General features: G+C 47.2%; 1 protein-coding gene and 1 non-coding gene across 4 annotated transcripts; both read left to right on the plus strand.

Moving 5' to 3' along the window:
• Positions 1-41,674: 41,674 nt before the first annotated feature.
• On the plus strand, positions 41,675-41,747 carry TRNAV-AAC (transfer RNA valine (anticodon AAC)). The gene has a single exon. It is a non-coding gene; the product is annotated as a tRNA-Val (tRNA).
• A 98-nt stretch (positions 41,748-41,845) lies between these two features.
• On the plus strand, positions 41,846-60,101 carry MYNN (myoneurin). Of its 3 annotated transcripts, none has more exons than XM_088452374.1 (8): positions 41,846-42,165; positions 43,695-43,985; positions 46,598-47,373; positions 54,307-54,466; positions 54,751-54,929; positions 55,704-55,787; positions 57,625-57,711; positions 59,500-60,101. In XM_088452374.1, exons 2-8 carry the CDS (start codon positions 43,720-43,722, stop codon positions 59,760-59,762), a joined length of 1,815 nt encoding a protein of 604 aa, XP_088308500.1. In that variant the 5' UTR covers positions 41,846-42,165; positions 43,695-43,719; the 3' UTR covers positions 59,763-60,101. The 3 variants fall into 3 exon arrangements, with proteins under 3 accessions (XP_088308500.1, XP_088308501.1, XP_088308502.1); XM_088452375.1 differs by lacking the exon at positions 41,846-42,165 and adding an exon at positions 42,174-42,309; XM_088452376.1 differs by lacking the exon at positions 41,846-42,165 and adding an exon at positions 44,080-44,122 and having other exon boundaries at positions 43,936-43,985.
• The last annotated feature ends 1,394 nt before the right edge of the window (positions 60,102-61,495 follow it).

Raw genomic sequence — 61,495 nt, forward strand, 5'->3', positions numbered from 1 at the left:
GTACCTTCAAAGAAGCAAGGCGAAGCCCATGATCTAGTCCCGCTTGTAGGAAGGCGAGAATCCGATACAGACGAAACTCCCTCGGTGCATAACCTCTTGGTCGACACCACTGGAAGAACGTATGCCACACGCGAAAACCCCCGGGACCTCAGCATGGCCGTCTCAACAGCCACGCCGTCAAAGACAGCCGAGTCAGGTCCGGGTGAAGACAAGGACCCTGAGACAGAAGGTCCGGTCGTAGCGGCAACCGCAGAGGACTGTCCACGGACAGACCCTGAAGGTCTGAGAACCAGTGCCGTCTGGGCCACGCGGGAGCTATCAACAGGAGCGTCCCTCCTTCCTGTTTGAATTTCCGGATTACCCGTGGAAGAAGGGAGACCGGAGGGAACAGGTATGCGAACCGGAACGTCCACCGGACGGACAGAGCATCCACCAGAGACGCCCCTTCGTCTCTTGTGCGAGACCCGTACACCGGCAACTTGTTGTTGTGCCGGGACGCCATGAGGTCGATCTCTGGAAGACCCCACCTGTCCACCAGCAGTTGAAAAAACGTCCGGGTGCAGGGACCATTCCCCCGGATGAACGTCCTGGCGACTTAGAAAGTCCGCCTCCCAATTTAGCACTCCCGGGATGAAGACCGCTGATATGGCCGGAAGATTGCGCTCCGCCCAAACCAGGATCCGAGAGACCTCTACGAGAGCTGCCCGACTGCGGGTTCCTCCTTGCCTGTTTATGTAGGCCACGGTAGTAGCGTTGTCCGACTGGACCTGTACCGGGTGACCCTGGAGAAACCGATGTGCCTGCTGGAGAGCATTGAAGACCGCACGGATTTCCAAGATATTTATGGGAAGCTCCGCTTCTGTCGGCGTCCACCTGCCCTGGAACAAGTGTGGACCCAAAACCGCTCCCCAGCCCCGAAGACTGGCGTCCGTTGTCAACAGGACCCAATTTGGAACCCAGAACGGACGTCCCTTGTTGAGGTGGGTCGTCTGTAACCACCAAGCAAGGGACAGGCGAACCTCCGGGGTGAGCACAATCGTCTGGGACTTCAGAGACTGAGGCAGCCCGTTCCACTTGGACAGGATCAGGTGCTGCAGAGGTCAGGAGTGAAACTAGGCGTATTCCACCATGTCGAACACCGACACCATGGAGCCCAGTAACCTCATCGCCGAGTGTAGGGACACCCGGCGGCTGTGCAGACAACTGCGCACCCTTGACTGTAAAGCAGAGATCTTGTCCTCCGTCACGAAGATCCTTTGCTGTCCCGAGTCCAATAAGGCTCCAAGATGCAGAATCCTCCGAGACGGGATTAGAGTGGACTTCTGCCAGTTGATTAGCCAGCTGTGCCGTTGCAGCAGTGCAATGGTCAGGTCCAAGTGGCGTAACAGGAGCTCTGGAGATCCTGCCACCAATAACAGGTCGTCCAAGTACCGCAACATGCGGACTCCCTGCAGCCGCAGAGAAGCCGCCATGACCGCCATCACCTTGGTGAAAACCCGTGGTGCTGTCGCCAGGCCAAAAGGTAACGCCCGAAACTGGAAGTGGTCGCTGCGGATTGCAAACCTAAGGAACTGTTGATGGCGCAAAAGAATAGGGACATGCAGGTAAGCGTCCTGTATGTCCAATGACACCATGTAGTCCCCAGGTTCCAGCGCCAGAATGATGGACCGTTGGGTCTCCATCCGAAACTTCGGTACCCGCAAAGACCTGTTGAGTGCTTTGAGGCTGAGAATCGGACGATACGACCCATTGGGTTTCTGTACCAAAAAAAGATTTGAATAGAAACCCTGGCCCCTCTGGGAGAATGGAACAGGCACTATAACTCCAGCCTGGAGCATAGTGTGCAATACCTTCCGCAGCTCCGTAGCCTTGTTCCGGTCTGATGGTAGACCCGTGGTGAAGAATCGAGCTGGGGGTCTGTGCCGGAAGGAGAGGTCTTACCCGTGGGAGACCACCTCCAGAACCCAAGTGTCTGTCGTAGTGGTCGACCAACACTGGGCGAACTGCAGCAGGCGGCCTCCCACCCTGTGATCCCCCAAAGGGAGGCCCGGACCGTCAGGCCGCAGGCTTGTCATCAGGCTTGGGGGCCGGACGTCTGGTACTCCATGCCTGCTTCCGGGGCTTGACCGATTTCTTAGGGCCAGCCTGTCGAGGAAACGACTGTGGTTTGGGCCTGCCCTGGGCCCTAGATGACCGAAAGGACGATGGTCCAGAACCAGAAGGAGCAGCGGCCGACGGGAGACAAGCCGATTTGGCTGCCGCCAGCGTGGCCACAATCTTATCCAGATCCGGACCGAAGAGAACTTCTCCGGTAAACGGCAACGCCTCCAGACCCTTTTTGGAATCTGCGTCCGCCTTCCAGGATCGCAGCCACAAGGTGCGACGAGCAGCTACCGCTGCTGAAGAAATCCTAGACACCAGAGTACTAATGTCTAGGGCCGCCTCGTTGATGTAGGTGGCCGAATCACGGAGATTGCCAATCAACTCCGCCTGTTCGGCCGGACAGTCGGAATCAAAAGAAGCCTCTAATGAATCCGCCCAGCACTCCATCGCCTTGGCAACCCAGCAAATGGCCATAGCCGGCCGTGCTGCCCCCCCCGCAAGGGAATAAGCGGACTTCAGGCAGATCTCCACCTTGCGGTCCGTAGCATCCTTAAGGGAGGACATGGATGGCATCGGCAATGTGGCACTACGGACAAGACGGGTCACGTGAGAATCCACCTGTGGAGGGGATTCCCACTTTGCAAAATAATTATCCGCGAACGGATAAGCCACCGCCAGGCATCTCTGCGGCTGGTATCTTTTGCCAGGCTGTTTCCACGCCTCCTCTAAATGGTCCACCAACTGACCCGAAAGAGGAAAGACTGTGGCATCGCCCTTCACATCTTTGAAAAAGGCATACTTAGATTTAGCCGCTGGGGGAACTTCGTCCTCAATCACCAAGGCTGTGCGGACCGCCCGAATAAGTCCAGGAATATATACTTTGGACTTAGCATCAGCGTCTTTAGCATGGAGAGGTTCCTGATCGTAAGGATCCAGAATCTCCCCATCATCAGACGTCCCCTCGTCATCCACATAAGGAGCCGACAGAGACGCCACCGGCCGTTTATGCGGCCGCATCACAGACTCCCCTTGCAACACATCCGACAAGTGCTGTACAGAACTCGTCAGGGAGTTAACCCACGCTGGTTCCTGAGAAACCGGGAGCGGGGAAATAGGGAGACTGTGGGGTACCACCAACTGTCGTGGGAAACCCTGCATGGGTGATGACACCACTGACTGCTGGGACAAACCCATCGGTGTAAACGCGGGCTGCGGAGCTAACTGGCCCACTAAGGCTGTAAGCGCTTGAGCGAAACAAGCCCAGGGCGGCTCCTGTACCGGTGCAGTAACCGTAAGAGGCCGCACCATAGACAAATACTGCCGGCAGAGGCCCTCCGCACTACCCTCCCCCTCCGCTAACGGTACTTTACACGTAGTACACTGTAGCCGGAGGGGAAAATCACTTTCAGACATGATGGCACCACGTATGTGACCCCTCTCACCAATTATATATTTAAGAGGCGAGAGACCACCCTGCAGCACCGCACCGCAAGGGCTTAGCAGAAAAAACAGGGACAGTATAAAGCTGACAGTTTAGAAAAAAAGTTACAGGCAGCAGCGCTAGCACAGTCACATACAATGCAGAGAAATAACAATTCCTGCACTAACAGCGCTGATCACTCAACTACACAGACACAGGGCCTGGTAGGACACAGCGCTGCATACACAGACCTGACCACAGCGGAGGAGAGGTATGTGGGGGGACCTAGACCACGATGCTTCCAATGCAGGCTTCCAGCAGCGTTCACCATGCTTCAGAAAAGATGGCCACCGAGGAGCAGAGAGAAGGCTGGCCTGGGGGAGGAGCGCTGACACAGGGCCAGTCAGCACAGTGCAGAGAGGGCTGTGTGCAGCGGGGGAGGCGCCGGCTGTGAGACAGGGAAGGCGCGCTCCCCTGGCATGCATTTAACCCCTGGGACGCCGCAGCGCTACCGGTCTGCTGCGGTCCGCTGTCCCAGGGGGTAGTGGAAGCGCAGGTTGGTCGTCTGGCTCCACGCTGCAACCAGTCCCCAGGGAGCCCCCTGCCTGGGGACTTAGGACCATGTGATCAGCGGGGACCCCGCTGCTTACCTCTGTCCCCCTTGAATCCGACCATGGTCCGGAACATCTGGGGTCACCGCTAGCTGTGACCCCAGATGTCCACCAGCATCCCCGGATCAGTACCGGTGTTCTGGTACCGGCGGGGTGTAGGGAAGACAGCATGGACGTCAGGACTGACTGTCCATGCTGTTCATCCAGATGTGCAGCCACAGCTGCATGAAGAAAAAGCTTCAGGGGCTCTTCTAAGCCCCCCTCTAGCAGGTGCCTCCGACTCCGGCCGGGCACCAAATGAAACTGGGATGCCTTGGCTCGGGGGCGGGGTATAGGAGGGGGACCTAGTGCATCCTCGGAGGCTGAAAGCTTAACTCTTTGGTTCCCGATGACTGACGTCACACCTATACCCCAAGGTATCCTGTGGATACCCTATGGACCCTGAAGTAGAAATACCTAATTAAAATTAGTATGAAATTAGCAGTCAACATATATAAAATTTATTTAATCAATGTAAACTCTTTAAACCTATTCTGTGACATAACTTGGAGAGCCCCAAAACAAGATTAAATAAAAAAATGAAAACGGAGTACCCGGAGGGAACCCGCGCAAGCACGTGGAAAATATACAAACTCCACACAGTTAGGGATGAGTGGGGGCTCTGGAGTGGGACTGTAGTACTATTCAAAATTCAAATATGGGAGTCACACTAGCTGCCAGTGAGTCCCGGCTGGAGAAGTTTGGCAGCATTTAGAATGGCAGTTGCTATAGCTCCTCTATTTGAATTTTGGACCGTGCTGCAGCCTTCTCTAGACTCGCCACAGGTTAGGGCCATGGTGGGAATGAAACCCATTACCTCACGGAGGAGATACCCCAAGCAGAATGAGGAGCCGATAAGCACATAGGAGCTTAAAGTTAGTTATAGGTGTCTACAGAGAAAAGGGGAAGGGGGAGGGGGTTGTCTTGAAGGAACTGGGGATTTGGAGTGTCTGCATTTCAAATTTTTTCTAATAGTGACAGTGACATAGGGGGAGATGTATTAACAAGAATGGTCAGTAATATAATGTAGGTTATAGAGGGGTCTGTGTTCTGTATTGTAGGGTACAGTGGGGTTTGTGATATAGTGTCAAGTATGGAGGGGTCAGTAAAATATTAATCCCAAGTACTTAGTACACTATTAACTAAAGACACCAAAAATATAGGAACAGATATGCAATCTGGTTAAAATAAAGGTAAAAAGTCAGTAGGTCTAATATGAGTGTCCAGCGCCTTACCCTGCACACGTATTGATATGCTTAAAGTAAGATAAGTTCCATTTTTTTAATGGGTGAGGGGGCACCAAAGGCATTTTTGCCCTGAGCTCCGCTTGGTCTAGAACCAGCCCTGATTCAGAGATGTACACTAACCCGAAGGATTAGCGCACATCTCCAATGTTTTCTACTCGCAGGGCCCATTCTACACATGTGCAGAATGGGTCTTGCGATACCGCATGGAGTTTCCCCAAGCCGCCCCCTTTTCTGGGACTGTTGAGCACAGGGTCTGACTTCCTGGCCTCGCAAGCCGCCAGGACTCGGTCAGGCTGCGGTTAGCTTCAGCTACCACAGCCTGGCCAAGGGGACAACAATCGCAACCGATGGTCACAGCGCTGAGATCATGCAGATGCAGGAAGGAGGTGTTTGTTTCCTATAGACACCACCTCCTGCATTAGCATTTGAGATGGACATCATTGCACGGCCACTTGTGTGCGGCTCTGCAATTCTGTCCATTTCTGAATCAGGCCCTTAGTATTCAGTATTCAAAAATGTTAGTGACACACAGGATGCTAAACGTAAAATACAGAAATAAAATTCTTATACACAATCAATCCTTCCTTGCAGCATGTTGTAGCCCTGCACACAGTGAACCTCGGCAGACAGAATTGTAATTCGTACATGCAGAGACTAAACAAGACTCTGTATACAACTAGTGACACAAAATACATATACTGTATTTTTATTTACATACCCAAACTCCTGCTCTACTTCTATCCTTATTTATTTTCTAAGATAAAACTGGTCAAATCCCTTTGTCTTTCATGCCAGGGCCGCAACTAGCATTTGTGTCACATGAGGAAAGACAGTAATTTGGCGCCCCACCTTGGCCGCCATAAAAGCATATTGCAAATATATTTACTAGTGCATCCTGGCAGTAATATATTAATAAATAAATATATATAAAAAGATATATATAGATATATACACAGGGCCGGCCTGCCCATTACGCGAGGTACGCAACCGCGTACGGCGCCTAGCTGTAAAGGCACCATCTCCTCAGTCCCGCCGCTGTCCCCCACAGCAGCCGGCAATACAATAAGTCATACTGACTTATTATACTATGCCACTGCACTGCCCGCCGCCAGCCAGTGCCGCAGCCTGAATACTGTAGTGATTGACAGTACAGGCACGGCTGGAAGGGGAGGAGGGGCGTCCTCTCTTCTCCTCCCCTCCTCTCTCCTCAGCTCCTCCCCCCAAAGTGACAGCCTGGCTTATGCTGGAGTCCATCCTTGCAAGGCTGGAGGGAGGAGGGGCCGCTCTCTCTTCTCCTCCCCTCTCCTCAGCTCCTCCCCCCAGAGAGATTGCCTATCCTGGAGTCCATTGTGCAAGGCTGGAGGGGGAGGAGGGGCCTCTTTCCTCTTCTCCTCCCCTCTCCACAGCTCCTCCCCACAGAGTGACAGCCTGGCTTATGCTGGTATTCGTTCGCACAAGGCTGGAGGGGGAGGAGTGGCCACGCGCATTCTTCTCCTCCCCTCTCCTCAGCTCCTTCCCCCATAGAGACAGCCTGGCTTACTGGAGTAGGTCCGTGCAAAGCTGGAGGGGGAGGAGGGGTCATGCTCTCCCCTCTACTCAGCTCCTCCCCTTTTACCTTATCTTCCCCGGCTTCATCCCCTCTCTGAAGGCTGTGCTTGGGCGCCAGGCATCTGACGTAACGTGACCATCCCCGCGTTAAAAGGCCAAGGAGGAGCCGCCATCCACGAGCTACACTGCAGTTCTGGGCCCAGGTAATAAAATTTAAATGCTGTGTATTAATCATTCGCTGGCTGTCACCCTCTCCCTGTCCCCACTGCTGTCACCCTCTCTTGGCGTCACCCACTGCTGTCACCCTCTCCCTGTTACCCACTGCTGTCACCCTTTCTTGGTGTCACCCACTGCTGTCACCCTTTCTTGGTGTCACCCTCTCCCTGTCACCCTCTCCCTGTCATCACCCTATCACTGTCACCCATTGCTGTCACCCTCTCCTCTCTGTAACCCAGTGCAGTCATTTTCTCCCTGTCACCCAGTGCTGTCACCCTCTTTCACCCAGTGCTGTCACCCTCTCTGTCACCTAGTGCTGTAATTCTCTCTCTGTCACCCAGTGCTGTCACCCTCTTTCACCCAGTGCTGTCACCCTAACCCTGTCATCACCCTATCACTGTCATCCATTGATGTCACCCTCTCCATCACCCAGTGCTGTAATTTTCTCCCTGTCACCCAGTGATGTTACCCTCTCCCTGTCACCCAGTGCTGTCACCCTCTGTCACCCAGGGCTGTCATTTTCTCTCTGTCACCCTCTCCCTGTCATCACTCTTTCCCTGTAGCCCATTGCTGTTATCCTCTCCCTGTCGTCACCCTCTCCACCACCCAGTGCTGTCATTTTCTCCCTGTCACCCAGTGCTGACACCCTCTCCCTGTTGTCACCCTTTCCTTTCACCCATTGCTGTCACCAAGTGCTGTGTTATCCTCTACGTCACCCAGTGCTGTCACCCTCTCCCTGTCGTCATCCTTTCCCTGTAACCCAGTGCTGTTACCCTCTGCCTGTCACCCAGTGCTGTCATTTTCTCCCTGTCACCCAGTACTGACAACCTCTCCCTGTCGTCACCCTCACCCAGTGCTGTCATCCTCTTCCTGTCACCCAGTGCTGTCTGTCACCCTCTCCGTCACCCAGTGCTGTCACCCTCTCCCTGTAGTCACCCTTTCCCTGTAACCCATTGCTGTTACCCTCTCCCTGTCGTCACCCTCTCCCTGTCACCAAGTGCTGTCACCCTCTCTCTGAATTTGTATCTTTGGGTATAATTGTAGCTTAGCACCCAGGTTGATCCTGCTGTTTAAGGGCGCTATAATACTTTTGTAATTGCAATTGCTTACTTTTTGTAATTGTTACATCATTACATGTACACCCGATATTTCATACACTGAAATATGAGGATTTATTTCACCAAGGGGCACCAAAATCTATAGCTGCTTACCAAAAAAATTAGGCTTGGGCCGGCCCTGTATATACACACACATACATACACATATATGAACTTGAAATTTCAGTTATTTCTTAAATATAATATATATATATATATATATATTTTTTTTTAGTCAGCTGCGGACGGCAGCTGACTAAAAATGCAAATACTGCCAGGAAAGGGAGTACGGCACATCTGTATGAGGGAGGGGGGGGAGGGGGAGATGGAGAATATACCTATCAATGGACCCCACAACTGATACAGAAATTACAAATACATACCTTTATGCACTTCACTTCGCGAACAAGACGGCACCGTTTCCGGACAGGAAGTTAACTAACGTCATTGGAGTGAAACCCATCACCACACATAATTAATCTAAACAGTTAAAAACACATCATTATTTGTCAGCAACATAGCATGATAATGGCAATAGTCTAACAACTACATAACTGTAAAAGATTAAAGGTGCCCACACACACATGGCGATCTGCACACGATCAGCCGATGTGTACGATTTCCCTTGAAACTCTCCCTGGCAGCTCTGCACACGATTTGGTGTCCAATCTTCATACAATCTCTCCTGCATCCAGACTGTCACAGTACATCGCCTCCTAGATTGTCAGATCTGCCCTACTGCACGGCAGATATGAAGATGCGATGTGCGACCAGCGGGGGATGCGCATCGTGATCGTGAGTGGAGACTCACGATTTCGCCATATTTTACACGATCTGTCGTTCCAATGTGTCGGAATCAGCCAGATCGGGTAAAATATCGCTATGTGTGTGGGCACCTTAACACAATGTATTGAATACCAATTAGAAACTATGTGGCTCCAAGAGAGGAAAATATAAACATTATATTTTCCACTCTTGCAGCCACATAGTTTCTAATTGGTATTTGATACTTTGGGCGGAATTCAATTGTTTCCAGTCCCCATCGCGCCCGATGGAGCTATTCAATTGTTGCTCCTGTCAGGCACGATCAGCTGCCAGCGTTCCATCGGCGAAAAGTGACCTGTTTGGGCGCCCAAACGGCACTTTTCGCGATCGCGCCCAGCACTTTGGTCGGGGTTAGCTGATTTACGCGGCTAGACCCTACCACTTTGGGCGCGATCAGCGCGTAAAGCTGGAACAATTGAATAGCGGCCCACGATCTCCCGTCACTTTAGACGGGAGATCCCGGCCGCGGAAACAATTGAATTACGCCCATTGTGTTAATTTTGAAGGAATATTATTAAAGTGTCCTGTCCACTGTGTAACAACAACCTGATCATTAGAACAGAGGGGAAGAGTCTCCAAGTCTGTAATACTAATAACTGAACTGGATTCTGAAATAAAAGGTATCTTCAGTAAGACATCTCCTTTGTACTACAATTCTCCCCTAATATGAACCTTCGGGGAATAAGGGATATCATATTTTCTTTCCATTTTTCATAGAAACAGCTATTAAAGTAGATGTAAGATAGTAACTTATTCACGGCTGCAACTCCCTCCCGCTGACCGGCCTTCTTTTTTTTTAACACTTATTGACTTACCTTGTAACAACTTGTAAGTTGTTTACAAACTCCTCCGATGCTGCTACTCTTCTTCTTCCGAAGCTCACCCAGGACATCTACACGCGCGCATAACCTTGTGATCTGTCACGCGCGTGTGACGTCATGCTCCGGCTCCAGCCAATTGGGGACAGTGTCGGCGGGCAGCAGCGGCAGCGCCGCAAAGTACCGCCCCTCCTGGCTGAGACTGAGACAGCTGACTGAAGAATAAACACAGACCAGACGACGCCGAGGGATCCGCCTGTTACTTAGCAATGCTGCGAGAGTGTGTGTCCCCGCAGCGCTGTAGAATCCGGTACAGCCAGTGTTTGCCAGTACAGACCGTTAAAAAACGGTACTGTACCGGCCAAATCGGTATAGTTGGAGGGTCTGACATAATGGTAAGTATGTGACCCTCTCACTGATACTCATTAGTATAGTGTGAGACCACCCTGCAAGCACCGCACCGCAAGGGCTTTAGCAAAAAGAACAGGGACAGTTAAATGCTGACAGATAGAAAATGAAAGTACAGGCAGCAGACGCTAGCATAGGTCACATACAATGCAAAGAAATCAATTCCTGCACTATCAGCGCTGATCCTCAACTACACACTCAGAACACAGCGCTGCATACACAGACCTTAATCCAACGGAGGAGAGGTATGCAGGGGGACCCAGACCGCGATGCCACCGTTCATCAGCGCTCACCATGCTTCTTCCAAAGATGGCCACCGAGGAGCAGAGAGGAGGCCGGCCTGGGGGAGGAGCACTGACACAGAACCAGTCAGCGAGAGCAGAGGGCTGTGTGCAGCGGGGGAGGCGCCGGCTGTGAGACAGGGAAGGCGCGCTCCCCTGGCATGCATTTAACCCCTGGGATGCCGCAGCACTACCGCTCTGCCGCGGTCCTGCTGTCCCAGGGGGGTAGTGGAAGCGCAGGTTAGAACCTGGCTCAACGCTGCAGCCAGTCCCCAGGGAGCCCCCTGTCTGGGGACTCGGGACCATGTATCAGCGGAGACCCACCGTGGGACCCCGCTGCTTACCTGTTGTCCCCCTTGATTCCGGCCATGGTCCTAAACATCTGGGGTCACCGCTAGCTGTGACCCCAGATGCCTACCAGCATCCCCGGATCAGTACCGGCGTTCTGGTACCGGTGGGGCTTAGGAAAGACAGCATGGACGTCAGGACTGACTGTCCATGCTGTACTTCCAGATGTGCAGCCACAGCTGCATTGAAGAAACTTCAGGGGCTCTTCATGGCCCCCCTCTAACAGGTGCATCCGACTCCGGCCGGGCACCAAACTAAACTGAGATGCCTTGGCTCGGGGGCGGGGTATAGGAGGGGGACCCTAGTGCATCCTGGGAGGCTGAAACTTAACTCTATGGTGCCCGATGCCTGACGTCATCACCTATACCCCAAGGTATCCTGTGGATACCCTATGGACCCTGAAGTAGAAATGCTGTGTGAGGGGGCAGTGTGATCTGTAAGGAAGTGCTTTGTGAAAGGGGAAGTGTGATCTGTAAGAGGGTGCTGTGTGAGGGGGCAGTGTGATCTGTAAGGGGTGCTGTGTGAGGGGGCAGTATGATCTGTAAGGGAGTGCTGTGAGGGGGCAGTGTGATCTGTAAGTGGGTGCTATGTGAGGGGGCAGTGTGATCTGTAAGGGAGTGCTGTGTGAAAGGAGGCAGTGTGATCTGTAAGGCGGTGCTGTGAGAGGGGGGCAGTGTGATCTGTAAGGGGGTGCTGTGTGAGGGGGCAGTGTGATCTGTAAGGAAGTGCTGTGTGAAAGGGGAAGTGTGATCTGTAAGAGGGTGCTGTGTGAGGGGGCAGTGTGATCTGTAAGGGGTGCTGTGTGAGGGGGGCAGTATGATCTGTAAGGGGGTGCTGTGTGAGGGGGCAGTGTGATCTGTAAGGGGGTGCTGTGTGAGGGGGCAGTGTGATCTGTAAGGGGTGCTGTGTGAGGGGGGCAGTATGATCTGTAAGGGGGTGCTGTGTGAGGGGGCAGTGTGATCTGTAAGGGGGTGCTGTGTGAGGGGGCAGTGTGATCTGTAAGGGGGTGCTGTGTGAGGGGGGCAGTATGATCTGTAAGGGGGTGCTGTGTGAGGGGGGCAGTGTGATCTGTAAGGGGGTGCTGTGTGAGGGGGGCAGTGTGATCTGTAAGGGGGTGCTGTGTGAGGGGGCAGTGTGATCTGTAAGGGGGTGCTGTGTGAGGGGGCAGTGTGATCTGTAAGGAAGTGCTGTGTGAAAGGGGAAGTGTGATCTGTAAGAGGGTGCTGTGTGAGGGGGAAGTGTGATCTGTAAGGCGGTGCTGTGAGAGGGGGGCAGTGTGATCTGTAAGGGGGTGCTGTGTGAGGGGGCAGTGTGATCTGTAAGGGGGTGCTGTGTGAAAGGAGGCAGTGTGATCTGTAGGGCGGTGCTGTGAGAGGGGGGCAGTGTGATCTGTAAGGGGGTGCTGTGTGAGGGGGGCAGTATGATCTGTAAGGGGGTGCTGTGTGAGGGGGCAGTGTGATCTGTAAGTGGGTGCTGTGTGAGGGGGCAGTGTGATCTGTAAGGGGGTGCTGTGTGAAAGGAGGCAGTGTGATCTGTAGGGCGGTGCTGTGAGAGGGGGGCAGTGTGATCTGTAAGGGGGTGCTGTGTGAGGGGGCAGTGTGATCTGTAAGGGGGTGCTGTGTGAGGGGGCAGTGTGATCTGTAAGGGGGTGCTGTGAGAGGGGGGCAGTGTGATCTGTAAGGGGGTGCTGTGTGAGATAGGGAAGTGTGATCTGTAAGGGGACAGTGGTACATGAGGCTATAGAGGGCATTGTGTTTGAGGCTATGGTGGCAGCATACATGTGAGGTTTTGTGTCAGCGTGTGCAAGAGGCTATGGGGGCAGCGTGTGTGAGGCTATAGGGGGCAGTGAGTATGTGTGAGGCTATGGTGGCAGTGTGTGTCTGAGTTTAAGGGAACTGGAAGCAGGTGGGGGGAACCAAAATAAATTCTCACCCTGGGCTCCACTATCTAGGACCCACCACAATAAAGCCCGAAAATGAGGACCGGGGACTCACTTTTCTAAAGTGGGTGGGTCCCCGGGGACGCGATCTGCTGTGGCGAATCCCCTGGCTTTTCATTAAATGATTGATGTCTCCATGGCCCGGCCAGGGAGGACTATAAAAAGAGGTGGAGCCAGCCCTTTAGCGCCTTTCCAAGATGCTGCAGCATCCAGCACCAGCCCTTTCCTAGATGCTGCAGCCCTGGTACCCAGCGAGCCCGATGCGTGGACATCCGGCAAGTGTAGAGCCCCTGATGTGTGGACAGCCTCCGGCGTGTGTAGAGCACCTGATGTGTGGACAGCCCACGGCACCCGGCATGTGTAGAGCTGCGTGGTCAGCCCCCAGCATGTGGAGCCCGACTTGTGTACAGCACCCGGCGTGTGTAGAGCCACATGGACAGCCCCCGGCACCTGGCATGTGTAGAGCCCGACTTGTGGAGAGCCCCTGACAAGTGCACAGCCCACGGCGTGTGTAGAGCCCCTGACAAGTGCACAGCCCCCGGCGTGTGGAGAGCCCTGACGTGTGCATAGTCCCCGACACCCAGCGTGTGGAGAGCCCCTGATGTCTGCACAGCACCCGTCACCCTGCTGGTCTTGGTATTTCTCTTTGCTTTACCTTGCATCTCAGCTTGCTTTATGTATTTTTCTAAGCTTTACTACTATGATCCTATCAATAAAAACCCACAATATATTTCTGCACCTTCTCCCAGACTATCAACCCTTGCTCCCTCCAACCCTAAGTACTGCCTGCCTCTAAACCCCTCCTTGCCCCCCAGTACAGCAAGTTGCTATCTACTCTTGCCTCCTCCCTACCCCCAGTACTGCCTGCCCTTAACCCCTCCTTGCCCAGAGTACTGTGACAGCTGCAATCTACTCTTACCCCCTCCCTGCCTGAAGCTCCCTTTGCTCCACATCACGGTCTCAACTGCTACCTGCATTTACCCCCTGCCTACCCTTACTCACCTCTACCCCAACTTCTCCCTGCCTTTACCCCCAACTCTACCCCAGCTGCTGCCTGCCCTCACCACCCCATAATATATGATGGAACTCAGAAACAGTCACGTAGGACCCCAATCTTTTTAAGCAAGGGGTCACTGGGACCCACAATTTTCTTCACTCAGCGTGATCACTGATAAAGGGGCTCGCTGCAGACTGTAGCACAAAAGGGTTGTTGTCCGGTAGAAGGGCCCTCCCTTTGCTCGCAATCCCTCCCAGAGTACCCAGCGCTTCCTCCCTCTCTGCTAGTATCCTCCCTTTCCTCCGGCTCAGGTAACCTCCGCTGCTCTCCTGGCTGCCTGGTGCCGCTCTGATTATCTAGCGGCTGCAGTGTACAGGTGCTGTGGTATTGGGATTTTCACAGCTGGTGGTCCCCGATGCAGACACAGAATTACTCTTCTCTTCATCCCGGGATCTCCCTGTGCGTTGTACCTCCATCTTTCTACAAGGGACCATCGCTGCTGATCAAGACCTCTTCAGCCTGACGTCCTTAGGCTGCCTCAGGTACTAATGCTTATTTCTCTTCTGCCCCTAACAGCATTTGGCCAACTGCTAGCTGAGTTTATTTCCTGCACCTACTCCCTGACTGACCCTATTGCTGGAGACTGTGCCCCCCTCTATGACTTTTTGCTGTGGGACAGATTACGGTGCCCTCCTGTTTGCTGATCTATCATCTCTGACTGCCTACAGGTTCTGTGACTAGCGACACAGCCTCTATTACTACTGGGTCATTCCATGGTAACTCACGTTACAAAGCGACATAGCAAACAATCAACAACTCCTGTATACTGTCTTCCAAAGCATGACCCATCTCATCACTTTCTCAGCAAACAAAACCAACCTCACACAAACTGTTGCTGTTGACAGTCATGCACACTCACCATGTCACCCTGCAACATGAGTTACCATGGAATGACCCTACTCTCCCTCCAGGCCTCCCACTATTTACAGCCTCTCCCAGTCACCACAACCTCTCCTACTTACCTACAGCCTCTCCCCATATCCCACCGCATCCTCTGTGACCCTTGCCTCTCTAAGTCACACGCTGCCTCTCCCCGTCACCGTCGGCCTCTTACCCTCACCCACAGCCTCTCATTGTCAGTCCTCCTCTCCCCGTCACCATCTCCCCCTCCCTAGCTGCCTCTCCCTGTCACCATCGTAGGGACAGCATATCTTGCAAGACCACATCCCTTGCAGTGAGGCCACACCCCTTTCTTGGGAGCGCGCACACACACATAACAGTGTTGAAACAAATTTCTGACATGGGTCTAAAACTGGGACCACCCATTACCAGATCTCTAGTGTCGCCAATGGTGAAGAATAGCATTTTGCAGGGGGGGGGGGGTTAGGTGAAAATAACAAGTCCCAGCAAATTTGGGGTACATGGAAATGGGTGCAAGCATGGTTAAAATTCACAAAAGTGCGCATTTAAAAACCGTACCTTCAGCAAGCACCTGCAATCAAAAAAACACCTCCCTCATACTTGTAGACCCCCCCAAAAGCTTATTTCGCTGGTTTTTAAGTTTGTACCCCCGATTGATTTTTCTTTTTACCTCCTTTTTCAAAGACATTTTTTTGGGTGTTCTTAATTTTTTTTTTTAAGGATTTTTTTTAACGCAGTTATGCTTTGGAGGGCTGTCCCAAGGGTGCTGAGTGGTTTCCCAATGTTTGCACCCCAAAACCACAATTCTGCACTTTTTTTCACCACCTATATAAATAAGCTAATCTTTTTCACCTATTACATTGCATTTTCGCGTCCGCGAAAAGTATTTGGAATTGAACACGGCGATACTTTTCCGCCTGGCGAAATGACATCAGCAAATCTCATGTTTTCAGGATTTACTTAAACACACACACAGGTGACTTTTGGGCCATCTGGCTGGGTCAGTGATTATCCCAGCTAAATCCAAACAGAAATCTGTTAAGGGTGCAGCATGAGGACTCAATTTGGGAAACATTTGTACAAGATAACTATTATTGATTAATATACTAGGGGGTCTATGTACTAATAATCACGCCACTGCCTTGATTATTATGTATCCATCTTGCCAGTAATAGTTTCATTTTTTTTAGAATTCTTTATTTTAAATGGTCAGCTAAAAAAAAAAAAAGTTAATACAGAAAAAAAAAAAAAAAAGAGTGCAACAAGAGCCCAATACAGACCAAATTTTAAAAACTATACTAAACAAAGAAAAGAACAAATGAAGTGTTTGATAGAAGGGGTAAACAGGGAGTAGGGCGAGAGGAAAACACAACACAATCATAAGTGTCAATATACAATAAGCATCTAAAAATAAGAAAAAAACACAGCAACATAGGAGGGAAAACAAAAGAATGGAGAGAAGACATCAGTCACCACCCATGGGTCAATATTTTCTTCTTTATATGAAAATATCCCCACTATGTACCAAGGGAAAATAGCAGGGACACCGGTTGCGGTAACCACTGTTCCTGTGAGTTATATCCCCAGCAAATTGTATAAGTCTTTCACAGAAGACCTCCTTTGGAAGCTGACATTGCACATGCAGTGGTGGGGGGTTGCCGAAGGGAAACATCAAAAGATCTCTCTCCTGCACAGTCTCTATAGGCATATGGCCTGTACACACAGTTAGATAAACTGCACAATTTTAACGATAACAATATAGTTAAAATCATAGTTTATGGCCCCTGCAAGCAACGGTCAATGCACAGGCACAAATGGTCGATGACAACCATCGAACCTTGCATGCAGGACAACCTGGTCGATATCAACCAGTTTAGCCTGTTTACTATAGGGACCTGCGATTCATTATAATCATTAGGGGGTTAATGCAGATGTTGGATGCTCGATAACGATTATCCAACACATGCAGGACAATCAGATAATAGTTAGCGGATAGCTGCAGTTTCTGCATAATTTTAAGTAAAACACGCTTGATCCATAGGCCCATACATCTGAGTTACAGTACACATACTGATATACAAACTACTAAATTAAAAATGTTTTGGACTATGAGACTTGCCTTAAAGGAAACCATTTTTCCCTTGGGTGCAAGTAATGTGGCTCATTTAATCACAAATAGGGGAAATATACAATACACATCATGCTCAGCTTACACATTACACAGGGGCAGCAGCATGCTAAGCCATTTTCAACCAGGCACGTTAGGGCACGTAGAGTCATTACAGCTGGAGAGCCAGATATTTTACCCGCCCATAACCCAGCTGTACGGTCATAGAAGCCAGGAATACTCCAACACATACACAGCACGTATAGAAAGTGACAGAAGCACATATAGAACGCTCTATCGCACACGAATCGCAGCGTCAGGGGAGGCACGCTGTGGAGGTGTCGGAGCCGAGCTGCGATTTACACGTCCCACAGCTCAGAGACGGCAAACGGAAAGGCAGCCCGGCTCGCATTGTTCTCCTCCGTCCCGACCGGCCTCTCCGACCTGCCCGCAGCCACCCAGGCTGACAGAGACGAACTCTTCGCGACTACCAATGAGAGCGGCAGACCGCGGCCACACAGGGAGCAACTGCGGGAGCAGTACACGGAGAGCCCGGGGTGCGGGGTGGTGGAAGCGGGAGGGCCCCCGGCTGTCATTTTTTAGTCCTCGTGTCTCTCTATGCTCTTACGCCCGCTGAAAGCCAGCCAGTAAAACAACGAGCGCGGTAAGAGCCGCTCTGGGACCCCACATATTAGGGTTAGTGTATAGGAAACCCTCCCACTGCTGACGAAGTCACAGATGGCCTACATTTTATACCTGTGATGACGTCGGTGTTTGGTCACCTGAAAATCAAACATTGGCTGGCGGGCATGCTGTAACCAATCACGAGACGCAGTCTCACCCCTACTGCTAATACTGCTGCTATGCCGTATGGCAGCTGCTGTTGTATTCATTTCTGTGCATGTAAGCTTGTGCTGGATGTAATTTGGCAAAGTTGAGGTCACTGAATAAGACATGGCCAGTCAGCAATAAGGGTGGAGAGGCCGACTTACCGGCAACCCGCTGTCTTGGGCTAAGCAATAACTGAGACGAGACCAGCAACTTTTTGGGCAAATAAATCGGTCACAGCTTTATTTCAACATAACAATTTACCACCAATCGCAGGGCAAGGAAAAAGAACGCGGTGCACAAGGCTCTTATGGTGTTCTACTGCATGGGGCATGCTGGGCCCAATCACCTGGGCACGCAACCACGCCCCCTACCAATCTCAACCTGGTGCGTGCGCAGCCCAACCTTGTAGGCATGCGACCACGCCCCCTACCTTTTGGGACCAGCTACCATGTGCATACCACCCTCGCCTCGCACGCAGCCCGTATGGCCCATGCCGCATTTTGCTGGAACCAGGCGTGCGGCCTACTAATTGGTGACTCTGCGAGGCATTCTGACAATCCCCTACTTACCATGCCTTGTGTACCGTTCTTTCCCCGCGTACCATACTGTGACAATAAAATGCAAAAGACAATAACTCTACGTCATCACAAAAGCTTCCTGTACAACGAAACAACCATTCCATGTTTCTTTATTTAAATTTTCCTCCTTTATTCATGTATTTTATTTATTTTTTCTCTTCCGAGGTCTCGAAACCAGAATGTATTCACAGATATACAGAAAACCAAAACACACAAAGACAGCCCTTTTATCCCCCTCTATCACCATCACCTATTGGAGTTCCCCTGCTCTCTTGCGCGCCCGTAACTCGTACTCACCTAAGCCCTTTTCTTCTGGAAGCAGCCCTTATGAGGGCGGGTCTGTTGGGGGGGTGGGTCTGTTGAGGAGGGTAGGATACTCCCTCCTTTTAGGGCCTGGAGGTGGTTTTGCTAGGCCACAGAAATCCTGGTGAATGATACACCGTCCATCCCTCTGCACTAGGTACAGGCCAGTCAGATTGGAAGTCTTGTCTTACCTACGGTATATGGTGGTTTCTCTACAACGAGTAACCTCTGAAGAATTTGAGCCTCACTGAGCAGCATCTTCAGCCGGTATTCACTATTCATGTAGGAAGATGCCTGTTTACGTAGAAATATAAACAATGTCATCAACATAACCAGATAATGTGTAGTAACAGAAGTTTTTGTGCAGGGCAAAATGTAAATTTCCCTGATCAATTTCTGTGCCTCTCCAGCCCCCGTGTTACTCCAGACCCCATTACATCTTACCATCCTCATCCCCCCCTGTGGTTCTCCAGGCCTCTTGTTCTCCAGGCTTCCTGTGTCTCTTCATCTCCAGGGCTCCATGTCTCTCCATCTCCAGGCCCCCTTGTCTGTCTCCAGGACCTCATATGTCTCTCCAGGCCCCCCCTGCGTTTCTCCATCCCCAGGCCCACATGTAGCTCTCAGGCTCATCCTCCCAGCTCCAGTGTGTCTCAGCCCCATTCCCCCAGATCTAGTGTGTCTCTCAGTCCCATTCCCCCAGCTCCAGTGTGTGCCAGCCTCATTACCCCCAGCCCCAGTGTGTATCTCAACCCCATTCCCCAGCCCCAGTGTGTGTCAGCCTCATATCCCTCAGCCCAGTGTGTGTCTTAACCCCACTCCCCAGCCACAGTGTGTCTCAGCCCCAGTGTATGTCAGCCTCATTCCACCCCCAGCACCAGTGTGTTTCTCAGCCCCATTCCCCAGCCACAGTGTGTGTCTCAGCCCGTGTGTTAGCCTTATGCTCCCCCAGCCCCAGCGTGTGTCCCAGCCCCAGTGTGTCTCAGCTTCATTCCTTCCCAGCCCCAGTGTGTCTCAGCCTCTTCCTACCCAGCTCCAGTTTGTTTTTTTGCCCCAGTTCATGCCAGCCTCATTCTCCGCCCAGCCCCAGCGTGTGTCAGCCTAATTCTCGTCCCAGCGTGTCATCCTCATTCCCCCCCAGCATGTGTCTCAGCCCCAGTTCGTGTCAGCCTCATTCCCCCAGCCCTAGTGTATGTGTCTCAACCCTATACTCCAGCCCCAGTGTCCCAGCCCCAGTGTGTGTCAGCCTCATTCCCCCCAGCCTCAGCGTGTGTCCCAGCCCCAGTGTGTCTCAGCCTCTTTCCTACTCAGCCACAGCGTGTCTTAGCCTCAGTTCTTGTCAGCCTCATTCTCCCCCCAACCCCAGCATGTGTCCCAGCCCCAGTTCATGTCAGCCTCATTCTCCCCCCAACCCCAGCATGTGTCCCAGCCCCAGTTCATGTCAGCCTCATTCTCGTCCCAACCCCAGTGTGTGTCCCAACCCCAACATGTGAGCCTAATTCTCCCCCCAGCCCCAGCATGTCTCAGCCCCAGTTCATGTCAGCCTCATTCTCCCCCCAGCCCCAGCATGTGTCCCAACCCCAACATGTGTCAGCCTAATTCTCCCCCCAGCCCCAGTGTGTGTCCCAGCCCCAGCATGTGTCAGCCTATTTCCCCCCCAGCCCCAGCATGTCTCAGCCCCAGTTCATGTCAGCCTCATTCTCCCCCCAGCCCCAGCATGTGTCCCAACCCCAACATGTGTCAGCCTCATTCTCCCCCCATCCCCAGCGTGTGTCCCAGCCCCAGCGTGTGTCAGCCTCATTCTCCCCCCATCCCCAGCGTGTGTCCCAGCCCCAGCGTGTGTCAGCCTCATTCCCCCCCAGCCCCAGTGTGTGTCTCAGCCTTGCCCCCCCATCCCTCTGTACCACCACCACCACTTACTTGCAGCTTCTCTGTTTGGATGCCCAGCCGCTACTTGCTTGTCTCGGCATCACCGTGAAGGATGCTAACCTGGAGGTGGGAGGCGGGCCCGGGCCGCAGAGGTACATGAGGCGGAGCTGTCAGTGGTGACTGACAGGCTCCGCAAAGGCTTATGGGAGGAGCTGCTGCAGCTGGGCATGCGTTGCGCCTCCCCCGTCAGCCTTTTTTTTACCAGTAGCGCAGAAGGACAGAAGCTGTAGAGCTGCCCGATCAGAGCTGAGCTCCGATCACGGCAGCGCGTGTGGGTAAGTGCTGGGTGGCCGCCGACCACTGCAGAGACCAGCCCAGCGGGAACCAGCCCAGTATCCCGGCGGCCCAATCCGCCCCTGGAATTGTTAGCGCATAATTCTTAACTTCCACCATGACCAACTTCACCCAGGGCTCATAACTGTTGCTGTTTTCTTCCAGTATTCCCCACTGGACTGAATTAATTGATTCTAGAAGTGAATATTAAAATTAAATATTTTATAAAGGACTCCACCCAAAACTACTGTGGGGGCCTAGGCTGAAAAGCTGTGTGGGCCCTCCGGACAGGGGGCCGACCAGAGTAAACCAGTCCAATAAATAGGTACAGTGTGGCCTATTCATCATCGTGGGCCATATGGCACCCATGATAAGTATCTACCTTGCTGCAGGAGATACTTATCACCAAAGCAATTCATCATTGCTCCGGAGTGGGGACAGCTGCTCCGAAAAGCAGCTGTCCCCGCAATTAGTAGCGCAGAAGTAAAGCGTTACTTACATTTTCCCATCGCGCATGCGCAAAGCCAACAGGGAGGCAGTGAGGAGACGGCAAATGGATCCGCTCGGATCCCTCTTCGCTTTCCAGAACACCTTGAAACATGGCGTTTGTTCTCACAGGCAGACTGTGAAAACTTAAATTTTTCAGAGTTTGCTAAATATCAGGTGGTCCTATTGGACCCCTGATGATGAATGTCCTGTTACCTTAAGTATGCGGAAACTAGCTTTCCACATGGTTATTGGGCCATTTAAGTTTTGACGAATAGGACCCATTATCCTTATATAGATTAACTAATTACACTCTTTTTAATGTATACTCATTTGTAGGTATCACTCAGCACCCCTCCCCACCACCTCCGCTGTTGAAACCAGAGTCCTCTTTTCTCCTTTGAGCTTTGGGCCTGATTCAAACCGGGCGCTATTTGCGCTCGCTCGTTCAGAAAAAAGGGGTGGCTATTCAAATGAACCGTTCGCTCTTTGCGGTCTGTTCACGCCTCTAGGTCTGAACGAGCGAACCAAACATGCGGTCGTTTTTTGGAAAACTACGCCCCCTGGCTGCTCGCATCCTACGTCATGTCCGCTATTTATTAGATTAATCGAGTACATCGACCAGCGTATGAACTGCTCGCTATTCTTGTGGTTGGTTTTTCCTACCGCAATCTTGCGAGCAGCTCTGACTATAAAATAACCCAGTGACGTGGTCAATGACGCTGCTGTATTAATTATGCACACCCATAAAACGCCCGTTTTGACCTTTAAGCACGCCTGCGTTCGGATCTCCACTCCCCGTTTTCAAGCACCTTCCCCTGTTATCACCCACATACGCCCCCTCCTGTCACTCAAAATAGCAGGCATTCGCTATTTAGCGAACAAACGATTTTCGGCCGCACTCACTGGTTCGCGCATACGTATTACGATCCGTACGCATGCGCAGTTGTGCAAACATTGCTCGGAACGAACGAGCGGCCGCTTACGAGCGGCTCTGAATCAGGCCCTTTGTTTATTATTGTTTAGCCTGATGACAGTGCCCGAATAAATAGACATTGAAACATTGCTGAGATAAAAGTGCTGCGCCACTGTGAGAGTGTGTGCGTAACTTGTGCTGGCACCCAGACATATTGACTGTTACCACCTTACTACTGTTTACTATATCTAGATATTCATAGATACACACACAGTCAGTGCCAGGTAAAGGTCCATATGGGCCTGGAGCTGAAATTGATGAAAGGCCTATTGTGTGCCGCCACGGGGGATGTGACCAGCACAGCGGGGGAGGAGGTGGGATGGCTAGTGATGTAGGGGAATATACGCACACAAATAAATATAAAATTTTATATATATATACACACACAAACTGCAGTCGGGCGGCACTTACTGCGCAACATGGATTTCAATAGCCCGATGCCTTCAGAGAGAATCCCGTCATGCGGAGTCCACCATATACACCACCGTCGGCAGCACTCAGGTAATAAAACAGCACTTGATACAGGTAGTAAATATCGACACATTGGAATACTTCTCTGTCAAGAGCTGTTTTATTATCTGAGTGCCGCCGACAGTGTATTTATAGTTCAATGGTCTAGGACAGTGGTTCTCAAACTCGGTCCTCAGGACTCCACACAGGTCATGTTTTGCAGGTCACCTAGCAGGTGCACAGATGTATTCATTACTCACTGACATGTTTTAAAAGATCCACAGGTGGAGCTAATTATTTCACTTGCGTTTCTATGAGGAGACCTGGAAAACGTGCACTATTTGGGGTCCTGAGGACCGAGGCCCTGATTCAGAGCTGGACGCTCTGACAGTAACCTCTCTCTGAATCAGGGCCGGCCTTCTTGTTTTTTAGAGCGGCCTCCTGGAAGCTCGCATACCTGTGGATGACCAGGAGATGTGCTTTAACTGAAGACTTTCAGATTTAATTTGAGGGTAATTACATCCAAATCGGGTGAACGGTGTAGGAATTACAACAGTTTCAATATGTGCCTCTATTCACCACCACAATGGCTTTGAAATGAAACAAACAAGATGTGATTTAACTGCAGACTTTCAGATTTAATTTGAGGGTAATTACATCCAAATCAGGTGAACGGTGTAGGAATTACAACGGTTTCTATATGTGCCTCCCACTTTTTAAGGAGTATGTTTTGGATCATGAGCAGTTCCTTTCCTTCTCTTCCCATCACTCTGGTACAAGTTGATCTTTGTCTCATCTGTCAATAGGATGTTGTTCCAGAACTGTAATGGCTTTTTTAGATGTTGTTTGGCAAACTCTAATCTGGTCTTCCTGTTTTTGAGGCTCACCAATGGTTTACATCTTGTGGTGAACCCTCTATATTCAATCTTGTGAAGTCTTCTCTTGATTGTTGACTTTGACACATATACACCTACCTCCTGGAGAGTGTTCTTGATTTGGCCAACTGTTGTGAAGGGGTTTTTCTTCACCAGGGAAATAATTCTTCTGTCATCCACCACAGTTGTTTTCTGTGGTCTTACGGGTCTTTTGGTGTTGCTGAGCTCTCCGGTGTGTTCTTTCTTTTTAAGAATGTTCCTAACAGTTGATTTGGCCACACCTAATGTTTTTGCTATCTCTCTGATGGGTTTGTTTTGATTTTTCAGCCTAATGATGGCTTGCTTCACTGATAGTGAGAGCTCTTTGGATCTCATATTGAGAGTCGACAGCAACTGATTCCAAATGCAAATGTCACACCTAGAATCAACTCCAGACCTTTTACCTGCTTAATTGATAATGAAATAACGAGGGAATAGCCCACACCTGTCCATGAAATAGCTTTTGAGTTGATAGTCCCATTACTTTTGGCCCCTTAAAAAGTGGGAGGCACATATAGAAACTGTTGTAATTCCTACACCGTTCACCTGATTTGGATGTAATTACCCTCAAATTAAATCTGAAAGTCTGAAGTTAAAGCACATCTTGTTTGTTTCATTTCAAAGCCATTGTGGTGGTGAATAGAGGCCCAAATATGAAAATTCTGTCAATGTCCCAATATTTATGCACCTGACTGTATATATATATATATATATATACTCAGCCTGCCCCTGCATCATATAACTAATTTATTCTACTACTACTATAAAGCAGCAGCAGGACTGACAAGTATCTCACCTCGGGAGACAGACGCCCTGCTGCTGCTGCTAGGCCGCCTTCACGGAGCTCCTGTGTCTATGGTGCCCAGTAAACAATAACATAGTGACTGCTTGAAGGTGCGGTAGTGGCGGCGGGCGGCTCTCGTGATGTCACATGCACATGACGCGGAGGCGGTGCTGCTGCCGAGTCACTGTTATCAGCGCAGGGAGGGCTAGTGAAGCCCAGCCCTCCACTGCGCGCCGCCATCATGGCAGGTTTTGATCATACATCGGCGCCGGGGAGGAGAAAGGGAGGGGGGTACGCGGCCGGGAGGGGGAGTGCGTGGCCAGTGGGGGGGGCGGACAGCTACTGGCAGGCTGCTGTGGAAGGGAGAAAATAAATCCTGTCTACAGCAGCACACAAACATCAGATGTCTGTGGGCCTATTCTGATGGTGGGCCTGGAGCTGAAGCTCCATCAGCCCATTATTAATCCGGCCCTGCACACAGTGGCTTGAAAAAGTATTCAAGCCCTAAAAGTTAACAGTTTTGTCTGTATTACAAATTACACACAGATCGTTTCAGGAAATATTTTTAACCACTCAAGACAAGTTCTGATTTATTTATTTTTAGCCAGTTGAGGTGTTAAACTACATTTTCCAACTCATAAATTATTGTTTGCAGATTTGAAAAGAAACAGAAAAATGCTGCTTACATAAGTATTTAACCCCTGTGCTGTGGAGGCTCCAAGTTTACACAGATGAAAGCTATTGTCCTAACAATTATCTTTCAAAAGCCTCTTAAAAATAGCTTCTAATTCAAATAACATTGGTCATACTGTGAATCTAATGGGAAAATAAATACATATTGATAATATATGGAAAAAATATTTTAAACACAAAATCATATATAGTTGAATAGACAACGTATAGTAAGCTTTTGATTGATACTTGATAGGATGTATGTATATAATTAATATGATAGAAACATTTTAGACCTAAAAACATGATAAAATAAATTAAAACAGAATGCCTGAGGGAACTGAGATGGTCGCGCCATATTTTCTGCGCATGGGATCACAGATGAAGGACAATACACTTCCCGAAAAATGGCCACGACATGCCCACGTTATTACCGCCACTCCCAGTTAACTGCCCCAAATGGTTCCTGAATGTCAATCACTTTGTGATTAAGGGACTGATTCAGCAAGGATCGCAACTGCGATTACGCACGCGCGCATGCACTAACACACCACTGCAATCGGGACTGCAATCGCATTGATTGTCAGGAAGTACCATACGTTGGTGGTGACCGTAGAAACACAGGCGTGCCAGTGTGTTCGAACGCCATTGCAGGGGCGTGCATAAATTATCCACTGCGATGCCATACGCAGGTTGTGTACTCACTGTGGCGACGAGGTTAGCAATTCCTGAGTAGGGTCAGAGCATGTGCAAGTGTGCGTGAGGCTGCGATGGTACTCAATGTTACCAATAGTTTTGCAGTCTTGCTAAATATTACGGATGTGTGTAAGGTACACAATCAGGCAGAGCCATTAAAGGGCTAGCGTGCGTGTTAGCAGGACCCATTCTGCACACTTGTAGAATGGATCCTGCGCATGCACAGATTCCCGATAATCCCGATGATGCGTTCAGCAGTGCACTTGCATGCACTGCTGAATTAGGCCCTCAACCCTAACTCCATCTCTCTCTCTTCCCCATCATCTGTCTATGGGCCTGATTCATTACGGATCGCAACTGCGATTACGCACGCAGACCCACTGCGATAGTATGTTAAGGTGAGTACACACTGGGCGATAAAGTGGACGACTGAACGATAACGATATCGTTATCGTTCAGTCGTCCACTTTATCATCCATTTTTAACCCCAAAAAGATGAACGATAACGACGATGCGCGTTCCCGCGGGTCATTCTTCATTATCGTTCATCGGGCTGACATGCAGGCCAACCTGACGATCTCGTCAGGTTGCTGCATGTCAGGGAATGGGGGAGAGAGCCCGGCGCTGAACGATATCGTTAATGATATCATTCAGCGGCTGTGCTCAATGTCATGAACGACATTGAGCACAGCCTGCCGGGGACAACACTACAGGATATCGCTCAGGGAGCATATCATCTAGTGTGTACCCACCGTTACTGTTTGCAGTTGCTAAGCTGGCGCAGCACAACATATGGATGTCCACTTCCCATTACTCCCAACTGTAATATATTGCAATTCTCAATGGTATCATTGAGTACCATCAGAGCCTCACACACAATTGCACAAGGTCAGATCTTACTCAGAAATTGCTAATTTCATCGCACACAGGGAGATCTCAAGCTGCGTATGCCATCACAGTGACTAATTTATGCACGCCCCTGTAACGGCGTTCAAACGCACTGACACGCCTGCATTTCGCCGACCACCCCATGTCAAGACCCCCAAACGCTCTGCGATGGGTCTGCATGGTCACTGAGATCGCAGTGATGCCTGCACACGCATGCGCAGAACGCAAAAATCGGCCATCTGTGCGCTTAATCGCAGTTGCGATCCGTAATGAATCAGGTCCTATATCAGCAGTTGATTTTATTATATAAATTCTCCTTAGAATTACTTTTTTCTTTTCACCATTACTATTGTAGGATGTCCTCACTTTTGTGCCTTTTCCTTCTAAATTGTTATACATTTTTTATTGTGGATAATGTTGTGATGTTATTATTGGGTGATTCTTGAGGATTGTCTTTGTTTTCATCATGAGGATCATAGAATCTCGTCATTAGGCCCCGCCCCATCCCTACGGATGTGTGGATTCCAGGTAAGATTCTCCCCACTTGCGGGATGCAGTAGGAGTGCCAAAAAATCTAGAGCCTCCTGCAGGTTCTGGGAGAGTAGGCAAGTGAGAGTAGGGATGGCCAGTCGGCAGTCATGAATCGATCTTTCAGATCTAAGCTAATTGTGAAAATAAAATCGTTCTTCCTCATGATCAAAAGTTTTGCGTATGTGCGGTTATGGTAGCCGTTAAAATTGTGACTGCCCGGTGAAAAAACAAGCAGGCACATGCATAGTGGAGCAGGGACGCTGTGGAACTTCTCCACTTTATCTCTCTCCAGATTTATCAAAGCTTGGAGAGAGATAAAGTGGAGAGAGATAGTATCAACCCATTCAGCCCCTAATTGTCATTTTTCAAACACCGGGCCTGATTCATTAAGGATCACTATAGTCAGGGCCGTAGCTAGTGCAGTGCGGCCGGTGCCATCGCACAGGGCACCACAGGTCAGGGGGCGCTGTTTGGGCCTGTCAAATTTCTGTTTATTATCATTCTTGCTTGTAGCTTCCTCTTATTTCATCCCCAGCATCTCCTGGCCTCTCCTATCTCTTCCCTGACCCTTCCCCATGAAGCCATTCCCTTTTTTTGGGTGCATTATGTCCCTTTGAAAAATGAGGGGGATGCCAATGCTCTTTCTGGCACAGGGCACCAAAAAGTCTAGCTACGGCTCTGGCTATTGTAATTGCAGCTCCATAATCACATGCAGGTCTAGTGCGAAAATATGCTAATGAATACTATCTCAATGCCGTCCCACTGCCAGCATAGAGACACCCGCTGCCTCCCACTACCACTATCTCGCATCCATAATACTTTGCAATCCTGCATATACATCGGTAACATCGAGTAACATCAGCCCTCGTGCACAATTACAGCAACCCTTCTTACTTAGACACTGCTAACCTCATTGCACACTGTAAGTACATAAGCTGCGTATGCCGTCGCAATGGCTAATCTAGGCACATCCATAAAACAGACAGGCACGCCTGCCTTTCTCCAACCGCTCCCCCATCACCACCCCCAAATGCTGACTGTCACTCAGCTTGCGATGGCTTACCGTGCTCTGCGTGATCGCAGTGTGATCACAGTGTAGCCTTCGCGCACATGCATTGCGATGCATACGGATGCGCAGTACGCGACAATAGGCCAACTGCGTGCATAATGAATCAGGCCCACAGTCTGCAGAGTGACAATCAAATTCCCCCCAAGGCTTGATACAAATCTCCACAAATCACTAAATTTCAAGATGTCAAGAACCGACCTCACCCTCAGGGTCGTGCTGCTCTGTTCTGGTGGGGATCCCAACCTGGGGTCTCACGGAGGGTGCTGCTGGTGGGTCCCCGGTGTAATGGTGGTCTCAGGGGTCCGGAGCTTCACCGGCTGTGGGCACTGTCATGGCGGCTCCTGTTCAGCTAGGTGTGTCACTGGAGGGTCCTCAGTGTGTTGGTGGTCCCAGGGGGTTTGGGGTTTCCGCTGGCTCCGAACACTGGGCCCCGACATTATCATCCTGATCAACTAACTGCCAAAGCTCCAATCAGGTCAGTGGCCCCCTGACGGCATCAGCTAATCCCTGTGAGTTACAAGGTATAAAGCCTCGCTCCTGTCGGCATTCACTGTCTAATCTTTCTTCGCTGATACATGCTCCTGACTTCAATTCCCATGCTGGATATGCTTGTCGCTGACGAATCCGGCTCCAGTGTATTTCTTCAAATCCGGTCCCAGTCCAGCTCTAGTGTATTTCTTCAAATCCAGTCTGGCTCCAGTGTATTTCTCAACTCTGATCCATTTCAACATCTGTATATGCTCCAAAGACTCTTCTATTCCAGTATCAGTATATGATCCAACTCTGATCCATTCCAGCATCAGTATATGCTCCAAATCTGATCCATTCCAGCATCAGTATACGCTCCAAAGACTCTTCATTCCAGTGTCAGTATATGCTCCAAAGACTCTTCCATTCCAGTATCAGTATATATTCCAAGTCTGAACTATTCATTCATCTAGATATTCTCCAAATCCGATTCATACTCCAGTGTACACCATCTGTATATGCTCCAAAGACTCTTCTATTCCAGTATCAGTATATACTCCAAGTCTGATCCATTCCAGTATCAGTATATGCTCCAAGTCTGATCCATTCCAGCATCAGTATATGCTCCAAGTCTGATCCATTCCTTCATCAAGATATTCTCCAAGTCTGATCCATACAGTGTCTACCATAATCCTGTCTTGGTCCCTGTGCCTACATGACATTGCCATCTTGGTGTATGCCATCTATGAGAAGATCTTATATCAAACCATCCTTTCTGCAGACCTCCCATACCACCAGAGAGCATGTATTGGGTCCTCATCTGTGCAATCCAGAGTGCAATCTGACAGTAAGATCAGGCCTAATGTACTCAGAAGAGAATCCAGGTACCATTGCTCTGCAGATGTTGTTGTCACGTTTGAAAAATCAAGAGTCAGCACAGCACCACGTTATGCAATATCTACAAGAACTCTCATCTCGACTGTACACTATTCAAACCAACCTGGGATCCACAGTATCAGTATCCAATGTTAATTTCTTGGTGCCAACAGTTACTTCTCCACCTGTCACTGCCCCTAAGGCCCAGCTGCAACTCCCCACTCCCAATACATTTGATGGGAACACTAAACTCTTTTGAGGATTCATCAATCAGTGTGAGATTCAATTTGATCTTTTACCACAGAACTTTCCTACACAAAGATCTGGAATTGCTTATATCATATTTCTTCTCTCCGGTTCAGCTTTGGAATGGGTATCAACCTTATGGGATCGTGCAGACCCAATTGTATCCAATTATACATATTTCATAACATCTTTTAAACATTTTTTGATGAACCTGGCCGATCCTCAGCTGCCTCCATGGATGTCTTATGAATTTGCCAGTGCTCTCGTTCAGTCAGACCCTATGTAGTTCAATTCCCAACCATCACTACAGAACTTGAATGGAATGATGAGGCGCTCAAGGCAGATTTTTGGAATAGCCTATCTGAAAGACTTAAAGATGAACTGGCCACTCGCGATCCTCCTGGGTCATTACAACAACTCATAAATCTATGTATCAAAATCGACCTACGTCTACAAGAGAGCCACATGTAAATTCAAGTATGAATGTTTTGAGTCCCTTACTTCTATTGCTCCTCATTCTTCATCTACCCCAGTGGACAAGCCCATGCAAGTTAACCGCTCACGCCTTTCAGCTAAGGAACGTTCAAGGTGGCAGCAAGACAAATTGTGTCTTTATTGTGCCGGTCCAAATCATTTTATTGGATCATATCCCAGAAGTCCAGGAAACTCCAAACCCTCACATGTTCCAGGGAGACCAGGTTGGAGATTTCTACTCAACACTCCCCTAAGTCCGACTGCTTAATGAATGTGACACTGACCACTCGTCAAGGATCTAGATCTTTGGATGTCTTGGTGAATTCTGAATCAGCTGGAAACTTAATTGCCCTATAACGTGTTAAAGAAACTTCCATTCCTCTGAAAAACTTTGCTAAGCCACTCTTCATTACAGCTGTCGATGGAACTCGCATCCAAGGAGGACTTGTTACTCATACTACCACTCCTTTGACTATGCAAGTTGAAGCACTACATATTGAACAAATTGAATTTCTTGTGGATCCCAAAGTTACACATCAGTTAGTTCTGGGCCTTCCATGACTTCAGCTTCATAATCCTCACTTTGATTGGCCTACATCTCAACTCTTGGGGTGATTCCTGTTTCCAGTCCTGTTTGTCCCATGTCATTCCAGTGCGATCAACCCAGTCTGGGACATCTGTAGTACTTCCTGAAGTGTACAAGGAATTCCTTAATGTTTTTAGTGAATGTGCTGCTGATACTCTGCTACCTAACAGAGAATGGAATTGTGCTATTGAACTGGTTTAATGGAAATCTCCACCTGGAGGTCGAACATATCCATTATCAATGCCAGGGACTGCTGCCATAACTGAATACATTCAGGTAAATTTACAAAAATGGTTAATTCTTCATCACCTGCCAGAGAGGGGTTTTTCTTTGTAAAAATAAAATATGGGGCCTCCGTCCCAGTATAGACTACCGAGGTCTCAATGACTTAAAAATCACAAATCGGTATCCTCTGCCTATCATTACTGAACTTTTCAACAGAGTAAAGGAGCTGTTGTTTTTACCAAGCTTGACTTGAGAGGAGCCTATAACTTGATCAGAATAAAGGAAGGTGATGAGTGGAAGAAGCTTTTAATACCCGAGATGGTCATTACGAATAATTAGTTATGCCATTCGGTGTATATGCAATGCCCCTACAATGTTCCAACACTTTGAAAATTAAATTTTTAGAGACATCTTGTATATCTACGTAGTGGTCTATTTAGATGACATTCTCATATTCTCTCGAGACCTACAGTCCCATCGGCAGCATGTAAAGGCTGTCTTGCAGCGTCTGCGTACCATTCATCTCTACAGCAAATTATCCAAATGCATGTTCGAAGTTTCTGAAGTAACCTTTCTTGGTTACATTATCTCTGGGAATAAGCTATAGATGGATCCTGAAAAATAAAGTGCCATCTGGGACTGCCCTCAAACATCCACCTTGAAAGCAGTCCAGTGATACTTAGGATTCGCAAATTATTACAGGAAATTTACAAATAATTTCTCCAGTGTTGTAGCCCCAATTACAGTCCTAATCAAGAAGGGTGCCAATCCCTCACACTGGTCTCCTGAAGCCATTTCTGCATTTCATGATTTAAAACAGGCTTTCACTTCGGCTCCAATTCTCATACAACCTGACTAGGAGGAACCCTTCTTTTTGGAAGTAGATGCCTCATTTGTGTGTGTAGGGGCAGTTTTATCCCAGATCAAGGAGGATGACAAACTTCATCCCTGTTGGGTTTTCTCTCAAAGATTCTCTTCTGATGAAAAAAATTATGCAATGGTGACCAAGAGCTTTTAGCTACTAAATTAGCTCTCGAATAATGGTGATACCTCTTAGAAGGGGCTAAACATCCTGTAACTATTTTTTTCGATCATAAAAATATGCTATGTTTAAAATCCACACAATGCCTTAATCCTCTTGTTGGGCATTATTTTCCTCGAGATTCAACTACAAAATAAAATTTTGCCCTGGTGCTGAAAATCAGAAAGCAGACACTCTATCCCGCGCATGGTCTACTGAAGAAGAGGTTACCCATCAAAAATCTCACCCTATTCTTAATCCTCTCTCTTTCATTAATATTCAGTTAGCTCCTGTACCACCACTCGGTAAGATGGTCTTACAGCCAGAACTTCACCAAAGATTGTTAACCTGGGCTCACGCATCCTTGTTTGCTGGATATGCCATCATTCGAAAAACCCTTTAGTTAATTTATCGTTCGTATTGGCGGCCTTCCATGAAAAAAGATGTTCAAGACTTAATTTCTTCTTGTACTAAATGTGCCTAGCACAAGAACCTGCAACAAAAACTTTCTGGTCTTCTTCAACCCTTGTCCATTCCCAAGCAACCGTGGATCCATTTGTCGATGGACTTTATCACCGATTTGCCGCTTTCCAAAGAATGGAGCGCATTGTGTTCTATGCAAATCAAGTTAAATTTTTATTCTTCTTATCATCCTTAGACCTAGAAACATTCATTTGTTTATACCTGACTTCCTCCCAAGACAATTGGGTGGATTTACTACCTTGGGCAGAGTTTGCCCACAACTCTAGTTATCATACAGTTACCAACACTACCCCGTTTTCCACAGTTTTCGGCTCTTATCTCTGTGTTCTGGAGTTCCAGTCATTGCTTTCTGTGGATATTCCGGCGGCTGCCAATATGCTTCAGTCTTTCTAAATAATTTGGAACAATGTACATTCCACTCTCAAAAAGTATTTTTCAGCTATAAGAGATTTGCAGACCGGAAACGATTAGCTGTTCCTGCCTTGAAACTTGGAGACCATGTTTGGCTTTCTACTCTGAATGTTTGACTCAGAGTTCCTAGCATGAAGTCTGCTTCTTGCTACATTGGACCCTTTCAAGTTGGAGTTACCCCCACACATCTACGAATACCCAAAGCTTTCCACATATCTCTTCTTCGACCATTGGTTTTAAACCAATTCCAGTCTTCAGCACGCAAGAATCCTAATATCAAGATCCGCAGAGGAGTAGAGTATGAGGTAGATCAAATATTGCACTCTCGTCATCATTTTGGTCAATTACAATACCTTATTGACTGGAAAGGCTATGGTCCAGAGGAAAGAGCTTGGATTAACACCACAGATGTTCACACTCCTCAACTGGTAAAACTCTTCCACCAGAAGAATCCATCCAAACCCAAAGGCTGTCCAGAGTCCTTTCCTTGAGAGAGGGGGTACTGTCAAGAACTGCGCTCACCCACACTGTGCTGCTGTCCTTGCGGGGTATCAGCCTGGGGTCTCACAGAGGGTGCTGCCAGTGGGTCCTCGGCGTGATGGTGGTCTCAGGGGTCGGGGCTCCGGCAGCGATCCCACTGGCTCCAGGCACTGAGCACTGTCATGGCGGCTGCTATCTAGCTAGATGTGTCACTGGAGGGTCCTCATTGTGCTGGTGGTCCCAAGGGGCTTGGGGTTCCGGTGGCATTCCCGCCAGCCCCGGACACTGGGCACTGCCCTGTTGATCCTGGTCAGCTGACCGCCATGGCTGTAATGAGTAACCAGGTCAGCGGCCACCTGACAGCATCAGCCAATCCCTGAGTCACAAGGTATAAAGCCTTGCTCCTGTCGGCATTCACTGCCTGATCTTCGTCGCTGATACTCCTGACTTCAGCTCCCATGCTGGATATGCTTGTCTTTGATGAATCCGGCTCCAGTGTATTTCTTCAAATCCGGTCCCAGTCCGGCTCCAGTGTATTTCTCAACTCTCATCCATTCCAGCATATGCTCTAAAGAATCTTCCATTCCAGTATCATTATATGCTCCAAGTCTGATCCATTCCAGCATCAGTATATGCTTCAAAGACTCTTCTATTCCAGTATCAATATATGCTCCAAGTCTGATCCATTCGAGTATCAGTATATGATCCAAATCTGATCCATTCCAGCATCAGTATATGCTCCAAAGACTCTTCCATTCCAGTGTCAGTATATGCTGCAAGTCTGGTCCATTCCAGCATCAGTATATGCTCAAAAGACTCTTCCATTCCAGTATCAGTATATATTCCAAGTCTGAACTATTCATTCATCTAGATATTCTCCAAATCCGATTCATACTCCAGTGTCCACCATAATCCTGTCTTGGTCCCTGTGCCATTATATGACATTGACATCCTGGTGTGTAGCATCCATGAGGAGGTCTTATATCAGACCATCCTTATTGCAGACCTCCCATACCACCAGAGAGCAAGTATTGGGTCCTCATCTGAGCAATCCAGAGTCCCCAGTTCTGACGATAGATAGATAGATAGATAGATAGATAGATAGATAGATAGATAGATAGATAGATAGATTGTTTTTCTGGCAAAACAACTTGTAAGTTTCAAATTAAATTAACTAACACATTGGGCCAAATGTAATAGGTAGTCAGTTTTAGTAACAGTACAAACTCGCACTTTTAGAGAGTGCGAGTTTGTACTGAAACTCGCAAATTCAATAGCCTGCAAACTTTTCAGCTCGAGGCTACTGCATTTGCGAGTGCAGGCGAGTTTAGGACTATGTAAACTGACACCTTTTAATGCGACATTGTATCATTGATGTAACCACAAGATTAACATCAATTAATCTTGCGGTTACTATGTAGCGGCTCTCACCATAGACGGCTATGGGGATTTCTCACCATAGACGGCTATGGGAGACAGAGGCTGGCCGCATTCAGCTAATCAGGGAGCTGCTCCGACGGAGATGCTCCCTGATTGGCTGGCGGCCCCTGCACTGACGGGGCACACGTGTGCCCCGGTCATTTACGCAGAGCAAAGGTATGTGTACACACATACCTTTGCTCAGTCCGCATGGATCGTTTTTTTTTGTTGTTTTTTTTTTTTAACCCCTGGATTGCCTACTTGGAGAAGAGGACGTGATCTACGCATAGGAGAGGTGAGTATGGATTTTTTTTTAGGTACACCCCTATGGATTACTTCGGATAATAGGTGAGTATGTGTGAGTGTGAGTGTGCATGTATGTTTTATTAAAATTATACTTTCAAGGTGTAAGTTTGTTTATTTACGTATTTCTTTAGTTGTGGAACTACAAGTGCCAGCGGGCCCGTAATGCCCCGCATGCTGGTATTTGTGGTTCTCCAAATACCAGCATGCAGGGGAGGATTGCTGGTACTTGTGGTTCTACAAATAAAGACAATATGGTAAATTTAATTTTACACTTTCACTTTACACTATCAACCCGGCACCCACCGCCCCCGGGCTATCAGTCTAGGCCTGGGGTGCCCTGGAGAGGGGTACCCCTTTATTGGGGGGGTACCCAACTCCCCAGGGATCCCCGGCCTGGACTTACTAGCAGTCAGGGATAATGCTTTGGCCGGGGAAACCGGTGAAAGGTTTTACCTGGCTGTGGCATTATCCCCCTGCTAGAAAGAGTTTGGTGCTGGTTCAGGAATTTTCAGGGGACCCCTACTCGTTTTGTCCCCTGATTTTCCAGAACCAGGACCAGCTCAACAAAGCCCTGTGCTGGTTCTTAATATACAGGGGCCCCCTACGCATTTTGGCCCCTGTATTTTTAGAACCAGAACAGGCTTTATAAAGCCCGGGGCTGGTTATGCTTTTGGGGAGGGGGTGCACGTCATTTTTTTTATTTTATAACATTTAACATAAGTACACACAGAAACATGTACATATCTCATGGATATGTGCATGTTTCTGTGTTAATCTGACCTGCTCAGGATGTACTCGCTAGCCTGAAGCAGGTCTATTATTTGGGGACTTTTGGTAATCTTTTTTTTGCGAGTCTGAAACAGACACCCTATTACATTGGGCGAGTTGATTATTTTCAATGTGAAAACATCTGGATGCGAGTTTGAGAATGGAGAGTTTTAGTAACTCTGAAAAATGCGAGTTTTAGTGAACAGACACCCTATTACATTGGAGAGTTGTGAAAAATTGCGAGTTTAGCACCAAACTCGCAATTTACCAAAACAGACTACCTATTACATTTGGCCCATTGTGTTGAGTTCCCTTCTTAGGCTTGGTTATGACATAATTTGTATATTATCTATATGATTTATTTTCTCAGTGGCATATCTATAATGGTTGCAGGATGTGCGGTGCAGTGGTAGATGTCCATGCTTAATAGGTGTGGTCAGCCAGCACAGATGCTTGGCTAACCATTAGGCAAATCTTGTTGTAGTTTCTAAAGAAGCAAACCAAGCACATACATGTGTATCAGTTGTCCTGCCGTACCAGGTAACTGAACGTCCAATAGAGTAACAATGTGTAAGTAAAGTGCACAGGGGCAGATGTATTATAGCAGTACTTAACGTTCCGCTATAACGCTTTCTGCTTCGCCTCTTTACCGAGGCAAAGCAGAAAGCACTAATGATGAGATGTATTAACATCTCATCGGATCGGAGCAGGGGAGTGAAAGCTCCCCCCTCCGGCGATCCCTGCCTGAGTACACAGCACATCAGCCTAGTGCTGTTGAGCTGTGTCTCAGTCCCGGCCGGCACCGCTGAGCATGCGCAGGACCTCGCAAGTATCGCGAGATCCCACATGCAACCCTGGAGCTGGCAGCCCCCGCAGCAAGGACAGCGCTGTCCCTGCTGTGGGGGTAGGGCATCGCCAGGCTGCAGCTGTTGATAGCGACAGCTGCAGCAGGCGGAACGGTCAGGCGAACTGACCGTTCATACATAGCCCTGCCTATCGGCATAGCGCCCCTGCCATTTACTGCCCAGCCCCCCAATCATACATGGGGGAGAATCGGTATCAGCACACATAATGTGTGCTCATGCCGCTTTAGCGGTTAGTACATCTCCTCCACAGTCTAGAACCTGTCCCCTAGAACAGATTTCCCCTATACCTCTGTGGGCCAGTCCGAACCTGATCAAGACTGATACGATTCTGTGCCCGTGCGCACCACTCCCTATACCTGCGTTGTAATCTTTCTGGTGATAACTTTGAAGACATGGCGTCTACAAAGGAGCTAGCAGTAACTATGGCATTGTATCAGAGACTTTGCTCTCTTCTACAAAATGTATATGTGCCTTTATCATGAGGCCTTATAATTGGCATATTTTACATTTGGGGTGAGCGTTCGAGCGTAGTGCCCCCGGGGCTGGTCTGCCTGGGCCCCCTCATGGCATCACCACTTAATACACATAGTTGCTTTTTACATCACATATTATGTTTGTGTATTTTTTTCATGTAATATTTCACATATATTTTAACCCCTTTTTCCAACACTCATTAATTAGTCTTACACATCTATACTTTACACTGCACTGTCACTCTTTTTCCATTTTTCGTGTGATGCCCGGGGGGGGTCCTGGGCCGGACGTTTTTTCGGGGTGCACTGCACCCCAGACGTGAACCTCCTAATGTTAGGGACTGCTAGTGACAGAGAAGCCGTGACGAGGCCTAGCAGCTTTCCATGTATTTGCAAATGCATGCAACTAATATCTCTGAATTTCTATGACCATATAGTCTTCATATATTGTTGCAAGTACTACTCAGTGTGCTGAGGAACAATAGGGGGTTAAATCCCCCTCCTTTTTCTACTTAGTATGACCCCTCCCTTTCTTGCACCTGATTAGTGCTGCTAGATTGATTGAGCAGCTGCCATTTTTTGTTTGTAGAGTTAGAATACCGACACCTGTTGGTAGGTATCCTAAACCTCTCCCTCTTCCTACCCTTACCCTCACTCCCCAGTGCCTGAACCTAACCTTCCTCCCTAGTGCCTAAAGCTAACCTCCCCATCCCTGCACCCAAACCTTCCCCCTTAGTGCATAACCCTAACCCTCCCCCTAGTGCCTGACCCTAAGCCTCTCCCCAACCCCGCTACTTAACTTCGGGATGCCGGTGGTCGGGAGGCCGGCGACAGGATTCTGACAGGTGTTGGGATTCCGGCGCCGGCATCCCCTTTGTCGGGATACTGAATGTATCCCTCACAGGGTTAGCTCAATCCACCACATGGAAACTAGTTTTTATTTCACCACCCTAAACCTGTTACAACCTGTGCAGTTCCTCTTTCCTGTCTGGGGTGTCACTCTCTGCTCTGGTGCTTCTAGCACTCAGTTAATGCAACACACTGCTGAGATACAGAGCATAGTGAGCTAGAAGCACCAGAGTACACCAAGTAGGAACGAGGAACTGCACAGGTTTTGACAGGAGCAGGGTGGTAGAATGAACACTAGAAGCACAAGAGTAATGCTCAAGCTGACATTTGCATATTTTTGCACTTGCGAATCTGTGAGGAATCGCAGCCGCACATGAACTGCCTGCACCTCTGAATCAGGCCCAATACCTCCTGACACTCCTATGTTTATCACCCCAGAGCCATAGTCTATAACTATAGCAGGCAGAAAATATTGGTTACTGTAAACATGATCACTTATTGCTGACTCAAATCATCAAATGGTCTACAACTTAAGTTTATTTAGTTAATTTGCATACACATATTTTGTTAATTAAGGATTTTATAATCTTAAAAGGAAATAAAGTCACTTTTCACATGATTTACTTATACCAATTATATTATAGAGGATGACTTAAGCTAGACACACACGGGGCCTGATTCAGAGCCGCTCGCTCTGACAGAGTGCTCGCTCTGAATCAGGGCCGGAAGCTCTCCACTGACATCACTTGTGATGTCAGTGGGGCCTCCATTTGGGCAGCCACCTCCCCCCGGCCCGCCCACCAAAGGAGGCGAGCTGTCACTTAACATTGACAGCTCTCCCCCTTTGGATTGCCCGTCGCTAGCCGTTGCTAGCCGGGTCTCGCACATGCGCACAACGGAGCTGGCTTCGTCGTGCACATGCGCTGTGGGCCACCATCGACCCGGTTGCGAACGCTCAGCGCTTGCGACCGGGTCTGAATCAGGCCCACTGTCCGATTTTTTTGGCCGGGATGACAAACGGGGCAATTTTTGGGCAAATTGAAAGCTCCAACATCTGTGCTACACATGCAATATTTTATTAGAAGCTACTGATTTTCAATCACACCACACTGATTTTGTCCGTCCACAAGGAAGATGACATAGTGACAGGATAACATAGGAAATATGTGCAGATTAATGAATATGCACCAAAAACTGCTTAATAATGGGAAATGGAGGCCGAGATTTTTGGTCTTGACCCTAGTTACGGCCCTGGATCGGATAATCAAAGGAATGCGTTTATAGATGTTTTTTAACCATTTTATTGGTGAAACGCTGAATGATTATTCGTACACACTTTACAATAAATGAGGCCGATAATTGTATAATGGGTACCTAGCTTTAGACTTGGGGCCCACTGAAATTTCAGTGCACACCTGAGTAAAGGTGACTATACAGTACATGTAGCTATGATTGTTGAGGAGTCAAGTGTTGCTAAGCAATCTTTAAATACTGTGAGTCACTATACAACACTACCAATTGGAACATTATACAAAGGTCTGCACTTTATTAACTAATAATTAAAAACATGTTGGTATTCTATTTTAAGGTGCTTAGGTTACACAGGGTTAATTTTTGAAGTACTTAGACTACCCTATTTGAATTATTTTGTTTTCTCATGACACCTAAGGCTTTATATTAGTGCATATTGCATGTAATATGGTTTTTTATTATCTTCATTAATTAAGTAAAAATATACGGTATTGGTGTAAAGAGATAAGTAACATTTGCACTACACTTTTATTACAAGCAAAAAATAACATTAGAGATTTTGGCATGCAAGCTAATTTTAGAGCTTGTTAACACATCTGACACATACTTGACATTGTGGGGTTAGTTTGTCAGGGACCTTTCTAGACCCAGATGCTTTCCCTGTAACTCAGGATCTCCAGTGATGATGTCACCGTTGTTCTCGCGTGACTCAGTAATGCAACAGTTTCTTCCCAAACATCTTGGGGTAGATTACTTAGGGGACTGTTTTGAATGTAATATTATTCATAAATCTAGCCATGGGGTGGCCAGACTTTTGGACTCGGTGATCTATTTTTAATGCTAAAAACCTTTTGTGATCTACCGAGCCCAAAAAAGGGGGCGTGGAATGCAAAAAGGGGCGTGACCACAACACACAATGCCCACAGTAGTGCCCCTTATACAATGTCCACTGTAGTGCCCCTTATGCAATGCCCCCTGTAGTAGAGCCCCTTATTCAATGCCCCCTGTAGTTGTGCCCATTATGCAGTTCCCCCTGTAGTTGTGCCCCAGTGCAGAACAGCCCACCCACACCCATGTCATACTTGCCTACTATCCCGTGACTGCTGGGAGCCACCCGAAAATGGTAGGCAAGTCCCGCGGAATGGCCGCCGCCCGCATTAAAGTGGGCGTTTCGGAGGGGTGATGACGCAATTTGCGCTGAATCGCATCATCATAGCCCGTCCCCTTTTTTACAATGCCAGTAAAATCGGCATTATAAAGGGGGGGGCGGGGCCGCGATCCTGTCCCTGCTAAAGCCGCCTCCAATCTCCCTGCTGCACCCGGCAGTCCCCTCTCCGAGGAGGCTGCCAGGATGTCGGTAAGTATGCCCTGTACAGTACTTACCTGTCTTCATGCTGGGCACCATTCCACGCTGTCAGGGCTGCCGCTCCCACTGTCACTCTTGCTGCCGTGCTCACTGGATCTAACTGGATCCAGCAGGCACGCTCACATCACGGGTGACACACCCTCGCACTGCATCACTGGAAACGCTGGCCTCTGAAGCAATCAGAGGCTTCTGATCTCTTCAGGGGCCAGTGTTCCCAGTTGCTGAAAGTTGGTTGCGATCTACCGATGGGAGCTCCGCTAGCTACCGGTAGATAGCGATCAACATTTTGGCCGGGCTTGATCTAGCCCCTTGTGTGTGACCCAACTGTGTATAATCACTTTTGACTGGTGCTAGCCTGTTCCACAGAAACCACTGCCTGCCACTGACAGTTAATTGCTGTGAGGAAGGGAGGTGTATGTCTGCAGCCACCATGGAAGTAATTATAGATAGAGAGGATAAATTATTTATTTATTTATTAACAGTTTCTTATATAGCGCAGCATATTCCGTTGCGCTTTACAATTGTAAGCATTAATAGAACAAAACTGGATAATAACAGACAGATATATAGGTAGGAAGGCCCTGCTCGCAAGCTTACAATCTATAAATTATGTACATTGAATAAAATAATAATTATAAAAAAAAAAAATCAATTTTGGTCTAAAACAAAAATATTCTTCAAATGTTCCAGATCCAGCTGCTGCCACAATAAATCCATTTAATGTCAGGCTATGGTATTTCTCTACAGAAATGCAGAGCATATTTATTCCTCATGTGAGTAAGAAGCAGCAAACCCCGCATCCAGGTTTCCGTAGTGTAGTGGTTATCACGTTCGCCTAACACGCGAAAGGTCCCCGGTTCGAAACCGGGCGGAAACATGTTTTCTTTTTAATATACAATTACGTCTCCCGGCCACTACGTGCCCTCACCTGTCCTCTGGTGCTCACTATTATGTCGGCTCTCCCGTCATCTGTTATCATTTATTACACTCGCGGCAACTCGCGCAGTTACTGTATGGAGCACCGTATTGCCTACTCGCCCCTCTGATAGGCTGTGACTGCACCCGCGTTACCCACTACGTAACTGTGCATACTACATTCATATAATACTCGGCTCTCCTTGTGTACCCCGCCCGCCGCCGCCGCCGCTCCTGCTGGCCAGTGACACTGTAATGTGCCGGTGGTACCGGAGGAGTTAATGCGCTGCTGCTGCCTGGAGGAGCTGCGGGTGACGTTCCGGGCCGGCGTGCGTGGCGTGTGACGTCCGGACACAACAACAATGGATGAGTAGGGTGAGGTGAGTGAATGGCTGCTGGTGCCCGGGAAGAGAGACCCCCGTGTCCGCCCTCCCTCCCTCCACGCAAACCTCACACGCCCGTGCTGCATAATTGGCCCGCCGGTCTCTGCTGCAGTGCAGTCCCGGGATAACATGATGCATTATGTACGGGTGATGTAGCTCCTGTGCTCTACTACAGTACAGCTAGATATTCTGTGGCTCCCCAACTGCTGTAGGACTACAAGTGTCAGCAAGCCCTGCAGATGCACCACAGCTGGACAGACACAGATTACCTAAACCTCTTCTACAGCATCTCTGTATACAGCAATTGTCCTTACGCAGCTAAACATATACAGTAACATCATTGCTCTTCAGTAATAATAAAGATAATCTGTCTGTGCCAGCATGGCAGCTGCTGCAGGCTGTTATTGCAGAGCTGGGTTCACAGCTATACAATCCTTTTCCCTGATCACCCGATATCGCATAATTGGGCTGATGATTGTACAGTATAGGTGTGTAAGCTGACAGGGTTATGGCTGGTACACACTAGATGATATGTCCGGCCGGATCGGACGACGCGGCTGCAGCATTATTTAACGTGTACACTTATGGCGGTGACGATGCGCGCTTCCACACATCGTCAGCAACATCGCCCTTCGGACCTGCATGGACGACATCAATTTAACTTAAGTTGTAATGATTTTCATCCAAATCTGTAGGATTAGTGGATCTTTATGGCACATTTTTCTCTATACACATGGATGTGGGAAAGCAAAGCTCATTGAAGTGTAGATAATGTGACTGCATCAAAAGAGCATTGGGACATGACCGCATGTGTTTACATACAATGCTACTATATATTATCAAGCTTTAACTATTGTGATTACCACAATCAGTGTCTGCCCGTATGCTTCCTGTTCTTTGCCTTTTATCAACAAAATTTATTGTTGAGCGCTACAAAGTAAAATTAAAAATGTTATACATTTAACAAAAACCTGCAAAATTTATGATAGTTTTTTGTCTTGAATCACAACATACAGTTTATTATTTGATAAGAAACAGGTTTACAAAAAATGGTCAGATTACTCACTATAGGTTACATGGTTAGCCACATGTGTGGTCCAGACCATAGGTTAGGAACTCTTGGGGTTCAATCATTTTAGGGACTGTTCACGCCCTAGAATCGCAGATTTTTGTATGCAGCCTACTGGGCTGTGATAAATAATCAGCGAGTCTGGTGGTATTGTAAGTGCAATATATAGCTGCATGCTGACTCATGGTTATGGGATTGACCCCTTGCTATAAGTCAATGCCGGCCAAGTATTTATAGAAAGAGAGCGGCACATATATGTGAAGACTGCTAAATAGTACTAAAATAATGATGTAGTACAATAAGGTCCATGGAGGTTATCAGGGAAGGTCTTCCTGGTTTAAAGTATACATCAGTGATACAAGTTGTGTGATGTATTATTACATGTTTCCAGGAACACTCTCTGTAATGTCTGGGCCAGCACTTACGCTCATGGTCTATGTTTCTGTCTTTCTCCCAGGTAAGGCATTACAGAACTTGCCATTATGGCACATTCAGATCACTGTAAACAGTTGGTAGACAAATTGAACGAGCAGAGAGAAGCCGGCTTCCTGTGCGACTGCACCATTTTCATTGGCGAGTTCCAATACAAAGCTCACAGAAATGTGCTGGCTTCTTTCAGTGAATATTTCGGAGCCCTTTTCAAGGATGCTTTGGACTGCACTATACTTCTGGATCAGAAGCAAGTGACACCAGCTGGATTCCAAACAATGTTGGATTTTGTATATAGTGGTGACTTAAATTTTGATAGGTGAGGTGCTTATTTTATGCTGGTTGTAATGAATAACAATCAAAATATGCATTGACCATTTATTATTCAAGGGCTAACTTTTTGTTTATTATAGTGCACTAACATGTACCTGAAGACTCTACATCTGATAGAACATAGTAAGTAACATTAAAAGGCAGATCAACATAAGACAGCCCTGTTGCAAAAGCTTATAATCTATATAGAGAAGATATTTATCCCTAATGGAGCAGTATAGAGAAACCTTTGGTACATTTGGACCCAAATTATAGTTGGTCTGTGTTGACAAATAATTTTCATAGAAAGGAGCTTTGAGTTATAAATAGCTATTAAGGATAGCTAACAAAAGGAGTTCTGAACAATTGCCGGAATGGTTTTAGATTGGCAAAGTTACATGGGACGGTGGCAGGGAGATCCTCATATGCTTTGCTTAGAAATTTCTGAAAGGCAGACATAGATAGACGCATTAATGGAAGAAAAGCATTAGTTCAAGCTTCTCTTTTAATTCTTATCTAGGTTTTTCTTTGCAATCACCTCCGAGAGGGAAGTTTAAGAGCTAGAATTGCTGTCCCCCTATCTTCCTGCTTATTCTTCTAAGGATTTTTTCTGTTTTTTGTTTTCCTATGTTCTTTAGTATAGTGTTCTGCTCTTTCCATTTGTTCCAATAAGGTGAAAGTCAGTGTTGTAGCATAGTGAGCACTCTGCTTTCTTTGGTTCTTTAATTCTATGTTGATCCTTTATTTAGGTCCTGGGAAAATCCATGTCTAGTCTATTTTGAATTGTTTTTTTTTGTCAGGGCTGTGCCCAATCTAGCCAGTGATAGGGTTTCAGCTAATCAGATTTTATATGGATGACTACCCTCTCTCATTCTGCCACATTTCTAATAAAACAATTTTATTGTGGTGGTCTCCTAAGATACATCCCTTTCTCCCTAACTAGAAGGCTTTCGGAACATCCCCATAGTTGAGTCTGTAACTGCCAGATGATTGAAGAGGAAAATAGGAACTTAAACAATTACAATTCATATTTTAGCCTCTTTGGCATCAAGAAACACTCTAAATTTTCCATTATCCAGTGAGTAGAAAACATAAAATGCACAAATAATGTTTTCCAACAGTTACAAAAGCACACATTATAAAATAACATGTCTGACATTTTGTTACAAATGGATAGCAATGTAGCTTTGTATTTGCTCCCTACAATTCCAGAAACATTAGTAGGGGGAATGCTTTGTAACATTTTTGGGATCGAGTAAAACTGATACTTAACCATACTGCTCTATAAACATTTTAAGGCCCACTTGTGGACATCCTGCTTTCTGTTTAAGAGTAGAATGGAAGGTATTCCCCTTGTACCTCAAATGTTCCCTTCCTTGGAGGATCTCAGTCATGGAAGAACACTTACACTGCTGAGGTTGAGAGGGTGTGAAGTGAAGGTGACACATGATTATATTGTTGTAGTACCTGTCCATGGCGGTGACACCTTTGTAGACACCGTTCAACTACACTAGTTAAAATTTGTTGTTATAATCTCTTGCTGTAATATAAAAGTGGTGGCAAGGGTCCCAGGGGAGGGATCCCAAGGGGGCGATTCTATTCAGTGCGCTGTTTAGTCCGACTAATGATTTCTCAGGAGAGTACGAGGAGAAATCTGACTAAAGTGTAGGTCATGAGGCTGATTTCCGTCTAACAACCTCGTGGCCGGCACTTTAGTTGGAGAATGCCGCTCCTCATGACTAAACAGCCAAGTCGCGAGAACCGGCATTCTCTGACTTAACTACTTCCCGTCGAGTAAACATTGCTCTGAATTGAATAGCTCCAGGAGCTCCTAGGCGCTATTCAATTCACGCTGAATTGAACCCCCTCCCTTCCGCTCCCCTCCCAAAGTGTCTGGATCAGAAAGAATATTCTGGTATATAAAAGTAGGCATTCCCTTTAATAGTGGTCACTCTAGGTGCAGGGTGCTGATCAGGAATGAGGGGATATTTACATTGTGAAGGACAAAATTTTAGACGTGATGTATTGCTGCAGCTACTGTACTGTAACCATATATCATGCATACAATTTTACCCTTTAAAATTTAAATATGCCCTCCTCACTGATCAGCCTGCACCTAGAGTGAACACTACTTTAAGATATAAAGGATTATATTGTAAAACATTTATACTTGTTGGTTAAACGTCCCATTTGGTGTAACAGGTGCTAATAGCTTTGCATTTGATTGGTTCTTGAAATCCTTATTGTGTTCAATCTACAGCTCTTGCTACATGGATGAAGATCGACAGGTACAAAAGGTCAACATTTTTAACTTTTTTTTTTTTTTTTAGGTATAGGCACTAACCGGAGGGTTAGGCATTAGAAGGGTTAAAAAAAAGAAAAACCATATCGACCTTTTGACCATGTCGACCTTTTGTAACTGTCGACCTATTATCTATCTACCAGTTGGTGTCAATCTTTTGACTGTCTATCTAATTACTATAGATCTTATAATCCACACCCCAGCACAGAGTAGTAATTTGAGGCTTTTATCAAATTTGTGCATGAAGCTTGTAATTGCAAATACCTACTGTACGTAAAAGAAAGTTAATACATCCTACTTGTTTTTATTTCATACAGGTGTAATATAGAAGAAATCTGTATGGCTGCAGAGTACCTCAGACTAGAAAATGTTGTTTTGACATGCAAAAATAAAATGGACTCTGTTATGTTGGCAGAAACCTGTGTAACAGAATTGCCTCTTGCAGAGACAAGCCAAGAGACAAATGAACTGTCTGCGTTTCCACATTTAGAAGGCACAGTTATTACAAACAAAACAGAAGTTATATGTTCAGCCAAAAAAGTAGTAAACCTAAAAGCTCCTAGGAGCAAAAAACGGAAAAGGAAAATGCGTTCTCATCAAAAGGTTCCAAAATCTGTAGCTGAGCAGCAGAATCTGGTCTCCATTACACCCCCAGATCACAGCCTGGACATAAATGAACTGACAGAAGCTTTGGTAGGCCAGGTCAGTCAAGATAAGGATAACTGCTCAATGCCACTTACAACTGCACTAAATTCTGAAAGCCTTTTAATGGAAGATAGTGTCGCACAATCTGCTTGTGTGACACTGAAACCTGTCAAGTCAAAGCAAAATGGCGCTCTGAAAGAGCACTGTATAGCTAATATTGTAAGTGCAACGAATGTGTGCAAGATGGAAGGTTTAGCGAAAGGCTTGGATCAAAAATACTTCAAGAATAAACCTACGTGTAATACTTGTGGAAAAATCTTCTCAGAAGCCAGCAGTCTTCGGCGACACATGCGGATCCACAAGGGTGTTAAACCATACGTGTGCCATTTATGTGGAAAAGCATTTACTCAGTGCAACCAGCTGAAAACTCATGTACGGACTCATACAGGTAAAACAATGGAACTAGGTGTGTGTGTGTGTGTGTGTGTGTGTGTGTGTGTGTATGTATATATATATATATATATATAATATACTGTGTGTGTTGTAACCGATGGCAGCCTATCTAATTCTGTCATTGTCCTAATGCAGCTTTGAAAATGAAAGCTAATGTTGTTTTCTGTAGATTATACCACGTTTGTGCACATTTTTCTAAACATGTACAGACACTCGGTGACAGATTGCATCCAAACAGTGGAGATGAAGTTAATAATCTATGTCCCTTTGCTGTACAAGCTTTTTGTCGAGTAAAATATATTTAGATTGTTTTGTCATCAGAAGTACAGTAACTACTAAAATCCAAGGAAATGGCTCGCTTCATCTCTGTCATCAAAATTAATCAGTCTGAATGAGAAGTGTTAGGCAGATTTTTTTTTCTGTGGCATCCTTCAACTTAATGCAGTGTACATCGATGAAATGCAGTTGAATAGTAATATAATTTAATATATTTTTATTGTCATTTCAGTAGGAAGGTACGTGTTCCCTGATGTTCATGACAAACTGACGCAAGCAGAAGCTTTATATGTAGATGTGAATTTCAATGGTCACATGACTGCTTTTGATTTCATTTTGTCTTGCGACACACCCCGGGTTCACACGGGAGCAATTTGAATTTACAGCTATAGTCTTTTCTTCTTCCTTCACTAGGGGGCACAGGGATCACTCTGGGTATAGCCTGGAGAGGTAGAATCTGGGCATCAAACAGTTACTAATTTTCTTCCCAGCAGCCACATGGCTCCCTCTCCACTATACCCTGCCCCCCGCCACAGGCCAGTCAGTTTTAAGTTTGGTGCTAAGCAAGGAGCAAGTGCACCATTTTGTGGGGATGCTTTTTAGTAGCCCCCTGTTGATATTCTTTTTTATTTTACACAAAGAGTGGACAGTGCAGGGCATTCTATAGGATGCAGTCACTGCCGCTCCAACGACTCCAGCGCCGGTGGCAGCAGCACCAGCGACTGTGTCGGTGACTCCTGCCACGGGTCTCCGGGAAGGTAATCACACCACCGCAGCCACAGCTGGATGCCAACGAGGGCAGGTAAGAGAGGCTCCCTACTTGCAGGGAACCGCATGCTCGCAGCTATTCACCGCCAGTGTGGAGACCACCGACGGTGCTGGTAGTGTTGGTCCTGGGTGTACCCATTCCATACACTAGACCACCAGGGTGCCGGCTAACAGGACGCCGCTGGCAGCGGTGAGGGCCATGTCCCTTGGGCCCACACCAGAGGGGGAAACCGGGCTTTGACTGTTCACCCATCCCCCACACCTGGGTACGCTCGCTCATAGCACACAACCTGTCCCAGTGTGCGAGTTATCTCACTCTCACAAACTCCTCCTATAGAGAAATGCTGGACAGCCATTTTAGAAAATACACTTTGCAGCACATCTCCGGAGAGTAGTTGGGCTCCTGTTTCCATGTATACCTCACTATACCTAGTCTGGCATACATTTAACTCCATCCTGCTCTATTAGGGCTAGTTTGTTGAGTAATATTTTTGCCCATTCGTTCAGTGCCTTGAATGTTAGGTGTACGGCTTTTCTGAAGTACTTTTTATTTATGTCCTAATAATTTCTGGATGTACATGTATGTATGTATGTATATGGATATGTTTATATTGAAGTACCCCTTCAGTAATGCTATGATGTGTGCTCAGTTCGGCAGCACATATACTAAATTTGGAACAATTACCATGGCCCCTGCGCAAGGTAACAGTGATAGGACTGTTAGTGTCTCAGTCATAGAGAAATTACTTAACGTCTGTTTGACCTTAATTTTTCTCTCCATAGCCTCACTTATTTCTCTATTTGTGGCGCTTTATCATTCATGGCACAATCCCGTAATATACACATCACTGTTTTTATAACTTTTGTTTAGGGGAAACAGACTGTTTTTAAATGGCTTCCAAGGTTGAAGCACCCAGGGAGGTGGGTGCTCCTGTGTTACGTAGCTGTCGAACCTTTTTCTAGAGCTGTGTACTAATGTACTTTCTCCATAGACTCTATGTACTGAAACCGCAATGGCAGAGGAATCCCTATCACAGGCCTCGGTGCCCGCTGTTTCAAGGCTATGCTGCATAAGGGTTCCTTTAACCATGGCTACCAGTCAAGGAAGCCGTCACAGACTTCCAGTTACAGGTAATGTGGATTTTATCTTACCAGTTTACAGATCCTGGCCAGTTAGAATCTTCCATGGTCCAGCGGACTAATGCGCGGGTCTCCTTCCTACAAGAAGGATCACACCTGCAGTAGAGCCAGGTAGATGCAGCACTCCTTCACTTATTCAGTACAGGAGTGGCTGATGCTAGTAAGCAGGGACATGGCTCAGCACAGGCCTTCCAGGCCTGGCCATGCTAGGTCCTGTCTGATTGTGAATCCTCGGTACAGGCTGGAGTCTCCAGGTCCTTAGAGGTAGACACCCAGATAAGGACGGAGGCTTTTTATATCTGTACCTTAAAACATAACTGTTTAATATCTGATACGCCCCCTATCTGGGGCCATATATTTAATGGTTTAGAACAGGGAGATGGAAGAAGAGCTTGCTCTGTCCACTCCACCATTAACCTGGTATTGCAGTAGTAGCTTGGGGACATCCTAGTGGAGGCTTCTGGATATCTAAGCACATTGCTTTAGTGTATCCGCTACCAGCAATGGATCAGTAACCGTGGCTTGTTAGATTTGCTATCCTAGGCAGCTGTATAGTTTTCCCAGAATTATCTAGTCCAAGGCACGTCCCTTGCTTTGCTTGGGCAGCTATGGCTAGGGGCCATTGGGCAGATGTTCAGTAGGATCTCAGTTCAGGGACAATGTGTTGTCCCTTGTTGCGGCAGTCGGGCTACTACGTAGACATAGTCATATTAACCTTTTAAGCGGACATCTGCCGTGGTGGCCAGGACAGTCCTCTGGCCATTTTCCTGGCGTGCTGCCACAGACTCTTAAGTACTTAGAGGCTCTTCTGTATTTAGAGAAGGTCCTCGTGGACCGGGGTTGGACAGTCTCTAAGTAATGCCCATATACATTGTCTGCCTTCTGCACCAAGCCGTCTACCTTCTAGATTAAGGAGTTCCTCCTCTATGGACCCTGACGTAAATGACCTTAGTCCGTCATTCAGCTGGCAGGTCTGTTGCCACAGGTTGGGGTGGATTTCCACTTGAGGAACCCCAGTGTGGGGTCACAACAAGTGGTCTAGGGCGCAGTCTCCTATGGAGACGTGGGTTCAGATCCCACTTCTGTCACAGGGGTAGTGTTCCCGCCTTGGGACCAACAGAGCCCAGGTTCGAGTCGCATATGGGACATATATGCCTTAGTGAGTTTCCCAAGCTCTACCGGGAGCAGCACTCTGGGAGACTCTGTTCGCTCCCCTCTAATCTCCACAGTTATTGTCCAGGTGCATGCCTCTGAAGGTGCAAGTTACTCTACCAGTCTCTTACTGGTCAGATACCGGACTACTTGTTCTAGCACATCCTCATTCTCTGGGTGCTAGGAGGGACTCCAGGAATCTACAGATTCCACATGGGGTCACTCCGCTCCATCATTCGCTCAGACTAGAGGTTTGCAAAGCATCATTTCACATATAGGAGGCCTATTTACATATTACCATCCGAATCAGTCAGTCTATGGCCACTCCACCCTACGCCCAATCTCGTCTGATCTTGTAAACTAAGCATGGTCAGGCTTGGTTAGTAATGAGAAATCGCCTGGGAATACCAGGTGCTATAGCTTCCTCGGGTATGTTGTGCAGTACAATCGCTTCCAGTTCCGCTATCTCCGTTACGGTTGGTCCTCAGCCCCTCCTGGTTTTTATGAGGCCGCTCCTGTTGGGACCTAGAACAGGGGTCCTTCTCACCACTGATGCACACCTTCGTGGGTGGTGGGCAGTAACCTGTCATTAGTCCTTTAGTATCAGTGGACGGCCCAGGGGAGCCTGTTACCAATTTTCCTCCTGCTGTCCTAGTTGGTTTTCAGAGCTCTCTTTCTGATTCTACCCCTCCTCCAGCATCGCCCGGTACTAGTCTGGCCCAACAGCCTGATACCTGTTGCCCACATAAGCCATCTGGGTGGCGCTCTCAGTTGCAGTTCCATTAAGTTGGTCAGCCACTCCACCAGTTAGGCATAGTGTCATCTTATGGCTCTGTAGGCGGCCTTCCTTCCTACAGTTCTCCTGGAGCAGAGGTCTCCTAGGCTGCCAGGTCATTCTCTCAGGTGAGTGGGCTCTACTTTCTGACATTTTTCGGTGCCTTGCTATCACTGGGGCCTGACTGGCATCGAAATCATAGAGTCTTGCATACTACAAGTTTCCAAGATATTTTTTTCCGGCTCCAGAGTTCCCGGAGTTCTCCGATTGGTAGTTCTGGCAGTACAGTGGACATGTCCACTCTTATTTATCTTTGCTCCCCTGTTTTATGCTTCATCGCATTTGGAAGAAGCATGGTGATCCTCGTGGTGGCCGTAGTACGCAGCTCTTCTGCCTCTCAGTCTTCCTCTGAGGTCAGTTTTTGGTCTTCGAGCCCGTGCTTCAATTGGATTCTAGCGTGGCTCTTGTCACCTGTCTCAAAGCTAGGAGGGTTTTTCCAGAGGGGTCAGTTGTACCCTACGGCATGCTCTCTAGGGTCAGAATTCTTTCAGAATTAGAGGACCTTTTGAGGAGTTGGGTTAGAGGCTTCTTCCCCAGAGCATTCCAGGTATCTTGAATAATCTTTTTCTGCGAATTTGGCCGTCTTCCTGGGGATACCAGTCTCAGACCTGTTGTTTCTCCTCTAACGACTGCTTTTGCGCCTACCAGAGATTCAGACGTTCTCTTTTATTAGGGCATCCTCTATGTGCAGTCACTGGTTGTTCTTAACAGGTAGCTCCATCAAACCTTTTCTTGGTTCACTGGACTCTTCGTTAGGCTCCCTTAGGAGTCCTTGATTCCTTGATTGTGGTTGGTTTACCGGGACAGCGGTCTTACTTCTTGTCATTGTTTAGTGTGGTGGGTGTCGGTTTGAGCGCTTTGTCTTGTCGCTCCCCGTCTCTGATCTCATACTTAGATCGGACTGTTCTGCAGTCTTGCTTGGGTTCCTCCCTCTGTTCTTTCTCCTACTTGGGGTTGTTGTGTTCCAGACTTCTCACCAGAAAACGTATCTAGGAATGTAGGCTTCTGGTAATTTTTCCGCGAACAGACCTGGAGCTCAGTTCTCTGTGGTCCTGTTTGACTCTCCCAAGCGGGCTGGACGGTTTCTGAACAGATTATCCTGGTGGCCTCTGCTTGGCTATCTGCCACACTCTGCGGCGGATCTCTTGCCCCTACTGTGGTAACTGCTCATCCCGTCAGGTCAGTGGGACCTTCTTAGGCGGCTTAACGTGGCGTTTCTCCGATACAACTTGTACGGCTGCCACGCGGTTATCTGCCCACACTCTTTTATTCGTTACTATGCAGTTATCACCTTTGCGTCTTCAGACGCAGCCTTCTGACAAAAAAGGGGGTTCCCAATGCAGCCTGGGAGTGTCCCCTCCCATCGGGGGACAGCTTTAGGACATCCAGGGTGATCCCTGTTCCCCCTAATGGAGGAAGAAGAAAGGAGGATTTACGGCCTAACCTTGTTAAATCCTTTTCTTTGACTCCATAGGGAGCACAGGGCGCCCACCCTGACGCACCTGGCTTGTGGAGTTTATTTCCTCTGATGCCGGTTCTTGGCGCACCTTTCTCTGACACGAGTTCTGCTTTTCCTTCTCCCTCTTCTTCTCCTCGCTCCTGCCATTGGCTTGCTAACCTAAACTGGCTGGCCTGTGGCTGGGGGCAGGGTATAGTGGAGAGGGAGCCAGGTGGCTGCTGGGAAGAAAATTAGTAACTGTTTGGTGCCCAGATTCTCCCTCTCCAGGCTATACACAGAGTGATTCCTGTGCCCCATATGGAGTCGAAGAAAAGGATTTAACAAGGTAAAACCATAAATCCTCCTTTTTTTAACCAAGGTCTTATCAGATTGCCTTGTAGACCACTTTAGTCGTTTTTCCTCCTGACGTCAATACAAAAAGATTTTGTTTAGACGTGACACGCAAAAGAGCCACATAAAGTTGTTCATGAGAAAAACAGTCTATACTTAGGTCAACTCCAGCCATGTTAAGTGTCTGCTTTGGCATGACAATACATAAAGTACAGGGACAGACTCTTACCAGGAATTGGATTGTTTTTCACATAAATGAAATGGAAACAGTAAACAAAGGGATAAACTTATTTTTTTTTATCAGTAAACAGGGCTCACATCAGTTTTTCTGGAGAAACCATATGGTATCTCTATATGGTATAAAATAAAGTCCATCTATGTGATATATCTTTAATGGTTTAGGCAATGTAAGCCAAGAAAGCGCTGAGACGTTTTTTTGTTATTTATTTACATGCTTCACTAAAATCGTCACTGCCCGGCTCCCTTTTGTCATACATTAATGTTTCATACACCTAAACCTTCCTCGACAAATGCTCTATAGAATAGTGAAAACTGCATCAAAATCTGTCCAGTGGTTCTCGAGATTAGCCCGGATAAACAGACAGACACCTACCAGAGACTTTTTTATACTGTGTATAGATGATTGTTTAATGCGTAATGGTGCATACACACAGTACAACATAAAAAAACGATATCATTATCGTTTCATCGTCTATATAGTTCTTTTTTTCAACTTCACTAATGACCAAACGATGGTCAATGTGCGGGCACGGATTATCGATATCAAACATCCAGCGCATGCAGGACGATCAGACAACGATATCTGATCGTGGTCTGAGCGACCCGTGTGTACGGGCCATAAGTTGTACATATAATCAGTGATCCAGTATCTTGGCAATATAATGCATTGTTTTAAATTGTGTCACAACATTGGAGCTGAACTGATCTATTTTTGTCTCATTTGTCAGGAGAAAAGCCATATCAGTGCAAACTCTGCGATAAAGGCTTTGCTCAGAAGTGCCAGTTGGTCTTTCATAGTCGAATGCATCACGGAGAAGAGAAACCATATAAATGTGATGTGTGCAATCTACAGTTTGCAACCTCCAGTAATTTAAAAATTCATGCCAGGTCAGTATGATGCCACAGTAGACTTTTATTTAAAAAACTTGTTTTTTCTGGCTGTTTTTGTGATTATCCAAAAAAACATATTGTAGCATGATGTCACACGTGTGGAGCAGTGGTCTGTGCAGGTACATGACACATGCAGTCTGTACATAATGCACGCTGGGCAGCAAATTGAAGGGCCCACAACATTAAGTATAACCATATACCACATATATTGCATTATGAAAATGATGTGCTAGTGGAGAGATGATTTAAAGCTAACTAATACTTTGCTTGTTTCTTGTCAGAAAACACAGCGGAGAAAAGCCATATGTCTGTGACAGATGTGGCCAGAGATTTGCACAGGCCAGTACCCTGACATACCATGTCCGTCGCCACACGGGAGAGAAGCCGTATGTCTGTGACACATGTGGGAAAGCATTTGCAGTCTCTAGTTCTCTAATTACTCATGCAAGAAAGCACACAGGTAACAGAAGCAATGTAAGCCGCTATGCATAAAGATTAGCCTAGATACTGTATGCACGGAGTGAGGGCATTCTAATGTCTGAGACTCTTTTTAGAAACAAGAATATTGCCCTGAACTTCTCTCTGTGGGGCAGTGCAGTACTCCATTGTAGGATATATACTTATAACCAGGAGAATTTCATTTTCAGTGGAAGGTAAAGGTGGAACTTTCTCTGAAAATCCTGCCACTGCCCCTGATAGAATGTCTGTCTGAAAGAATAATAGAAAATAGGATTTTTGGACTTAACATGAAATCCTTTTCTCTAAATCCATTTGGGGGACACTACGGTCGAACCCTTCTTGGCTCTGTGGGCTACTGTAAATGTTACGGTCCTATTCTTTATTTTAGGCCTATCCTGTAGGCTTTCTTAGAAAAGAATGAAGCAGCTATTGCAATGAGGAGTTATATAAGGGAGGAGCTTTAGTGCCAAATTCTGCATTGCACTCTCTATACCCTAAGTTAGTAGTGACTCCCAATTGGGTTTAGAGAAAAGGATTTCGTGTTAAGTACAAAAATCCTATCAATGTGAACGTTTCCAAGGAAGGTATTCCCACTACGATGCAAATTGGGTTAGGGTAATGTTGTAAGATATGTCTATAGTCCCAGTGCTTTTGCAGATCACAGTGATGAAACTGTCAGCATGGTGTCTTATTTGGGGAAAGTAGTTGTTGAGAAATGCATTGGTTGGTAATAAAGTTGTAAGTGCTCTGACTTTTATCTGTATGTTATATATAGGGGAGAAACCTTATATCTGTGGAGTTTGTGGGAAGAGTTTCATTTCTTCAGGAGAACTTAACAAACACTTTCGGTCCCATACAGGTAGGTAGATTTTCTTTCTTGTTTCAACCCAACGGCTTTGTTTTGTTCAGTTCTGGGGAAACTGTTTTAGAAGCTTGAACACCTTGGTGTATTTTGTGTCATGCTAATCTACGCAGACTCTGTAATACAACACAAGACACTTCTTCCAATCAGTATTAGGTATACACAATAAACAACCGTCAAACTTCCGATTACCCTTCGCCCCGGAACATGCAAGATTGCAGCTACACACTAGGAAGATTTAACGAACAACGGAACGATCACTCGTTCCGTCCATCATAAAACTTCACAGCCCTGCATGCGATATCGTGTGATTGGCCGTGCTGCATGGCCAATCACACGATAATGCATGCAACCCGCGGGAGCGTGCAATCACATGTTTGTGAATAGCTATTTTATATATTACTCAACCTTTAGTTTCTCTTTTAACAATAGTGTTTTCTGCTCCTCACAGGCCACAGTATATTTACTTCAGACCAGCGGCTATATTATTGCAGCTATTAATAAGGGCCAGGTTCCTCTATGATTGAATCTAGGCTGCCAGTGACAGCCCAAGAGACTGTAATCCCTTAATACTGTAGCTGCGCTCTCTCTTTTCTATCTCATGTCTGCACCTCAGTCGTCTCCTCAATCGTCATCCCTATGTACACTTGTTTTGTTTTTATGTATGAGTTATATTTTGTGTGATATGTTATCATGACTGTCAGGCTTTAGTGGCGCCTTGCCAAAAACAAAATAGATGATTATGAAGGAGCAAGGATTTTATTACACAGTTTCTAGAGTACTTGTAGTACCATATTTATGGCAGGAGATACCGGGTAACCTGCTGATGTCATGATGCCCTTGCCAGAAATCTGGTTGTTGTGGGAGGGCGGAGTAAGGGAAGTAGAGATCATCTTTCCCCTGCGACTAATACTGGGTACACACTATGAGATATGTTGCTTGTACAGCATCTGTGGGTATGTATAGACGATATGTCTGAATGACATCGTTCACACACATATCGGGTTGGCCCTGCAGCATAGCCTTTGCCGATATTTCTTGCATATATATCGGTACAACTGCCCGTGTGTATGGATTACCCATACACTGGCCACAGGAACCAACACTGATATCACAACCAGGGGCGCCGAGAGGGGGGAGGGGTGAGTACTATTTACCCGGGCCTGTTGGAGGGGCCCGGCGGGGGCCCGAGTCCTGCAGCTCGCCCCCTCCCTTGCCGCTAACTTTCAGTTTGGCAGGGAGAGAGAGGAGAACTGGTTGCTACTGCAGCAGCCTCTCTCCCCGGTCCAGCACACACGATGCTATCACGCAGTGTGATGGACTAGGGAGAGAAACTACAGCAGCAGTAAGTTCTCTCGCTCCCGGAAATATACGCGGGTATGGGAGCAATTGCAACCCCGGACACCGATGATATCCCCTGTGTGGCGAGTGCTGCTGGATCGCGGCCACAGAGATGTTTAATCTTTTGAAGGAGGGGTTCTGGCCACACCACCCCAGGTTACCCACACCCCCCCCCTGTACCTGGGCCCGGCAAAGCTGTTGGTAGCCAGACATATTGAGCAGCTGATTGGTAAGTGTGTATAGCAGGACAGGCGGTCATCCTCTGGTTCGTTTAAGTGTGTACCCGGCTTAAAAGTAGCTATTGATCTAGGGCTAGTTTTACTATCCGTCGGTTTATCAAAGCAACTGATGATTTGCAGTAAATATTTAGGGTACAAGCTGGTGTATGTGATTGTGTTGTGAAGCATTATTAATGTTTTGTATAAGAAGTGCTTATTTCCAGTTTCAAATTCTGTAGTGACAGCATGAAACTTATCTCACTTTCTGGCTCTAGGAGAAAGGCCCTTTGTCTGTGAAGTGTGTGGAAATTCCTATACAGATGTGAAAAATTTAAAGAAGCACAAGCTGAAAATGCACAATGGTAAGCATAGTTATGGATGCTGTACGCATTGTATATTGTAGGTACCTTCACAGAACATAACCATCTTACTACAAAAATGATGGTGGGTAAATAGCTTGGTGCTCGATTCTTTCAGTCATGTCTTAGCTGAAATAAATACAATTGCAGCACAGTGTTTTCTATGAATGGTCAGTGTTTCTCTCAGTGCTCGCTCACACCTGTGCAAAATTGAAGTTAAAATAAACTGCACCTCTAAACATATCGTTTTCTCTTTAAAATTGTGACTAATAATTTTGAAGTGTTGTAATGTCTCCTGCCCTATAGATGCCAGCACTGATCCACCAGAAACATTTTTTCTGCTGTCAGATGAGGTGTGCCTGTTGCGTAGTGTTAAGTCCCCCTAGTGAAGTATTCTATGGGAGGCTGACTACATATGTAGACTAGACAACACTATTTCAATGTTTACAAGCGTATAAGATGATTGTTGGTTCAGTAATTTAACAGTTTCATCCTCTGTTATAATGAGGAAAACACTAATGGTGCATTCACACTGTCAGATTTTGTTTCAGATATGAACGATAACGATTGTAAAAATCGTTCATATCTTTGACATGTAGGGCAGGCATCGTTGACCGATGCACGTTCCCGCATGTCAGATAACAATCTTTGACATCGACTGTGTTTGCAGTCAGATTTTGACGAATTAATTCATTTTAATACTGTCAGAAATCATTCAATCGTTCAAATTGTTGTAAAAATCGTTCAATCATTCATCGTTCAATTGTTCATCGATCAGCAAATCTAACTGTGTGTATGCACCATTAAGTGGAGATGTATCAAGCCTTGGAGAGTGATAAAGTGGAGAATGGTTGGGTAAATGACAGAAGCTGATTGCTACATAATCAGTCTCCAAGGCTTTATACATCTCCCCCTTTAGGGCTTTGCATTCTATCCGTTTACATTCTGGGATCAACCAGATGCATTATGAGGGAGATATAGCATGCAGTGTAGAGAGGGGACATTGTCCATGGCAACCAATCAGCTTTGCGGTAGCATTGATAAATATTTTATAAAATGATAGGTAGACACTGATTAGTTGCTATGGGAACTTTTCCACTTCCCAACTCTTTACATTGCTTGATGAATCTCCCCCATGTCTCACTATGGGACACCAGTGTTTGTTAAACTAAGGCCAGCAGCAGCCATTTTTCCTGCAATGACTGTTGTCATTATCCCCTGTGTCCCTGCAATGAGCTGGGTAACTTACAGGATGGGATTTACAATATCATGTAAGTAGCATCATAATGTTCTGTAGATAAGGAAGAGTGTGAATGGCACCAGTCTGGAAGCCACTGTTCACTGCACATGCACCACACACTGTGACCATAGCTTATTTTTTTCATTCATTGTTACTGGTTGCTATTCCATTTGTTAATTAATCATGTAGAATAACATCTGAAGTCTGCCATGTTGCTACATTTAAACACAAAATTCTATTCATATTACAAGGAACAAGTGTAGGCCAGGCTAGCATTGGCAGTGATAAAAGGGCAATCTGTGCACCAGATTTAAATTACTTATCTAAGTTTACTGCTTGAATATTCTTTTCAAGAGGTAAGTTGATGTGTTTGTGGAGCATACGCTGTACGTGTGCTAGGTGGGGGAAGTGAAAGATGGTTACAGCTGAAGGAGAGGTGGAAATAAGACTGGGGACCAGTGACTTGACTTGTGGTTCAGATTGACTGAAATAGAGTAAGGGAGGGTTACATGGGTTCTGCATAATTCTTTCTAATGCTCTCTGTATTGCAGGAAGTGACGATGCAGATGAAACAGACACTATTGATGATATACATAAGGAAGAGGACACAGAGAAGAAAAGTCCAGAACTGGATAACCTTGATCTGAAGCCATCAGACTTGTTCTTACCCCTCACTCTTCACATAGGTCCTGAAGACCACCAAATGTTGCTGCCTGTAACTGATAACCAATGTCTCTCTTCAGAGACTTTACTGAGGACTTCTGCAAACAGCTATTCAGAGCCACAATTTATATTTCTACATCAGATGTACTGACACAGACTGAAAACACATAACAGAACACCACTGCGCTGTAGGGTAAGACTACGATGAAAGTTTATAGCTGCAATTTTCCATTGTAGGAGAAAACTTTCTATGATCTGTGAAGTAGAGGGAATATTTACCCTAATCATTTTTACTTGCAATATTTTACCAGCACCTTGGGCTTATTGCTGGCGTTATTTTTTCAGTGAATGAATAATTGATTGCAGGAATGTGTTAGAATGTTTACATAACGGTGACTTGCTTTATTTAAATAGGAGCATATTTTTTAAATGTCTGTTGATCTTATAGCCCAGTGGCAGTAGTTCCATGAAATAAATTTGTATATTTTACCACCAGGTCATAGAGCCTATGTCTGCAAGTTTCATTTAGCAAATCTAACCCACTTTTACATAAGTGGGGCCTTTGTTCACTCATTCGGTGTGGTATATTTTGTCAACATTCATAATTTTAACATGGTCATAATGTCAACATGTTCGCAATGTCGATGTTGGCCAGATCTACATTCATCATGTCGACACAGATGAAATGTGGATAAAACTTTCATGGTGGTCTAGCGGTGACTTACCTGGTTAGACGGCTCCAGATGTCCTCCATGTCCAGCGGTCAGGTGATGATGACTTCCAGTGGATCCAGTTGCACTTGTGGCAGTGAGGTATGCCTAACCTCCCCTCTCATAGCCAAACAATAACCTCCCCTCTCATAGCCTAACCCTAACCTCCCCACTTGCAGCCTAACCTCCCTACCCGCAGTCTAACCCTAACCTCCCCACTTGCAGCCTAACCTCCCCCCTCATAGCCTAACCCTAACCTCCCTACCCGCAGTCTAACCCTAACCTCCTCTCTCATAGCCTAACCCTAACCTCCCCTCTCATAGCCTAACCCTCCCCACCCACAGTCTAACCCTAATCTCCCCTCTAATAGCCTAACCCTAACCTTCCCTCTCAAAGCCTAACCCTAACCTCCACTCTCATAGCCTAACCCTAACCTCCACTCTCATAGCCTAACCCTAACCTCCCCTCTCATAGCCTAACCCTAACCTCCCTACCCGCAGCCTAACCCTAACCTCCCCACTTGCAGCCTAACCTCCCTACCCGCAGTCTAACCCTAACCTCCCCACTTGCAGCCTAACCTCCCTACCCGCAGTCTAACCCTAACCTCCCCACTTGCAGCCTAACCCTAACCTCCCCCCTCATAGCCTAACCCTAACCTCCTCTCTCATAGCGTAACCCTAACCTCCACTCTCATAGCCTAACCCTAACCTCCCCTCTCATAGCCTAACCCTCCCCACCCACAGTCTAACCCTAATCTCCCCTCTCATAGCCTAACCCTAACCTCCCCACCCACAATCTAACCCTAACCTCCCCTCTCATAGCCTAACCCTAACCTCCACTCTCATAGCCTAACCCTAACCTCCCCTCTCATAGCCTAACCCTAACCTCCCCACCCACAATCTAACCCTAACCTCCCCTCTCATAGCCTAACCCTAACCTCCACTCTCATAGCCTAACCCTAACCTCCCCACCCACAGTCTAACCCTAGCCCCCCCTCTCATAGGCTAACCCTAACCTCCACTCTCATAGCCTAACCCTAACCTCCCCACCCACAGTCTAACCCTAACCTCCCCTCTCATAGCCTAACCCTAACCTCCACTCTCATAACCTCCCCTCTCATAGCCTAACCCTAACCTCCCCACCCACAATCTAACCCTAACCTCCCCTCTCATAG

The sequence above is a fragment of the Taudactylus pleione genome, unplaced genomic scaffold, assembly GCF_031769625.1.
Source record: "Taudactylus pleione unplaced genomic scaffold, aTauple2 ptg000037l, whole genome shotgun sequence".
Taxonomy (NCBI): Eukaryota; Metazoa; Chordata; class Amphibia; order Anura; family Myobatrachidae; genus Taudactylus; species Taudactylus pleione.

What these genes read in the sequence shown, in the direction of transcription:
- MYNN (XM_088452374.1), top strand. Translation starts at nt 43,720, where the DNA reads ATGGCACATTCAGATCACTGTAAACAGTTGGTAGACAAATTGAACGAG. An exon ending in TCATGCAAGAAAGCACACAG is followed by an intron (nt 54,930 to 55,703) that starts GTAACAGAAGCA and finishes TGTTATATATAG; the next exon opens with GGGAGAAACCTTATATCTGT. An exon ending in ACACTTTCGGTCCCATACAG is followed by an intron (nt 55,788 to 57,624) that starts GTAGGTAGATTT and finishes TTCTGGCTCTAG; the next exon opens with GAGAAAGGCCCTTTGTCTGT.